At 44.2% G+C, this 70,929-nt stretch overlaps 5 protein-coding genes across 7 annotated transcripts; 3 read left to right on the forward strand and 2 right to left on the reverse strand.

Moving 5' to 3' along the window:
* Nucleotides 1–9,887: 9,887 nt before the first annotated feature.
* On the forward strand, nucleotides 9,888–13,637 carry LOC136543635 (uncharacterized). The gene is made up of 3 exons (XM_066536022.1): nucleotides 9,888–9,978; nucleotides 10,957–11,152; nucleotides 12,533–13,637. The coding sequence occupies exons 1-3, from the start codon at nucleotides 9,888–9,890 to the stop codon at nucleotides 13,635–13,637; spliced, it is 1,392 nt and encodes a 463-aa protein (XP_066392119.1).
* A 609-nt stretch (nucleotides 13,638–14,246) lies between these two features.
* Nucleotides 14,247–22,411, reverse strand: LOC136545586 (protein transport protein SEC13 homolog B-like). 2 transcript variants are annotated; one of them, XM_066537597.1, is made up of 3 exons: nucleotides 22,116–22,411; nucleotides 21,655–21,852; nucleotides 14,247–15,409 (listed from the first exon to the last, which is right to left on the reverse strand). In XM_066537597.1, the coding sequence occupies exon 3, from the start codon at nucleotides 15,368–15,370 to the stop codon at nucleotides 14,471–14,473; it is 900 nt and encodes a 299-aa protein (XP_066393694.1). In that variant the 5' UTR covers nucleotides 15,371–15,409; nucleotides 21,655–21,852; nucleotides 22,116–22,411; the 3' UTR covers nucleotides 14,247–14,470. The 2 variants fall into 2 exon arrangements, with proteins under 2 accessions (XP_066393694.1, XP_066393693.1); XM_066537596.1 differs by lacking the exon at nucleotides 21,655–21,852.
* An 8,327-nt stretch (nucleotides 22,412–30,738) lies between these two features.
* On the reverse strand, nucleotides 30,739–41,100 carry LOC136541611 (uncharacterized). Of its 2 annotated transcripts, none has more exons than XM_066533587.1 (6): nucleotides 40,368–41,100; nucleotides 39,384–39,598; nucleotides 37,446–37,623; nucleotides 37,280–37,365; nucleotides 31,404–31,495; nucleotides 30,739–31,281 (listed from the first exon to the last, which is right to left on the reverse strand). In XM_066533587.1, exons 1-6 carry the CDS (start codon nucleotides 40,794–40,796, stop codon nucleotides 31,022–31,024), a joined length of 1,260 nt encoding a protein of 419 aa, XP_066389684.1. In that variant the 5' UTR covers nucleotides 40,797–41,100; the 3' UTR covers nucleotides 30,739–31,021. The 2 variants fall into 2 exon arrangements, with proteins under 2 accessions (XP_066389684.1, XP_066389683.1); XM_066533586.1 differs by having other exon boundaries at nucleotides 37,446–37,668; nucleotides 40,368–41,097.
* Nucleotides 41,101–53,660: 12,560 nt separating this feature from the next.
* Nucleotides 53,661–55,503, forward strand: LOC136543636 (protein ALP1-like). Its single transcript, XM_066536023.1, has 6 exons — nucleotides 53,661–53,846; nucleotides 53,953–53,966; nucleotides 54,220–54,472; nucleotides 54,564–54,789; nucleotides 54,866–55,348; nucleotides 55,490–55,503. The coding sequence occupies exons 1-6, from the start codon at nucleotides 53,661–53,663 to the stop codon at nucleotides 55,501–55,503; spliced, it is 1,176 nt and encodes a 391-aa protein (XP_066392120.1).
* Nucleotides 55,504–55,640: 137 nt separating this feature from the next.
* Nucleotides 55,641–56,873, forward strand: LOC136543637 (uncharacterized). The gene is made up of 3 exons (XM_066536024.1): nucleotides 55,641–55,982; nucleotides 56,067–56,619; nucleotides 56,845–56,873. The coding sequence occupies exons 1-3, from the start codon at nucleotides 55,641–55,643 to the stop codon at nucleotides 56,871–56,873; spliced, it is 924 nt and encodes a 307-aa protein (XP_066392121.1).
* Nucleotides 56,874–70,929: the final 14,056 nt, after the last annotated feature.

The raw sequence follows: 70,929 nt of genomic DNA on the forward strand, positions 1-70,929 counted from the left end.
CGGTGCCCTCATAGAAATACCTCTAAAGGGGTAATAGCTCTATTTGCTTGTGTGGCTATAAATAGAGGGTGTGGCCAGTCTTGGCCACTCTCTTGGCACCTCATACATTAGTGCACACCCTTTGGAAGCTGAGCAACACACTCCACTCACTTGTTCACTTGATTTCATCATCCTGAGTGAGATTGGAGAGCCTCTAGTGCATTGCATTGAGTTGCATCATCGTGTGGCACTAGTTGGGTGATTTGGGCTGGTTGTGAGCTTGTTACTCTTGGTGTTTGCCAACACCTAGATGGCCCGGTGATTGGAGGATCATTGAGCAGAGTTGGTGATTGTCTTCGGCCTCGATCGGTTGTTTGCGAGGGGTCTTGTGCCTTCCCCGATGGAGCGCCAAAGGCAACTCTAGTAAAATGCTCATGTCATTGAGCTACCTCACTTGTGAGTAGGTTCTTGCGGTGTCCAATTGTGTGGACGAAGTTTGTGCAACACCTCTTAGCCGCCGAACCACCAAGTGTTGGTTGACACAATGGGGACTAGCGTACCAGCAAGCACGTGAACATCGGGAGAAAAATCACTTGTCTCTTGCCATTGGTATTCTCCCGGTGATTGTATTGGTGATCTTATTGTGATTGGTTCATCCCTCTACACGGTGGTATAAATGTCCCACTCACTCCTTTACTTACTTGCAAAGTAGTTGTAACAAGCTCTTTAGTGTAATTAGTTTTGAGATCTTGTTTTACTTGCTAGCTTAGTATCACCTAGTGGAGCTCTTTAGTGTAGCGTGTTTGAGAGCTCTTAGTGAGTAGTGACATAGCCATTGTTTGTGACTAGTGATCATATCAACTAGAATTATTGAATAGGTGGCTTGCAACCCCTGTAGAGCTAGAGCAAAATTACATTTTGTCTTTTAGGTCACTAACCACTTGCTCTAGTTTGTTTGTAGAAAATTTTATAGGCGATTCATCCTCCTTCTAGCCATTTAGGACCTTTCAAGTGGTATTGAAGCTATGGTCACCGTTTGATTGAAGGCTTAACAACCTCGGTGTCAAAACATGGCTCAAATTGTGTTCAACCATGTGGGGGAAAACCACCATTCTTTGATGGCACATGATATGATTATTGGAAGAGAAATATGAAGATGTATCTTGGTTCAATCAATGACCAAGTGTGGGATGTGGTCGAGAGTGACTATGTGATTCTTGATCCAGACAACCTCACCAACATCGATAAGGCCAATAAGCAATGCAATACAATGGCTCTCAACACCATCCACAATGCCATTGATTCCAAGGTATTTGAGCAAATCAAGGATTGTGAGAAAGCTAGTGAAGTGTGGAAGAGATTAGAGGAGACCTATGAGGGCACACTAGCGGTGAAGAGTGCCAAGCTATACATCCTCAAGGACAAGTTGACAAGTTTTAAGATGAAGGATGATGAGAGCATTCTAGAGATGTTACATAGATTACAAGTGATTGTCAATGACTTGAAAGCTTTGGGAGAGAAGATAAATGATGATGATGTTTCTCATCGATTCTTGATGTGCTTACCTCCTAGATTTGAGACATTGAGATTGATCATCATTAGAGGAGGATTGAAGCAACTCACCCCTAACCAAGTACTAGGTGATGTCATGACACAAAAGACATACCATGTGGAAAGGGAGGGGTTGACAAGGATGACAAGAAGGAAGATGAAGACAAGAAGAAGAAGAAGAAGAAGAAGAAGAAGAAGAAGAAGAAGAAGAAGAAGAAGAAGAAGAAGAAGAAGAAGAAGAAGAGTGTAGCATTCAAGGCTATCTCATCATCCAAGAACAAGGGCAAGTCAAAGAAAGAATCAAGTGATGATGAAGGTCTTAGTGACATTAATGATGAAGCTATGGCTCTCTTTGTGCGCAAGATGGGAAAATTCATGAAGAAGAAGGGATATGGTGCAAGAAAGAGAAGAGATCACACCAAGAGCAAAGAATATGTGAGATGATGCTACAATTGCAAGAGCCCCGATCATGTTGTAGCGGACTGTCCCTACAATAGTGACAATGATAAGGATGAGAAGAAGAAGCACAAGAAGGACAAGAAAGAAAAGAAGGAGAAGAAAGAGAAGAAGATGACCTTCCAAAAGAAGAAGAGGGGTGGAGGCTATGTGGTCACTTGGGATAGTGATGGCTCTAGTGATGATGACAAGAAATCCATCAAGAAAGCACTAGCAAGCATCGCCATCAACAACTAGCCCTCTATCTTCGACACTCCATCGACATGCCTCATGGCAAAGCCCACTAAGGTAAAATATAATGTGAGTGATGATGATTGTGATAGTGATGATTGTAGCAATGATGATGATGAGTACACCAAGGAGGAGCTCTTGGACATGTGTGCGCAAGTACACACTTGCTTTGAGAAGAAGAGAAAGGAGTTCAAAGAATTGCTTAAGAAGATAAAATCTCTTGAGCAATCCTTTGATGAGCTCAATGCTTCTCATGAGAGTCTAAAGGAAGACCATGAGGAGCTTGGCAAGGCTCACACTAAGCTTGAAAAAGCTCACTCCTCTCTCCTCGAGCAAGTCAAGAAGGAGAAAGCCAAGAAGGAGCAAGTGATAGTTACATGTGATGTGGGACTAACATGTGATATTATTGATGAATCTTTTTATAAGTTCATTATTGTTGCTCCCACTAAACCTTCTTGTAGCAATTCTACTTTCACTTCACCTTTGAGTGATGGTTTCACTTGTGATGCCTCACTAATGGTGGAAAATGAGACCATCAAGAAGGAGGTGAATGAGCTCACTCGTTCCTTAGGCAATGCCTATGGTGGAGATGCCTGCTTGGTAAAGTGCTTAGGTAGCCAAAGGGTTTCTCTTAACAAAGAGGGATTAGGCTATACCCCCAAGAAAGGCAAGACAGCCTTTATCACTCTCAAAGCTAGCTTTGTGAAGGGCAATGGTCAGTTTTGCAATAGATGCAAGCAAGTTAGGCATATAGAGCAATATTGCAAGACTAACAAGAACAAGCAACCTAATGTATCCTCAATTAGATTTGATTCTTGTTATATGCTTGTTAAGGGTGCCAATGGTGTGAAGGCTAAGTTCATTGGTACACCAATTGTGGGCCCAAAGAAGAAGGCCATTTGGGTACTAAAGACCATGGTAACTAACCTTCAAGGATCCAAGCAAATTTGGGTACCTAAAAAGAATTGATCTTCTTTTGTAGGTCAATTATAAAGCCAGAGGAAGGCATTGGGTGCTTGATAGTGGGTGCACACAACACATGATCGGTGATTCAAGAATGTTCAATTCAATCAATGAAAATGAGAGCAATGGGATTAATAGTATCACATTTGGTGACAATGGCAAAGGCAAGGTCAAAGGTCTTGGTAAGATTGCAATATCCAATGACTTGAGCATTTCTAATGTGCTACTAGTAGAGAGCTTAAACTTCAACCTATTGTCGGTAGCTCAATTGTGTGATCTTGGTTTCAAGTGAATATTTGGTGTGGATGATGTAGAGATCATAAGTGTAGATGGCTCTAACTTGATATTCATAGGATTTAGATATGAAAATCTATACTTGGTTGATTTCAATGCTAGAGAAGCTCAATTGTCAACATGTTTGCTCACTAAGTCTAGCATGGGTTGGTTATGACATAGAAGGCTTGGTCATGTTGGAATGAAACAATTGAACAAGTTGATTAAGCATGATCTTGTTAGAGGCTTGAAAGATGTCACATTTTAGAATGATAAGCTTTATAGTGCATGTCAAGCCAGAAAGCAAGTTGGTAACACACATCCTAAGAAGAGCATGATGAGCACATCTAAGGCATTTGAGTTGTTGCACATGGACTTTTTTGGACCAATCACATACACTACCATTGGTGGAAATAAATATGGATTTGTGATTGTGGATGATTTCACTAGATACACATGAGTGTTCTTTCTTGTTGACAAGAGTGATGTGTTTGCAACCTTCAAGACATTTATCAAGAGAATTCACAATGAGTTTGAAACAACCATCAAGAAAGTGAGAAGTGACAATGGAAGTGAATTCAAGAACACAAGAGTTGATGATTTGTGTGATGAGTTTGGGATTAGACATCAATTCTCGGCCAAGTACACTCCACAATCAAATGGCCTTGTTGAGAGGAAAAATAGAACTTTGATTGGCATGACAAGATCAATGCTAAGTGAGTACAATGTTAGTCATTCATTTTGGGCTGAAGCAATCAACATGGCTTGCTACTATAGCAATCGCCTCTATTGTCACCCTATGATGGAGAAGACACCTTATGAGCTCTTGAATGGAAGAAAGCCCAATATTGCATACTTTTGGGTTTTTGGTTACAAATGCTACATATTGAAGAAAGGCACAAGATTGAGCAAGTTTGAGAAGAAATGTGATGAAGGATTCTTGCTTGGTTACTCCACTACTAGCAAGGCATATAGAGTTTGGAATTTGGCTAGTGGTACTCTTGAGGAGGTTCATGATGTGGAATTTGATGAAACCAATGGTTTCCAAGAGGAAGATGAGAATCTAGAAGATGTGAGAGGCACTCAATTGGTCAATGTAATGAAGAATATAGACATTGGTGATATAAGGCCTAGAGAGGTGATTCATGTTGAAGATGACAAGAATCAAGTGCTCTCTAACTCAAATGTGCAAGCTAGTGGTTCTCAAGATCAAAGTCAAGTAAGTGCTAGTGATGACAAAGTGCAAGATCAACAACAAGTGGCTAGTTCATCATCTCAACCAAGTGATCAATCAAATGCAAGCAATCAAGCTCAAGTGCTCCAACCTACCAATGTTGCAAGAGATCATCCATTGGATTCTATAATTGGTGATATCTTAAGAGGTGTACAAACAAGATCAAGATTGTCATAATTTTGTGAACATTTCTCATTTGTGTCATCCATTGAACCTAAAAAGATAGATGAAGTTTTGAAGGATGTTGATTGGGTCAATGCCATGTATGAAGAGCTAAACAACTTCAAAAAAAATCAAGTATGAGAATTAGTTGAGAGGCCTAAGGGACACAATGTCGTTGGAACTAAATGGATCTTTTGCAACAAGCAAGATCAAGATGGGATAGTTAAGGAACAAAGCAAGATTAGTGGCTCAAGGTTACACCAAGTCAAAGGTCTTGACTTTGGAGAAACATATGCCCTAGTTGCAAGATTGGAAGCAATTAGGATCTTGTTAGCCTATGCTTGTGCCCACAACATCAAGTTATACCAAATGAATATGAAGAGTGCATTTCTAAATGGGTACATCAATGAGCTTATGTATGTTTAGCAACCTCTTAGTTTTGAAGATGAGAAGAAGCCCAACCATGTTTACAAGTTAAGAAAGGCTTTGTATGGATTGAAACAAGCACCAAGAGCATGGTATAAGAGATTAAGGGATTTCCTACTCTCTAAGGGATTTAAGATGGGAAAGGTTGACACCACTCTCTTCACAAGAAGCTAGGCAATGACTTGTTTGTGTTGTAAATTTATGTTGATGATATCATATTTGGATCAACCAATCAAGATTTTTGTGAGGAGTTTGGAAAGATGATGGCAAGTGAGTTTGAGATGTCCATGATTGGAGAGCTTAGTTACTTCCTTGGTCTTTAAATCAAGCAAATAAAGAATAGCACATTTGTGAGTCAAGGCAAGCACATCAAAGACATGCTCAAGAAGTTTGGAATGGATGATGCTAAAGCAATTAGTACACCAATGGGGACAAATGTAAGCTTGGATTGTGATGCTAGTGGAAATATGGTGGATCAAAAGATATATCGGTCTATGATTGGAAGCCTACTCTATGTGACCGCATCAAGGCCAGATGTGATGTTTAGTGTATACATGTGTGCAAGATTTTAAGCCTCACCAAGAGAAAGTCATTTGAAAGCAACAAAGAGAATATTAAGGTACTTGAAGCATACACAAAATATTGGATTGTGGTATCCCAAAGGTGCAAGGTTTGAGCTTATTGGATATTCCGACTTGGATTATGCGGGATGCAAAGTTGAGAGAAAGAGCACATCGGGCACATGTCAACTATTGGGAAGATCACTTGTGTCTTGGTCATCAAAGAAGCAAAATAGTGTAGCAGTTTCAACCGCCGAAGCGGAGTACATTTTGGCCGGTAGTTATTATGCTCAATTACTTTGGATGAAGGCAACTTTGAATAACTTTGGAATCAAGTTCAAGAAAGTACCATTGCTATGTGACAATGAGAGTGCAATTAAGCCCACCAACAATCTGGTTCAACATGCAAGAACAAAGCACATTGATGTCCGCCATTATTTCATAAGAGATCACCAACAAAAGGGGACATTTATATTGAGAGTATGGGCACAGATGATTAACTTGCCGATATCTTCACCAAGCTACTTGATGAGAAGAAGTTTTGCAAGCTAAGGAATAAATTGAACATACTTGACTTCTCAAATATGTGTTGATGCACCCCCATTATATGACATGCCTCTCCTTCAAGCAAAGCAAGGTAAAGTTGATTGACATGTCATTCATTCATTGCTAAGGACTTATTTAGTGCATCTAGTCATTCCTATCATGTCTTAGGATTATTCATGAAAATCAAATGAATTTGATGCTTGTATGGTACAACTATTACTTCTATGCTTGAAATGATCTAGTGGTAGCATATGACATGTTTTATGGGCTTGTTAATCTAGTGTTTGATCTAGAAAATGAGCTATAAGTGTTTAACTCAACATGGTGCATGATAACCCTTATTTGGAGGTGTGAAGAAGCTTGCTCTTAGATCAAACTGAGTTAAATATCTTTTTCAAGTGATCTAGATTGAACCAAATTGGGCAAATGATCCTCACTTCACATGGTTTCACCCCAACCTATCTAAAATTTGAGCTCACCTTTTGTGCTATTTGTTGACAAAGGGGGAGAGAATTCACAAAGATAGTAAGATAGGGGGAGCAAATAAATGAAATGACATTGTAAGGGGATCAATTAAAAATTTGAAGCACACAAGGAGGGGGAGCAAGCTCATAAACTTGTATGTTGCATTTGTATGTGCATTTACATATGTTTGCTTGCATGGCACAAGTTTTAAATTACATATCCATGCTTGTGTGGTGTATGCTAGTAGTAACTTCATTGATGAAATGAAAACTAGCATGCATAGGATGATAGTTAGATGTGCCTTGCATGGTTTACAAGTGATGCTAGTGCCTTGTTTATAATGTTGATCTCATGAGGTATCTAGTGATTGTGTTTTGCAAGTGCTATCTAACTAACCATGGTGTTCAAATGGCAACTCCGATTGGTATCACGCTTCAAAGGTACATTCTTTACACCTTAGCATCATTTGGTAGCTATTACTCTCCAAAACTTCAAATCCATGCATATGTGCAAGCTTTTTAATCCAAGCTCTTAGCACATATGTAGGGGGAGCTAATACTACCAATTTGGGTTGATGAAACTTGTCCATAATCTTTACACATGGTATATGCTTGGGCAAGCAACATGAATCCAAAAAGATTTAATTGAATATCTTTGTAAATAGGTTGTCATCAATTACCAAAAAGGGGGAGATTGAAAGTCCTAGTTTGGTTTTGGATAATTAATGAAACCTATGCACTAACCTTTGTCATGAGATGTAATATGAGCTAGGTTGGTGCAATCCAAGTGAGGAGCATGGTGGCACTCAAATGTTGATGTTGATCACATGAAATGATGAAAATGGCCACATGTGATGATGATCAAGTGCTCAAGTTGGAAAAGAAGAAAGAGAAAAACAAAACCCTACGAAGCTCAAGGCAAAGGTATAAATAGGGGTTTTGTTTTGGTGATCAAGACACTATAGAGAGTATGATCACGTTTAGGATAGATGGTCGTACTATTAAGAGGGGTTCTTAAGTAGACAATTCAGTATTCTAGTGCCACTAGGTGTTGGACTTCATGCATTGCATTTAAGCCTAGTGCACTTCAGAGAGCAAGCGAAAATATTTATGGAAAATGTTTTGAGAAATGCTAACTAGGCTCAAACATGTTTTGAGAAAACACTTTGAGGGCTAGCATCGCTTGTAGAAAGTTGCTCTAAGTTGCCATGGATCGAAACGCGAAAGAGTTTGCAACTTGGGGAAGGGGTTGGTGCTTGGGTGGCACCGCCACCCCTTGTCCGGGGCACCATCACCCATGCAGCGGTGCCCAGCTGGCCTGGTTCTAAGCGCGAGCATCGGTGTGGTCACCGTACATGACGGTGTGCACCGCCATGCGCGTGACATTGCACCATCGGTGGTTGTCTAGTGCCACCGCTGCTTTTTAACAGAGGCTGGGACTTGCTGGAGTTAGGGCCGAGGGGGTACCGTCGTGGGGTGGTGGTGCACCGCCCTATTATCTAGAGAAGGGTGATTTTGGGGGCTCAGCCAAGATGGCACCGCCACCCCCTGTCCGGTGCCACCGTCACCATGTCCGGTGACCAACTAGCCGTTGGTTGACCATTGGAATTCCACCGTTGGGGGCACCGTCACCCCCTGTCCGGTGACCACACTGCCCTATCTGGTGCCCTCACAGAAACAACTCCAAAGAGGGTAACGGCTCTATTTGCTTGTGTGGCTATAAATAGAGGGTGTGGCCAGCCTTGGCCACTCTCTTGGCACCTCATACACTAGTGCACACCCTTTGGAAGCTGAGCAACACACTCCACTCACTTGTTCACTTGATTTCATCATCTTGAGTGAGATTGGAGAGCCTCTATTGCATTACATTGAGTTGCATCATCATGTTGCACTAGTTGGGTGATTTGGGCTGGTTGTGAGCTTGTTACTCTTAGTGTTTGCCGACACCTAGATGGCCCAATGATTGAAGGATCGTTGAGCGGAGTTGGTGATTGTCTCCGGCCTCGATCAGTTGCTTGTGAGGGGTCTTGTGTCTTCCCTGGCAGAGCGCCAAAGGCAACTCTAGTAAATTGCTCATGTCATTGAGCTACCTCACTTGTGAGTAGGTTCTTGCGGTGTCCAATTGTGTGGATGAGGTTCGTTCAACACCTCTTAGCCACCGAACCACCAAGTGTTGGTCGACACAACAGGGACTAGCGTGCTGGTAAGCACGTGAACCTCGAGAGAAAAATCACTTGTCTTTTGCCATTGGTATTCTCCCGGTGATTGTATTGGTGATCTTATTGTGATTGGTCCATCCCTCTACACGGCGGTATAAACGTCCCACTCGCTTCTTTACTTACTTGCAAAGTAGTTGTAACAAGCTTTTTAGTGTAATTAGTTTTGAGAGCTTGTTTTACTTGCTAGCTTAGTATCACCTAGTGGAGCTCTTTAGTGTAGCATGTTTGAGAGCTCTTAGTGAGTAGTGACATAGCCATTGTTTGTGACTAGTAATCATAGCAACTAGAATTATTGAATAGGTGGCTTGCAACCCTTGTAGAGCTAGAGTAAAATTGCATTTTGCCTTTTAGGTTACTAACCACTTGCTCTAGTGTGTTTGTAGAAAATTTTATAGGCTATTCACCCCCTTTAGCCATTTAGGACCTTTCAGCCATCCTCCGGTGGATGCTGTCAGAGTATGTCTAGATCCTCTAGAGCAAGAATACTGTGAAGCTGGCTTGGGATAGCCTTAGGACCATGCGAGTCGACTCCAACCCTATGTGCAAGGCGAAGGTGCAACAACTTCAGCGGGAGTACGAGTCCATCAAATTCCACGATGTTGAGGCGGTTGAGGACTTCGTGTTGCATATGAGTTGCTAATATCTCAACTCACCGCTCTTGGTGACACAATCAAGAAAGAGGCCATATGGCCAAGAATTACGTGTAGTGCTATCCAAGTACGCACATATAGTCCTCTCCATCGGGACCGGTCAATATGGATGAGCTCACGATCGAGGACTTAACCTGGCAGCTCAAGGCGGGGGAAGACCAGTGCACATTGTCATGACAGATGGCAAGCTCCTACTGAAGGAGGAGGAGTGGGTGGCTACCGGGTTCTGCAGGAAGCATTGGGGCAAGCTGGGCAAGAAGAGTCGTAAAGGTGGCACACCGGGTGGCATTGGCGAGGCACCTTGCGTCTCTAATTATGAAATTCAATTTTTTATTTTTTTTCAAATGACCTTGAATGGAGACACACTCTGTACCAAATATATAGTGTATGAGAACATCTATAGCTTTCTAGTTGATTTTTTATTTGAAATTATTTGGGACAATAAATATTGAATAAGAGATGGCAAGATTAAAAAAACTGAAGATTTATTAGGTCCACATGTCATATCTGCCGAAACCACCATCAACCTCTCTGTCATAAACATTTTAGAGGGGTAAGTTATCTAGGACCATAAATATTGAATAATAGAGTCTCTGGACTATTTTAGAGGGTAAATTATCTAGTTTTAAAAGTTTAGGGGGTAAGTTGTCTAATATTTGAGTTCAAAGATGTGTTTTAAACTCAATGACAACTTGAGACTTTACACTTAAAAATATAACTCCATATTGGCTGGTTAAGTTATTCAACCTTAAAAGCAATGCTCGGTGAGATGGATACAAATTCATAGAGAGACTGATTTTATCTTCAGTTAGGTGGCTACAAAAGATGTGCCACATAGGGACCCACCAAAAGATGCCCATAGAGCATATCATGGAAATGCCTTCAAAGACCACCATTGTTCAGTCAACAGATCAGATGTTGCAACAGGCAGTCATCTTCAACAAAGATGTTCTTGTGGAGGACACATCTAATGAGAAGGAAGCTATCTCATGCACAAGCAAGAATTGAGGATCCCATATTTCTCATCACCATCAAAGATCACCCTCTCCATTCTATGTCGGAGGTCAGGGCAAGCGAGCCCCCTCTGGCAGAGGATCCAACAGTACATGCAACATCTTCTTTGCATGTCACAGCTAGGAAGGGTGAGGGCCTTGTTCATCGTATGCTTCCCCTTCTCCACCTACTGTGACAGTTAAACGTCTGTGTAAGTCCTATATATGACACATTGTTACTTCGTCAAAGGTGCTCGTCTTGCTCAGTGTAGTGTTCGAATAGATTTGGGTGTTGGAGGGAAGGACGAGAAGCACAATGAGAAAGCAATTCAAGGCTACGCAGACCATCTGCAAGAATTGTTACTACTAGACCATCTCAAACCTTCGATGGGTTTAAAAGGTCGTGCTGTTTTTCTTTGCCTCTTCGTCTGCGTTGCCTTCACTTTGTTAGTGTTGGTGCTATTGCAACTTTGTTGTTGTGTGCTGTTGTTGCAGAGTGTCATTGTTGACATAGTTGTTTTAATCGTCGTAATAGTAGTTGTTGTTTGCATCTGTAACCTTTTTTGGATCATCATTTGCTATTCTTTATTAATACTAGCAAATACGCACGTGCGGCACACACGTGTTTATCAAAAACATTTTTACACAATAAATATTACGCTAGACAGACTAAATCATTAGCTTCAAACTCCATGAATATCTATTGCTTACTTCTTAATGCATATATCAGTAAAGACGACAATGAGATCAGTAGTGTTCAGGAGCTTAATTAGGATAAAAATATGTGTCTATACATGTGAGCAAAGAACCCTAACCAATTAGCAATATTATTACGAAGATTGGATAAGAATAGAAAAGAAAATAGCTAACCTTCACCAAGTCACGCTTTATTAATTTGATGAAACGATCGATCGAGAGCATGCATATGCACACATAGAAGCGAGCGGCCAGTTGGCTGTGGCCTTGTCATAGACCCTGAGTTCTTCGTCGTCGTACATAGTATGTTCCATCATCAGTGGTGGATCTAGGATTTCACATAAGGATATATTTGCACTCTGATTCAAGTTTAAACACTGAATAATATGAGTCTTAAATTAAAATTAAGTTTGAAATTTCGATATAACAACTTGAACAATTTCACAAATAAATTACATGTGTACCAAGATTCAAGAAGCCAGAACACTCTTCATAAACAATTGTGACTTGAGATAATATAAATTAGAACGTAGATGATATGTGATTGACTGACTACGTGTCTAAATGTGATGTGAAGGACGGAGGGAATTAAGGTTGGCAACACCTGAGAGCTGAGGCTTCTGCTTTGTACATGTGCTTGCTTAGTTTTTGGCCTCGTCTAGATTGAACGGTTATTATAGAGGAAAAGCACCTCTAAAAAAACTCGTTTTTTTATAGTGTGAGATGAGATGAGATGAGATGATGTGACGACGATATAATCAGGTTCGTTAAAAAAACAATGCTCGGGGGAAGGTCCATAGCCGTCTGGTGAGTTTAGCTTGCCGTGGAAGCTGCATGATGAAATGCATGCCTTGATTAGCTTTGTCTGGAAGTGGAAGGTTTGTCTGGAAGTGGAAGGTTCATATAAACTTTTCAGCAAACAGGAGGCGCGAGTAGGCGAGCTTATATTTATATGGGCTCACGCGGGCGGCCCATATCCCAAATCCCAGTCCCACTCGATGAAACGCCTCCAGCCCACCTCGGCGTCGTTCGTAAATGATCGTATATTTTCAGTCGAAAATAGTGTTTTTCTCTCGCACCAAATCAGCCAGCAGTAAATAATGCATGATATGATACGGCCTTGCCAACAGACTGCTTGTCGCGGAGATCCTCCTCCGTCTCCCGCCGCAGCCCTCGACGCTCCCACGCGTCGGCCTCCTGTGCAAGCGCTGGCGCCGCCTGGTCACCGACCCCCGGTTCGTCCGCCGCTTCCGCGCGTTCCACCGCCGGACGACTCCCCTCCACGGCTTCATCGTCGACCTCAGCAGCAGGTTTGTCCCCACCCAGGAGCCCCCGGACCGCCTCCTGGCTTCGCGCTTCTCGTGGCACGGTTGGGCAGTACACTGCTGCCGGCACGGGCTCGTCCTGTGCTACAGAGGCGAAAGCTTCGCCAGCGAGTTCATGGTGGTCGACCTCATGACCGGGCACCGGAGCCACGTAGGTATCTTACAGCATGAGGGAGCTGTCATTTTGGCCTCCACGGTGCTCTCAGTTGCGGTTGCGGGCGGCGGCAGAGGCACCGCCGACGACCGCCGCTCGTTCGTCCTCGTCGCGCTGTTCGCCCAGTTCGCCACGACGGCAGAGGCACTGCGACTGACCGCCTCCGTTTACTCGTCGGATTCAGGTACCTGGGCCAGTGCCGTCGCCACCGTGTTTCCTCCGTCGCCTTTCAATACTATTGCCATACACCACCCAAACAGCCTTGTCGGCAACGCCATCTACTGGTTTCTTCTCGACGGCGAGATCGTCCGTTTTGATCTGGGGACACGGAGCCTTTCCATCATCGAGCAACGACCGCACCCTCCGGACCTGCAGATGCGTCTGTGGATCGATTTCGGCTGCTTGTCCTGGATCCTGCCGGCAGCTGGCGATGGCGATGGCCGCTTTTGCCTGGCCGTCTTGTCTAGGCGTAGCATCGAGTTCTGGGAGAGGGAGGCAGAGCTTAGCGATGCTGCTGCAAACTGGGTGTTGTGCAAGACTGTTCAGCTGGACAAGGTTCTTCCAGCGCAATTCGAGGAGGAGCAGCATGTGCATGTGCAGGAATTAGGGATAAGCGGGTTCGACGAGGAGAGCAATGCCATCTTTGTATGGACAAATGATGGCGTCTTCATGAGCCACATCGAGTCCATGCAGTTCAGCAAAGTGTTTGGAGGAGCAGTCGACGGATGTTACATTCATCCCTACTCAAGCGTTTGAGTTGCAGGTTTCGGACTTCAGAGTGTGGAATCTTGTTTATAATGGAGCGTCTTTTAGTTTTTCTGTGAATTATTTATCCTTGATGTTTTGAAAATTTTCTTTTGTACTACGAAACATATCCATTTCTTATATATGATAAGGAGATGCTTAAATCGATCGTTTGTTCTGTTCCTACTTTTATCCCACCGGAATGACAAGAGCATTCAATTATTGTAGAAGCTTGTCATGTTAAGCACTGAGACTAATTGCACAGCACATCACTGATCCTACACTTAAGTTCCATCTGAATTGCAGACAATGAGCAAAGCATGGCAGAGTTCAAGAACAAATAGGCAGGCATGCTTTCAATCTGTTGGCTAGAATCTGAGAAATGCACTTGTCAAGAGTGCTCTAACAATTGACGTCTCCCATCTTCTCAGGATTAAGCACTTTAGGCACTCCAATGCTAAAAACCACGTATAGTTTCTATGTCTATTTAATTTGTATAGACACTACATAATAGATAACATTACTTCTAGCAGCTCTGATGTTCCACCAAAAACAAAGTTTAGGATATACAGAACTGAACAGGCCCACCGATCAGAAGTTATCATTCTAAAGCGCACCGGATCCATCCAAGAGTATAATTGCTCATCAGAAAGTACTAGAATAAGTGAGTTCAGTATTTATCAAAACACAATGGCAAACTTTGTCTATGTCGAAACATGGATCTGCAAGAAACACTAGTAAAACACAATGGCAAGTCTTTATCGAAACACTAGTAAAACACAATGACAAATTTTATCTTTATCGAAACATGGATCTACAAGAAACTCAGAAACCTTACGGGCATCCTATGGTTCAACCTTCATCACCTCCTCCCATTGCCCATCTGACCCTTCCTTCCAGAGGGTTATGTTGTTCTCACCAGCGGCTATGGACAATATGTTCCCAGTCAAGGACCAGGACACCCTCCAGACAGGGGAACCAAAGTCACGCATGAGCTTTCCCTCCCACTTGTCTCCATCCTTTCCCTTGGTCCAGATGACAACCTTCCCGTCTTGTGAACCGCTGGCAATGGTCGACTTGGCCAATCCCAAAACTGGTGCCCATGCGACATCCCTCACACAATCTGTGTGCATGTCAGAGACAAGAGCACTCTCCAGCTTCCAGCTACCATTGTTGAATCCCCACACCTTAACGACAGAGTCAAACCCTCCTGAGACGAGCTTGTACACAAGCTCCCCTGCACCAGCTAGTGATGCTGTTGCAGGAGCCCAGGATATGGCAGTCGCACCAACAGGATGTGCTCGCTCAATGGTTGAAGTATCCCAACCCCCATCAGATCGCATCGTCAAGATGGATATTCTTCCACCAGAAGATGCACAGGCAAGGCACAGACCAACCTCATACGGAGCCCAAGCAATGGAGTTGACAGATGACTTTTGGTCACTGAACACATGGACTTGAGACCAATTGCCTCGTGCATCCTCCTTCCAAATAATGACATGGCCATCATAACTGCAGGATGCAAGGATAGCACCATACTTTGGATGGGCCCACGCAACACGCCACACAGGACCATAGTGGCCACTAAGCGTTGCAAGGACCTGGGATGGGGCATTTGCCGCACCAATGTTGACGATCTTCACGGTAGAGTCTGAGGAAGCAGTGGCAAGGCGCTTGCCATAGTAGTCAATGGCAGAATCATGGACAATGTCCTTGTGATCCAACTCTATCTTCTTTGATGACATGTTTCCAAACTGAACTATGCTGTTGCCTTGTTCACAAGTCTGCATGCAATTAAATTAAATCAAATCATCAGCATAAATTCAAAAGCATAGCCCGTTAAACTGACAATTGGACAAATTAAATCTCAATTACATGAATGATAGGCAAGTTGGTGCTAACATTGGTAACATATTTCTAGTTTAATTAAATAAGCAAGCTTAGCATCAACTCCGAAAACCAGCAAATACTGCATATCAGAAGAAAAAAAAAGCTTGTGAACCATGACCTAATAACACAAACCTTGAGTGAGATAAATAACATTTAGTAGATAGTACCTAGGAAGATCCTGTGAAAATGCAATTAACATGAAAAAAAGGGGGTTCTCAAGCTGCTTTTGGCAATACAAATGAACAGCTTTTTTGGAGTAAGAAATCTACCATAAGCTAGCCTCGTACACAATATGTAGAGATAGCAAGGGGTCAAGAACTGGCACCATGATGAGCTAAAATAGGACTAAGAGACCTTGCATAGTTGGACATCAAAATATCAAATGTTATGCATGTTCAGAGAAGCACAACAAACGCAAAACAATTGGATAGGTTGGGGTGACAGAAGTATATCAAATGTTATGCTTTTTTGTCTAACGTGATGAGAACATAACACCCATGCATATGACCATGTTTGGCGCATGGTATGGAGGGTTATGAGGCCAGCAAGGGTGTCCAAGTCAAGAAGGAGGCCCGAGGCTAATTCGGTTCGAGTCTCCAAGGTGAAGGCCCAAAGCAACTAAAGTTCGAGCCCGTCTCGGAGTCCAGGAGCAGCACCTACTAAAAACGATGCCCAGGTCGCATACGGTGTCCGTTTTGGGCGTTCTTTATATGGATGGAAAGATAAATTCATGGAGCTTTCAATGGAACCAGTCCCACCTTAAAATTCTATCGGAGTCAATGGGAATCATAGAAACAAGTGGACATCCAGAATCTGTCAGGGTGCTGCTCCACCGTCGGCGACAACTTAATTTAGAGGTGAGCTCGTTCTTAAGTGATCATTTTTATACTTTTGAGAATAGATTGCTACCTAATGATGTTATATTAGTTAGGAACATTGGAGAGTGTCATGAAGGACTTAGAGGAAGAGGTGGAGGCGATGATGACCAGCAAGGACGTCCAACAGAAACCGAAGGCCCGGTCCAACATGATTTCGAGTCTGTCTCGGCCTCCAGGACTAGTCTGCATTAAACTGGTCACCCAGGACGCATCCGGACTCCGTTTTCGACGATCCACATATGGTTGGAAAGCTAATTTGATAAGAAAGGCAATCCAAGTCGTCTCACGTCAAAAGCCCTTCAGAATCAACGGGAATCGTCGAAAAACGTCAGCGTCCAGAATCTGTCAGGGTGCTGCGACACCGTCTTTTGGTCCGTTGGATCGTGTATCGTGTTTGGGCCCATTAGAGGGCGCGTCTAGGGTAGGCGACGACCCTAATACCTTTATAATCATACGCCGCTGTCGTCATTAGGTTTTGGGTTTTGCTTAGATTAATAGCAGGTCCCAAGCCCTGGTAAAGGAGCAGGGTTGTGTTAGGCGTGGCGAGCCAACGTTAAATCTAGCCATTCTAATGGAGATGAAACCCGAAAGAAAATCGTTGGGGCGTAACCCTCTTAGCGACGCACCATATCGGAACCCGGGCATGATGTTAAATGAGCAAGGGCCGGGTCGTCACCCCCGTGACGCGCCGTGTCGCGATCTGGGCATGGTGGCAAGTGATCAAGGATCGGGTCGTCGAATCCTTAGTGACGCGCTACATCGGCGCCCGGGTGTAGTGAAAAATGAGCAAGGGTCTTCACATCTGATTCGACGGGTGCGAAGGGTAAGGAAGCTAGCCGAACCAACTATGATCCATTTAGGCAGTTGGAATGTAGGGTCGCTTACAGGTAAGTTAAGAGAATTAGTTGATACCGCGACTAGGAGACGTGTAAATATATTATGCGTTCAAGAGACTAAATGGAAGGGTCAGAAGGCGAAGGAGGTGGACAATACAGGTTTCAAGCTTTGGTACACAGGAACAGTTGCGAATAGAAATGGAGTAGGAGTTTTGATTGATAAGAGCCTCAAGAATAGTGTGGTGGAAGTGAGAAGGCAAGGAGATTGGATTATCTTAGTCAAGCTTGTCAATGGTGATATGGTCTTGAACGTAATTAGTGCGTATGCCCCCCAAGTAGGCCTCGACGAGAGTGCTAAGAGACAGTTCTGGGAAGACTTAGATGGCCTGATTAGAGCTGTACCCAGTAGTGAGAAGCTTTTTATAGGAGGAGATCTTAATGGACATGTAGATACTACAAACACAAGTTTCGAGGCAGTTCATGGAGGTTTTGGGTATGGTAGTAGGAATCAGGAGGGGGAGGAAGTTATAGACTTCGCGGTAGCTTTTGACCTGATGATAGCCAATACTTTCTTTAGAAAGAGAGAATCTCATCTAGTGACCTTCAGTAGCGAACAACACTCTAACCAGATTGACTTTGTCCTCACAAGAAGAAAGGACAAACGAGCATGCTTGGGTTGCAAAGTGATACCAGAGGAGTGTGTTGTTTCTCAACATAAGCTTTTGGTGGCAGACTTTCATTTTTAGGTGGGTGCCCATAGGGATAAACAAGCTAAGATTGAAGAAACAAAGTGGTGGAAACTGAAAGGACAGACGTCAGAAATATTCAGGGAAAGGGTTATCAAAGAGGGCTCTTGGAAGGAAGAAGATGACATAAACATGTGGGAGAAGATGGCAACCAACATTCGGAAGGTGGCCTCAGAGGTGTGCGCAGTAACCAAAGGAAGTGAAGGCAAGGCTAAAGATACTTAGTGGTGGAACGAGGAAGTCCAAAGGGCTATTAAGGAGAAGAAAGAGTGCTATAGACGCTTGTACCATGACAGGAGTGTGGACAACACAGAGAAGTACAAGGTGGCAAAGACTGCAAAGCGAGCTGTAAGTGTGGCAAGGGGTAGAGCGTACGAGGATCTTTACCAACGTTTGAGTACGAAAGAAGAAGAGAAGGACATTTATAAGATGGCTAGGGTTCGTGAGAGAAAGACAAAGGACTTCACCCAAGTTAAGTGCATTAAAGATGAAAGGGAACATCTCTTGGTGAAGGAGGATGAGATCAGACATCGATGGCAAGAGTATTTTGATAAATTGTTCAATGGTGAGAATATGGACACAACCTTTCAGTAGGATGACTATTTTGATGACACCAATAGACGCTTTGTGCGGAGAATCCAAAAATCTGAGGTCAGAGAGGCGTTGAAAAGGATGAAAGGAGGTAAGGCGATGGGACCGGATGGCATCCCAATCGAGGTGTGGAGATGCCTCGGAGATATAGCTATAGTATGGCTAATCAAGCTGTTCAACCATATTTTTCGATCGAACAAGATGCCTGATGAGTGAAGGAGAAGTATATTGGTACCGATCTACAAGAATAAAGGGGATATTCAAAGTTGTACTAATTACCGGAGAATTAAGTTGATGAGCCATACTATGAAGCTATGGGAGAGAGTTATCGAGCATCGCTTGAGAGCAATAACGCGGGTCTCTACGAACCAATTTGGTTTCATGCCCGAATGGTCAACCATGGAAGCCATTTTCTTAATAAGACAAGTTATGAAGCGGTATAGCGAGAAGAAGAAAGACCTACACATGGTTTTTATTGACTTGGAGAAGACTTATGATAAAATACCAATGAATATTATGTGGTGGGCTTTGAACAAACATAAAGTCCCAATGAAGTACGTCGGGCTCATTAAGGACATGTACAACAATATTGTGACTAGAGTTCAAACAAGTGATGGAGATACGGATGACTTCCCGATTTGCCTTGAGTTTCTAAACACACATATCATGTTATTAGCAAATATAACAAGGGACAATATTTGATACATCGCGTATACATTCATAGTAATATGAATTTTTCTTTTGTTGTACAAGACTATGAACGTTTAGAGGACAGCCATAATAATACAAATATTTTCTCATGTTCCTTAAAGAAACAATTTCACTTCCAAGAAGGGGAGCATTGTTGATTGCTATCTATGTCTGCTAGACCATCTATTCCTGCATTGTTTTTGGTTAGTTCTAATCTTTTGCAGGATAGTGTTGACATACATCATGTGCATTCGGATCATGGAGTCTACATGCTTGCTGAAATTTTTATGCGAGATGACATGCTAGAAACTTGAAAACATGATCACGTTCCTTCTCACAATTATTTCAGTTCCCTTCGTCTTCGCAATACCGTTTTCCTTTATGTTGTGCAGGATCAGTTTCACGCACAATCGACGCCGAGGACGGCTTTTCATCAAGAAGAGAATGATGAGGACATGACACCCATGCATATGACCATGTTTGGCGCATGGTATGGAGGATTAGAAGGCCAGCAAGAGCGTCCAAGTCAAAAAGGAGGACCGAGGCTAATTCGGTTCGGGTCTCCGAGGTGGAGGCCCAAAGCATCTAAAGTTCGAGCCCGTCTCGAAGTCCAGGAGCAGCACGTACTAAAAACGATGCCCAGGTCGCATACAGTGTCCGTTTTGGGCGTTCTTTATATGAATGGAAAGATAATTTCATGGAGCTTCCAATGGAACCAGTCCCACCTTAAAATTCGATCGGAGTCAACGAGAATCATAGAAACAAGTGGAAGTCCAGAATCTATCAGGGTGCTGCTCCACCGTCGGCGACAACTTAATTTAGAGATGAGCTCGTTCTTAAGTGATCCTTTTCATACTTTTGAGAATAGATTGCTACCTAATGATGTTATATTAATTAGGAACATTAGAGAGTGTCATGAGGGACTTAGAGGAAGAGGTGGAGGCGATGATGACCAGCAAGGACGTCCAATAGAAACCGGAGGCCCGGTCCAACATGATTTTGAGTCTGCCTTAAACTGGTCACCTAGGACGCATCCGTACTCCATTTTCGACGATCCACATATGGTTGGAAAACTAATTTGATAAGGAAGCCAATCCAAGTCGTCTCACGTCAAAAGCCCTTCAGAATTAACGGGAATCGTCGAAACAAGTCAGCGTCCAGAATCTATCAGGGTGCTACGGCACCGTCTTTTGATCCGTTGGACCGTGTATCGTGTTTAAGCCCATTAGAGGACGTGTCTAGGGTAGGCGACGACCCTAAGACCTTTATAATCATACGCCGCCGCTGTCATTAGGTTTTGGGTTTTGCTTAGATTATTCTATCAAGAACAGTTTTGTCGTCCATCGGTTTGTGAGACCCCAACTTCATGAGATTAATCATTCATCTGCAATTTGATTGTGTTCTTTCTTGTTCTTGCTTGTGTTCTTCGTTGCGTAGGCATGGATTAGCCTTCTTGGCGAGGTCAACCTGGTCCGTGACTCGGTTGATAACTAGAGGAGCTATGGTGCTAAGATTGCAGGGTTCGATCTTTCGATCTGAAGCCGGATCGGTGTGTCATTCTCCGCCACAACGATAGTTATCAAAACCTGACGGAAGATCGAGATCCCCGTCCCCATTATAACGTTTTTAAAATGTACGAACCTCCAACTAAACAATGTACTATGAACTAGCAAGTAGCCAAGTACCTACAAGAGGAGAGAGATATAATTTTCAAGATTTGCTATTTTACAACCACTAAACCATCAATCCTGTCATATAGTTCAGAAATATTTATCTGGCAACCCCCGATCCTTACATTCAGACTTACATTCAGAAAGCTACAGAGCAAGCCATCAACCCATCTTAACTCTTCACTGATTTCAATATGAAGTGTTCAGCAGCCATCCAATGGCCCCATTTTAACTCATGTCTTTACCAGTGCCTAAGCGGCTAAGTGCGCTTTCGTGTAATTTTCCTGCTTCTAATTCTTGCTTAAGGCTTGTATTAAATTAATGATCTGGCCTGTATATCAGGACCTGATCAGTACTCTCAAGAACTCATGTAGAAGTAGATGAGATGAACTCTTGACAAAACTAAATATAGTAGTAGTACCTAAGGAGTAGTCATGGATGGACTTGTAAGTGGGTGAATCTTCAGTTATCAGTAAAGTTGGCGGCTACTCCTCACACATCGGAAGTTTTTTCCTCTGTGCTTCACAATTCCTCTTTTGCCCCAAATTGCTTTATGCCTCACAATTTGGAACTGTAGTTGCTTTGATGTGCAAGTTACTATAACTGAGAGCGGATGGACATTGGTATATTTTCCTCTTCAGAAACTCATGTTTCTTCAGGAACCAATAACTCATGTTTATAATCTCGTGCAACACGAAACAGGTTTCCAGGTGCTAGGGCCTCCTTACCTTGTCAAGGGAGCCGAGATCCCGCCAGCACCGAGGATGACGGAGAGCGTTGCCGTTGTTGGAGATGGACAGAGCGAGGGTCACGGCCGCCAGGGAGGGCGCCGCCGCCGAGATCCAGATGCGGTCGCCTCTTATGTCGCCGTCCCTCCGTGACTCCGATCCAAATACCGTGCCGTCAACCGAACGCACGCTAAGCCACTGAAGCGCAACCCAGATGGCGGACTCAACTCAACGTGACGAAAAAGGTTTCAACCCCCCACAAATCCTGATGAAAACTAAAACCACACCAGCGCAAACAGAACTAATCCACACCAGCGCAAACAGAGTGCTGAAGATCAGATCAGATCCTCCCCACCACAGAGAACGATTCGGATATCTGGGGTTCCGCGGCCGCAACCGCAAGGAGAAGATCCCACAGAACGAAACGAACAAGCCGTCACGGAAGGATAGCGATTGCGTACCAGCAGTGGGAGACGAGGTCAGAACGGTGGATCTCCGCCGCTCGCCGATACGGCGGGAGGACGCCAGAGGGTGCCTGAGACGAGGTGGAAAGCTCCCTCCTCCCCGCCGCTCGCCGGCACGGAGGAACGAGGACGCCGGTGGGCGTTGGCGTGAGATGGGAGAGAGGTGGAGCGGTGGCCGGATCGGGAGATCAACGCGGAGGGTGCGTGCGGCGTGCGGGCCGAGAGCCTACAAAGGATGAGGGCGGCTCGATCGGTCGACCACTCGAACTCGGTTGGGCTGACTGACGGCTGAGCGCTTGAGCCGGATGTAACCAGCGGTGGATTGGAAACATCCTTCACCGTACGAATACGAGCAATTTTTTTCTAAAGTCCAAGTAAAATAAAATAAAAACTACAAGCCTCACAAAGAAACTTATACTTGACCAATTTTAGAAGCCAACCATGTGCCATCGTAAAATGAAAATGTAAGAATCACGAAGATACAAATGAATAACTATAATACTGGAGAGTAGATGGAACACTAAATATATGCTGCATATGTCCTAAAAAGTATATAATATATATGATGATAGGGCACTATAACGGTGAGGCACAATGTTTCTAACTTCATACTAATAATGATAGTACAGGATGTTAATTTTAGGGTTCTTAGATATGTTCATCGGATCGGGATTCTTAGCACAGTAATAGATCAATCGGATTTCACAGAGAGAGATTGAGAGATAGGTGATAAGTAGCAAACCGTCAAACGCCGTAGTTGTTGAAGCTCCGGCCGGGGTTTCATTGACGGACGTCATCTGCGCGCCGGCAGCGACGGTCGGTGGAGAGGGAGTCGGCGCTGTGGCGTCCTCGACGGCGGCGTGAGCGTCGGGTGGCGTTGCCGGCGTCGGTGGTACTTCCCGTCGCTGGCAGCGCCCCTACTTTCGATCGGGTCTAGGGTTTAGGATGTCGGTGGGGTGACTGGCGGCGCGGTAAACCTCGTGTCGCGAGCCCCGGCCCCCACCTTCCTTTATAGCGCTGTGCGACGGGGGCCCACCAACCATGTAGGGTTGGGCGCCCCCGATCAGGGCGCGAGGACAAGGCCCAGTTAGGCCGTTGGGCCTAACTGGTGGGAGATCAATACTAACATTCTCCCCCTTGATCTCTCATCTATTCTTCGTTCTTTAATTTCATACTCAAAACTTTCAATTCATATTTTTCTTGCTTACATCCTATTTCATCACAGATTAGTGCATAGAACTGTCCCATCGTCACAGCAATTAGTGCTGTTAGACTAACAACCACAATACAATTCTCCGTTTTGAAATGTAAACTTTCTTTGGGCCCTTCGTATGTTCGGGAATCATAGGCTTTCTCTTAAACCCATGCCGGCTACGTGTTCTCTGAACACGTTGGGTGGTAAGCCCTTTGTGAGCGGATCCGCGAGCATTTCCTCTGTACTTATGTGCTCAAGATTTATTATATGATCCCGAACTTTATCTTTCACAACATAGTACTTTATGTCAATGTGTTTGGCAGCACCACTTGACCTATTGTTGTGAGCGTACTGTACCGCTGGATTGTTATCATAATACAATCGCAGTGGTTCATTTATATCATCAATCACTTTCAATCCGGGTATAAATTTCTTCAGCCAGTTCACCTGCCCCGTTGCCTCATAGCATGCTACAAACTCGGCATACATTGTCGAGGATGTAGTTACGGTTTGTTTGGAGCTTTTTCACGATATAGCCCCTCCTGCGAGAGTAAATACATATCCTGACGTGGATTTTCTTTCGTCTCCCGCATAATCAGAATCTGAATACCCCTCTATCTGCAGGGAATCAGATCTTCTATACGTAAGCATGAGGCCTTTCGTACCCTGCAAATAACGCAGGACTTTCTTCACTAATTTTCAATGTTCAATTCCTGGATTCTTTTGATATCTGCCAAGTAACCCAGTAACAAAAGCTAAGTCAGGGCGTGTACACACTTGAGCATATTGTAAACTTCCAACAGCTGAAGCATACGGTACCGCTTTCATTCGGTCAATTTCATATTGGTTCTTGGGACACTGATGTTCCCCAAATCTATCGCCCTTGACTATAGGAGCAGGTGAAGGACTGCACGCATGCATACTAAATTTCTTCAGGACCTTTTCTATGTATGCCTTTTGCGATAATCCTAGAACCCCTTTTCTCCTGTCTCGGTGAATCTCTATTCCTAAAACGAACGAGGCCTCACCGAGATCTTTCATATCAAAATTTGAGGACAAGAATTTCTTCGTTTCCATTAGTAGATTGATATCACTGCTAGCAAGCAAGATATCATCCACATACAAAATTAGGAATATGTACTTTCCATTCCTGAACTTTGCATAAACGCAATTGTCATCAACATTTTCTTCAAACCCAAAAACTTTTATCGTTCTATCAAACTTCAAATACCACTGTCTTGAAGCTTGCTTCAATCCGTAAATTGATTTCTTTAGGCGGCATCCCATATTTTCCTTTCCTTTTACGACAAAACCTTTCGGTTGTGCCATATAAATATTTTCTTCCAAATCCCCATTTAGGAAAGCCATCTTTACATCCATTTGATGTAACTCCAAGTCATAGTGGGCTACAAGTGTCATTATAATTCTGAAGGAATCTTTACATGAGACTGGAGAAAACGTCTCATTGTAATCAATCCCTTCTCTTTGCGTGAAGCCTTTCGCCACGAGTCGCGCTTTAAATCTTTCTATATTCCCTTGGGAGTCATATTTCGTTTTGTAGACCCATTTACAGCCTACTGTTTTGGCTCCTTTAGGAATATTTTCTAAGTCCTAAACTTTATTGGTACTCATTGATTTCAATTCATCTTCCATGGCCTTAAGCCACTTTGATGAGTGGTCGCTTCTCATGGCTTCTTCAAATGAGGTGGGATCGTCCCCCATCTGACATTCTTCAGTTTCATAAACTTCATAGTCATCAGTAATAGCTGATCTTCTTATTCTTTGAGACCTTCTAGGTGTCTCCGGCACTTGTTCCACATTGGGCTGTTGTAGTTCTTCCTCATGTGCAACATTTGGTTCTATAGTTTCCTCAAGGATAGGTTCCTCAAGAACAGGTTCTTCATGTTCATTCATTGTCGCCACGGGAGAACTTGCAACAGGTGTTGGCACTATAGTGTCCTGCACTGTCGGTGCAACAGTAGCAGGTAGCGTGAAGAATGGTTCTTCAACCATCGGAGTGGGTACATGTACCCGCTTCTCCTGTAGGCTGATTTCTCGTGCTACCATGCTCCCCCTGATCATGTTATCCTCCAAGAACACAGCGTGTCTTGTTTCTACAATCTTCGTATGTCTGTCAGGACAATAAAAGCGATATCCTTTCGATCTTTCTGGATAGCCAATAAAATGGCAGCTGACTGTCTTGGAGTCTAACTTTCCTATGTTTGGGTTAAACACTTTTGCCTCAGCTGGACAGCCCCACACACGCAAATGGTTAAGTGAGGGTTCCCTTCCTGTCCATAATTCATACGGTGTTTTCGGCACCGATTTACTTGGTACTCGATTAAGTATGTGAATGGCGGTTTTCAGTGCCTTCATCCATAAACTAATCGGTAATGTGGAGTAACTCATCATGCTTCTTACCATATCCATTAAGGTACGATTACGTCTTTCAGCCACTCTATTCTGCTGAGGCTCCCCCGGTGTGGAGTACTGAGCAACTATGCCATTTTCCTGTAGGAACCTTGCAAATGGTCCAGGAATTTGGCCATATGGGGTATGTCGCCCATAGTACTCTCCACCTCGGTCTGATCGTACTATCTTTATTTTCTTATTGTGCTGGTTTTCAACTTCAGCTTTAAATATTTTGAATTTATCCAATGCTTCCGATCTTTCTTTAATTGGATAAATATTGCCATAACGAGAGTAGTCGTCTGTGAATGTTATAAACGAGTCATAACCATCCACATTTTTCACAGGAAAAGGACCACATATATCTGTGTGGATTATTTCTAAAATTCCTGTGCTTCGTTTGGCATCTTTCTTAATTTTCTTGACATACTTTCCTTTGATGCAATCAATACATTGCTCTAAATCTGAAAATTCTAAGTGCGGGAGAATTGATTCCTTAACCAATCGTTCCATTCTCCCCCTCGAAATATGGCCCAAGCGACAATGCCATAATTTCGAAGAGACAATATCAATTCTCTTCCGCTTCTTAGTTACATCCGTAGATGGGGAATCATTCACATTCTCATCACATACATTGTTCGCATTCTCAGCAAGAGATAATAAATAAAGCTTGTCTTGTCGGAAGGCAAGACCAACACATTTATTATTAACCAGTATCTTACACTTGCCATGACCAAAATGGCAATCAATTCCATCATCATCAAGTTTCGAAACACTTATCAAATTTTTACGCAAAGAGGGAACATAAAGTACTTCTTTAAGTCTAAGTACAAAACCATTATTCAATTCTAAAGAAAAAACTCCAATGGCTTCAACATTGGCTTGCAGTCCATTTGCAACTTTAATCGTTCTTTCTCCTCATTGCAAGGTTCTCGTCCCACTTAACCCCTGTAAAGAATTTGCAACATGAGTAGTTGCTCCTGAATCAACCCACCAAGTGGATTTATCATAACATAAATACAGAGATTCATCTACAATTGTAATAAATTCATCATCTTTCTTTAGCAGAGATTTCAGGAAGTCTGGACAATCCCTCTTGTAGTGTCCCTTCTTGAAGCAGTGCTTGCACTGATCTTTTTCAGCTCCACCATACTGCTGATTCTCAGAATCCTGGGGTTTCTTTCCCTATGAACTGGAGGAAGAGGACTTATCCCACTTAGGTTTCCCTTGTGGTTTAGAATTCTTGCCATTAAAGTTCTTTCTTTTGTTGTCCTTCACAAAATGAGCAGATTCACCTTGTGAGGACTTTATCCTCTCCTCTTCTTGAGCACACATTGAGATGAGTCTTTCTATGCCCCATCTTTCAGGTTGCATATTATAGTTCACAATGAAGGTGTCATATTCTTTCGGCAAAGAAGCAAAAATTAAATGAATTAGGAAATCCTCCTCCTTCAAATTCATTTCTTTTAGCTTAGATGCCGTAGTGTTCATCTTCAAAATATGCTCTCTTATGCTACCACCAGTGAATTTCTCATTCACAAGCTTCTTAATCAGTGAACTTGCTGTGGCCTTGGTAGACCCAGTAAACTGACTCTTGATTTTCTCAAGATATTCTTTAGCAGTAGCACATTCAGGGATTGAGCCCCTTATCTGTTCTTCTATGGTGGCTTTGGCTACCAACAGGCACTTGCGGTTGGAGAGAGTCCATTGCCTATGTTCAAGGTCATATTTCATTCTTATTTCAGCATGATCACGCTTTCGAGAAGCGAAATCAGCGTCAGATTCATTGTCACCTCTCACCGGGTCCTCTGGCTCAGTGGGACACGGTGAGGTGATGGCAAAATCGACCTCTCCCAACGCAAGTTCCAATTCATACTTCTCCCGCTACACACGGTGATTGGTTCCGTTGAGTGTCGGGATGTTGGCAATGTTCACAATGCATTTACCTCCTGAAATCATACCAGAGTAAGTGAGAAACATTTATACATAAAATTCCATGCTTTAACTCAATGTTGGTCAAATTAAGACTTATAATTCATCCATGCAAAACATTTTACATCACCGTTGGGCAGAAGTAAAATTAATGCACGATTTCTCATGGATCAAAAGTTATAATATTGTTATTAACAACGTTGGTCAGAAAATAACAACATCATAATTGCATCAAAATTATCAGAAATTCATTTCTCTTAAAATTAAATTATCCCGTTGGTTCAAATTTAATCAAAGAGAATAATAATTATCATGCACAGCGGAAACATTAATAATCTTTTCATGTTATTATTTTCCAGAAGCACTAAAAAATTCATTGTTTTCTGGGCAAAATATCATTGGATAAAATTTGCACAGAAAATTGTATCAAAATCATTCAAATTCATCAAAATATGCATTCAAAATTGTTTCTGGAAAATAATAAGAAAAAAAAATTCTTGTTCTTCTTTCATTTTTCAGCCCAGCGCGGCCCAAAACGCGCTGAACCGGCTCGGCCCAGCATCCGCGCGCTCGCCCAGGCCGCACCCAGGCCGCAACCTGGGCCTGGGCCGGCAAACCGCGCCGCGCGCTCGCGCCCGCCTGGGCCTCGACTTGGCCCAGCGCATCTCGGGCGTTCGATCTGATCCGACGGACGAGCGGCCGTTTCGCGTGGATCAAAACCCAGGCCGCGGCCGGCGCCCTGGAACCCTAGCCATTTCGGCTCTTGCTCTCTCTCTCTCCTTTCTCAGTCGCAGCAGCGAGGACAGCCGCTACCGAGCAGCCGCGAGCGAGGAAAACAGAGCGGGAGGTCCTTTGCGCCGTCGCCGGCCCCCTCGCCGGCGCGCGTGCTCCCCAATGGGTGAGCACGCCGCCGTCGAGCGGCCTGGCCGCGGCGCTACCTTGGCCGAGCCCGGCGAGTTCGCGCCCCGGCTCGGCTTCTTCTTCGGCGCCGGCGGAAGAGCCGGTGCGCTTCTTCTTCTTCTTCTGCGCCGGTGGAGGTTTATCCCCGATGAACGGCGTGTTCTTTCTTTTCTCGTTCTTCCCCGTCCCCTTTCTTCCCCATTCCGACGCACGGGAATTAGGGTTAGGGTTTGGGAATGGGGTTTTTTACTGTGTTTCTTTTGGCTTGTTCATCCGAATGGGATTAGGGTTAGGGTTTCAGTGTGCCGCCTTTTGTTCTTTTCCCCTTTCCCCTTTCGGATTTGATTTCTTTCTTCTTTCTTTTCTTCTCACTCGTTCACCCGAAAAGGGGATCTAGGGTTAGGGTTCGGTTGAACCCGATTTCCCCGATCCGTGTTTACCTTTTGTGTGATTCGAGATCTAGATGGTAGGGTTCCTTTTCTTTCTTCTCGGATTGAACCGATTGGTGATGAGATTCTTTCTAGGGTTAGGTCTTAGTTCGGTTTTTCTGTTTTCTTTCCCGATCCGCATCGTATTGGTTTGATTTCTTGTCGAACCCTGGCTCCGATGCCATTGTTAATTTTAGGGTTCTTAGATATGTTCATCGGATCGGGATTCTTAGCACAGTAATAGATCAATCGGATTTCACAGAGAGAGATTGAGAGATAGGTGATAAGTAGCAAACCGTCAAACGTCGTAGTTGTTGAAGCTCCGGCCGGGGTTTCGTTGACGGACGCCATCTGCGCGCCGGCAGCGATGGTCGGTGGAGAGGGAGTCGGCGCTGTGGCGTCCTCGGCGGCGGCGTGAGCGTCGGGTGGCGTTGCCGGCGTCGGTGGTACTTCCCGTCGCTGGCAGCGCCCCTACTTTCGATCGGGTCTAGGGTTTAGGATGTCGGTGGGGTGACTGGCGGCGCGGTAAACCTCGTGTCGCGAGCCCCGGCCCCCACCTTCCTTTATAGCGCTGTGCGACGGGGGCCCACCAACCATGTAGGGTTGGGCGCCCCCGATCAGGGCGCGAGGACAAGGCCCAGTTAGGCCGTTGGGCCTAACTGGTGGGAGATCAATACTAACACAGGACCCTTCAAGACGTGTGAAAAAAACTATGTCCCTATATTGTTTACGGACTCTAAAAGTACACACAAAAGTGGCTTATCCTACAATATTTCAATTTATAGAGCTAGGGACAAAAATGCCCTCGACCTTAGCCTCGTGCAGAGATTCAGAGCGACGCTAAATTTTTACGACCGGAAAGAATATATCTCTAGAATAGAAAATTTTCATGGAATAATGAAAGACGTCAAATGACTCTCGTCTGCAATGAAAATTGGGATTCACCTTTGATAACCATAATACACTACACGTATTATCCTCCTCGCATCCGGATCATTGCCTACTCCTCGTGGCCAATCAATTTGAACCTCGTCATCCCACGCCTTTCAAATTCGAAAATTTCTGGACGTGCGGGTCTTGCTTCCAAGAGATAGTCAAGCAGGCATGGAACACGCTAACTCATCGCAGTGAATCCTTTCATAGGCTAGGCTACAAACTTTGCACAATGACGTTTGACCTTTGATCATGGAGTAGGTCCATCATCTTAGACGCTTGACTGAATTTTCACATGGGCCAGGAAATCATCCTTCGGCTGAATATGGTCCAAGAAAACAAGAGCACTCTCGGATGTGGAGTTTTTAAACCGCCTTATAAGCTCAAAGGCGCCTCATGGGCTAGGCAATCATAGAGAAGGCAAGGAAAAAAAAAAACAATCCTCCAAAATTTCATACCTAGGAGATGCAAACACTCAAATTCATACCCAGCTTGGTTTCACCTTAGATGGCATCAGAACCAAATGGATTTGATAGTCGGCACCAATTTTAGACAGTATCTAAATGTTGGCTAAATTACACAAGAGTTGGTGGGACAGAAACATACTTATTCCTTGTTTCCACTTTCCAAGATACTTGCTCGGGAAAAGGAGTTTTAGCCCACACCATTCAAAGTAAAATGACATCTACAACCACCGCACAATCCATCATTTTTGTCGCTAGATTTTGTAAGAGCTTCAGAGGTCACCTTTTGGAAAGACAGAAACTGATTGTTGCTCTAAAAGCCCCAAATATTATGAATCTTTGATGAAAACATATAATACGAGGTGAAACTGAATGATAAGCAATGTGTTCTCAAGTATAACCATCAGTTTCTGTTTTACAGATCTCCATAATGTTTACTCTCAAAAGTCTACCTACATCAAAAGCATTATTGGAGAAGTTACAAATTAGCTGTCTGGCTTGAACTACTGAACCATACCAAAAAAGTTCAGAGAAGCGCTACCTTACGCGATCAACAACATAGTGTTACAGGTAGCCCGGCTCAGCCAACAACATATAACATACTAATAAAGACAATTTACAGCGAGATGCGGCCATCTCGTGTCATCTCAATGCTGTGTTGCAGTGGGTGAGAAAGAATCGGAAGTCTGGATGGTACACTTGGCGATGGCGAAGCCAGTCATCTGCTGTCTGCATCAACGAAGCTGCAAGCTGCTGCTCCTCAGGCCTATTTGAGGACCAAATAGAGCTCTTCAATTTGTATGATGCCAGCCCAAAGACAGGCAATGTTAGTTTACCAGTGGCGTTCATACAGCAATTAAGGCCCCCAAAACTGGGGCATGCTGGTGTACTGGGATCAGTATCTGTGAAAAAGGATTCTAGCTATCAAATGAACTGAAGAATGGAAGCTCATACAGCAACAAAGAATGAGGGGAGTTTATCTGGTGCAAGAAAAGACTAGATACCAGCAAAAGATGGAACATACCCTTGGAAGGTGTTGATAAGTAATGAAATGTCAAGAAACATGCATCCAAATCCTTGAGGGTTGGTCCAGTTGGGATTCTATAGATAGGGTACCTGCAATTGTAAGCCCCAGGATGAAACTGATGTAGAGTCATAGCAACACTTCAGTTACAGTATTACTCTAAAATTTTACAAAAGTTATTTAACTGAAATTTAGCAAGTGCCCCTTTGTAATCTATCAGTCAATATGAAGTGTACCCTCTATTTGAACCACAACACATGGATGATAATTCTTGCTATATAGAAACTTATAAGCACCAGTAACTGATAGAAGAGCACAACAACTGTGAAATGAGGTCTCACAAAAATATTGGTAGTGGCAATGAACACAAAAATTAATTTGGTATCGGTATAAAGTTGGGAATTAACTCCGCCTATGTTGTCTCAACGTAGCAGGTCCCAAGCCCTGGCAAAGGAGGAGGGTTGTGATAGGCGTGGCGAGCCAACGTTAAATCTAGCCATTCTAATGGAGATGAAACCCGAAAGAAAACCTCTTTTATAATTTTTAAATATTGGGGCGTAACCCTCTTAGCGACGCGCCATATTAGAACCCAGGTATGGTGTTAAATGGGCAAGGACCGGGTCGGCACCCCCTTGGTGACGCGCCGTGTCGCGATCTGGGCATGGTGTCAAGTGAGCAAGGATCGGGTCGTCGCTTCCTTAGTGGCATGCTACATCGGCGCCCGGGTGTAGTGAAAAATGAGCAAGGGTCTTCACATCTGAGTCGACGGGTAAGGAAGCTAGCCGAACCAACTAGGATCCATTTAGGTAGTTAGAATGTAGGGTCGCTTACAGGTAAGTTAAGAGGATTAGTTGATACCGCGACTAGGAGGCGTGTAAATATATTATGCGTTCAAGAGTCTAAATGGAAGGGTCAGAATGCGAAGGAGGTGGACAATACAGGTTTCAAGCTTTGGTACACAGGGACAGTCGCGAATAGAAATGGAGTAGGAGTTTTGATTGATAAGAGCCTCAAGAATGGTGTGGTGGGAGTGAGAAGGCAAGGAGATAGGATTATCTTAGTCAAGCTTGTCGTTGGTGATGGGGACAATTGTTTGGCGGACATCCAAAGTGATGGTCCTTTGCTGGCGGACACCCACTTTAGAGCATTTTGCTAGAAGACACTCTGGTTCGATGAAATTAGGCCACAGGACACCGCGGACCGGTTGCAGCCGGTTGAGAGAGAACAACGGTGAAATGACATTCTTGCCCCTGTCGCTTTCTTCTTCCTCTCTCCCTTTCTCTTTTTTCTGTTTCCTGTCCCCGCCACCCTCTCCGCCTCCCGCACCTGCCATCGCGCATCACGCCGTTGCGGGCGGCTGCGCCTCCGATGCCCACGCCTCCGGCGGCGCTGCTCCAAATCCGGCTGGCACTACTGCTGCTACGCGTGCGCCGCTGTAGCCCGCTGCCACATGCCGCCGCTGCCCTGGCATGGTTGCTCGCGCCACCGCCACTGCTGCTTGCTTGGCTCCTTCCTCTCTCTCTCCCTTTCTTTTTTTCCTCACCTCGCCTGTCTGCGTCGTGGACACGACGGCCACCGCAGACTCCAAGAGCAGAGCACAGGGCACAGCCGGTGGCCAAATCTGGCCGGCGCGGACTCCGCCTGTGGCGTGGCGGGGCTTCGCGAGCCTGTCCGCACGGCGACGGGCGAGGCCGGCATGGGCGACGCGCATGTGCAGCAGCAGCCGGTGCGACGGCGACAGCACATGGACGAGGTGGATGCACGCGTCCAGCCAGAGGTATGGTGACACGCGGCTGTCCACGAGGAGCACACGCGCGCCCCGGGCCTCCATGCGCGCCGCAAACGCGCGGTCGCCCACCTGCGGCTCGCCTTGGCGTTGGAGCGCCACGTCTGTGCCAAGCCCCACCACTCCACGACCCCCTCTAACCCTCCAATCACATTCGTTGGGTTCAAATCAAGGCTTTCCCCATGGCTAGTAGTACAGTCATGCGCCATTGCCTGCATGACGACGCCCGGCGCTGTTCTTGCGAGGGAGAAAGGAAGGGCGCCATCCCTGCACGCTTGTCCGTCCCTGCATGGAAGCTATTGCCGGCCATGGGCGCGAGGCCACGACGGCCGGAAGCCATCATCGGTCGCGTTCACAGAGCCGCGCGGGGCCGCCAGTTCGGGCAGGCCACGAGCAGAGGCTGCGCGAGCCATGGTGCATGGCTTGGCCGGCGTTTGCTGCGTCGTGCAGCACGCGCATGCACACAAGCACAAGCGCGATTGCGGGGCCAAGGCCCGCGCAGCTTGACGGGGCCGCTAGCCCGTCCACGAAGACGGCTGCGTCCACCATGGCCGGCTCTGGCGAGGCCGCAGGGCCACCCTCGCTTGCCCCAGGCCACGACCTCCGTCTGCCCGCCTAGGCCGCGATGCCGGCCGTGACCTCCATTCGCCCCGGCCGTGCTCTGTCCGCCCACGCCCACAGCACATGCACCGTCGGCACACGCCTGCCCAGGCTACGAGCCCGGCATCGACGCCGACCGCACCCACCATGGCCGGCTCCGGCCGCGCTGGAGAAGCTCGGGAACGCCGCCGCGCTCGCCACCCGCGTGCACGACGGCGTGGAGCACGCCCGCGGCCACCTGCGCGCTGTCGAGCTCCTGGGGTTCCTGGACGAGGCCAGCGACGGTGGCGGCGACGGCTACGACAACACCGTGCCGTTGGGGTACAGCGGCGCCATCCCCTCCGTTGGGTCCAACCAGACTAGGTTGGGGCGGACCTAAGTGTGGCTTAGGTGCACCAGATGTCCAAAACAAAATTTTCTCTCTCCTTAACCGACTGAAACCGGGCCACGATGTCCTGTGGCATAATTTCAACGAACCAGAGTGTCTTCTGGCAAACTGCTCAAAACGGGGTGTCCGCCACCAAACGACCATCATTTTGGATGTCCATCAGACAATTGTCCCGTGGTGATATGGTCTTGAACGTAATTAGTGCGTATGCCCCCCAAGTAGGCCTCGACGAGAGTGCTAAGAGACAGTTCTGAGAAGACTTAGATGGGCTGATTAGAGCTGCATCTAGTAGTGAGAAGTTTTTTATAGGAGGAGATCTTAATGGGCATGTAGGTACTACAAGCGCAGGTTTCAAGGCAGTTCATGGAGGTTTTGGGTATGGTAGTAGGAATCAGGAGGGGGAGGAAGTTCTGGACTTCGCGGTAGCTTTTGACCTGATGATAGCCAACACTTTCTTTAGAAAGAGAGAATCTCATCCAGTGACCTTTAGTAGCGGACAACATTCTAGCCAGATTGACTTTGTCCTCGCAAGAATAAAGGACAAACGAGCATGCTTGGGTTGCAAGGTGATACCAGGGGAGTGTGTTGTTTCCCAACATAAGCTTTTGGTGGCAGACTTTCGTTTTCAGGTGCGTGCCCGTAGGGATAAACAAGCTAAGATTGAAAGAACAAAGTGGTGGAAACTGAAAGGGAAGACGTCAGAGGTATTCAGGGAAAGGGTTATCAAAGAGGGCTCTTGGAAAGAAGAGGACATAACCAACATGTGGGAGAAGATGGCAACCAACATTCGAAAGGTGGCCTCAGAAGTGTGTGGAGTAACCAAAGGAAGTGGAGGCAAGGCTAAAGATACTTGGTGGTGGAACGAGAAAGTCCAAAGAGCTATCAAGGAGAAGAAAGAATGCTATAGACGCTTGTACCATAACAGGATTGTGGACAACATAGAGAAGTACAAGGTGGCAAAGAAGACTGCAAAGCGAGCTGTAAGTGTGGCAAAGTGTAGAGCTTACGTGGACCTTTGCCAACATTTGAGTACAAATAAAGGAGAGAATGACATTTATAGGATGGCTAGGGTTCGTGAGAGAAAGACAAGGGACTTCAACTAAGTTAAGTGCATTAAAGATGAAAAGGAGCATCTCTTGGTGAAGGATGATGAGATCTGACATCGATGGCAAGAGTATTTTGATAAATTGTTCAATGGTGAGAATACGGACACAACCTTTCAGTTGGATGACTTTTTTGATGACACCAATAGGCGCTTTGTGCGGAGAATCCAAGAATCTGAGGTCAGAGAGACGTTGAAAAGGATGAAAGGAGATAAGGCGATGGGACCGGATGGTATCCCAATCGAGGTGTGGAGATGCCTCGGGGACATAGCTATAGTATGCCATGTTTTAAAGGCGGCTAGGCGTCCAGGCAAGTGCTTGGTACGCCTGGACGCCTAGGCGGCGCCTAGGCGACAAGGCGCCACTGTTTCCCAAGGCAAGCTGGGTACGCCTGGACGCCTAGGCGACACCTTTAAAACCATGATAGTATGGCTAACCAAGCTGTTCAACCATATTTTTCGATCGAACAACATGCCTCACGAGTGGAGAAGTATATTGGTACCGATCTACAAGAATAAAGGGGATATTTAAAGTAGTCCTAATTACCGGGGAATTAAGTTGATGAGCCATACTATGAAGCTTTGGGAGAGTTATCGAGCATCCTTTGAGAGCAATAACGCGGGTCTCTATGAACCAATTTGGTTTCATGCCCGGAAGGTCAACCATGGAAGCCATTTTCTTAATAAAACAAGTTATGGAGCGGTATAGGGAGAAGAAGAAAGACCTACACATGATTTTTATTGACTTGGAGAAGGCTTATGATAAAATACCAAGGAATGTTATGTGGTAGGCTTTGGACAAACATAAAGTCCCAACGAAGTACGTCAGGCTCATTAAGAACATGTATAAAATGTTGTGACTAGTGTTGGAACAAGTGATAGAGACACGAATGACTTCCCGATTAGAATAGGACTACATCAAGGGTCAGCTTTAAGCCCTTATCTGTTTGCCTTAGTGATGGATGAGGTCACAAGGGACATACAAGGGGACATCCCTTGGTGTATGCTTTTCGCGGACGATGTAGTACTAGTTGATGAAAGCCGGACATGAGTGAATCAGAAACTGGAGTTATGGCGGGAGACTTTGGAGTCCAAAGGTTTTAGACTCAGTAGAACTAAAACTGAGTATATGAGATGTGACTTCCGAACTACTACTCGAGAGGAGGAAGATATTAGTTTGGAAGATCAAGTAGTGCCTAGGAAGAATACATTTCGATATTGATGAAGATGTTAGCCATAGAATCAAAGCAGGGTGGATGAAGTAACGCCAAGCATCTGGTGTCCTATATGACAAAAGGGTACCACAGAAGCTAAAAGGCAATGTTTATAGGACGGCGATTAGACCTGCTATGTTGTATGGTGTTGGCCTATGAAAAGACGACATGTTCAACAGATAAGTGTCGCGGAAATGCGTATGTTGCGTTGGATTTACGGTTATACAAGAAGGGATCGAGTTCGGAACAATGATATACGTGATAGATTAGTGGTAGCACCAATTGAAGAAAAGCTTGTCCAACACCGGTTGAGATGGTTTGGACATGTCCAACGAAGACCTCCAGAGGCACCGGTGCGTAGTAGAATCCTAAGCCAGGATAGTAACGTAAAGAGAGGCAGAGGAAGACCGAAGTTGACTTGGGTAGAGGCAATAAAAGAAGACTTAAAATGATGGAATATACCCAAAGACTTAGCCTTAGATAGGAGTGCTTGGAAAACAACTATTCACGTGCCTAAACCTTGATTGCTTCTGCTGGGTTTCAACTCTAGCCTACCCCAACTTGTTTGGGACTTAAAGGCTTTGTTGTTGTTGTCGTGTATAAAGTTGGGAATTAGTTATTTAAACACTTAAAATGGTAAAGTTGGAAGTTTGTCCTATAAGAAATGGAATAGTTAAAAGCTTATAGACATCAAATAAAAAAGAGCAGCACAGTTCAGAGATGCTACCACTCAAAAAGATTGCATTGTAAATGATGTCAGAGAATCCAAGAGCATTATAGACATACCATGCAACAGACATCCAACTGGTTGGCAGCAGGTCACAACTTCTGAATGTCTTCAAATCTGGAAATTTACTTGCAAGAACTGACACCTGAATTGAAATTTAGAGTAAAGTGTCAACAAATAACATATCTAGTCACATTTCATTTGACATACGAAATAAAGACTTGCCTTGTCTGTTAAAGGCTCTCTACCAAATGGTGGATCCGTCTCAAGATATTCAAAAATTGGCCGAGTCGATGGTGAGTGCATTTCATCACCATCCCTTTGAAAGCCACCGTCCAATCGACATGTAGCTTCCACGGTTGAGCTTCTTAATCGGTCAGCATCAGTTTCGCTGCTACCTTCGCTGCTAGTATCCATTGATTCCCCGTCACTTTCCTCCCAAGGATGCCTTAATTAAGCGAGAAAATTAACTAAGACAGTGTTACGAGCTATGAAACCGCAGAACCAAGAAAAGAACCATACTGGGAAAAAAAAGCCTTCAGACAATTCATGTTGATTTCTTTTAGTTTTGATGCTTATTTTGATGTCCTTATGTGGAACTAGGTTCCACGCAATAAACAATACACAGCTAAAAGACTTGCAAATCCTAGTGACCTGTAGGTTGTAAGGCTGCAAAACACACAGCAACAAATCATATAGGTAAAATAAACTAGATTTCTCAAAATTCTAGTAAAGGTGTTGTTTGCATTATTAGGAAATATCAAGCCTCAGCAAAAGGACTAACTTACATCCTCTCTTTCTGCTCTAGGCTCCAAAAATGTGATAATTCAATCAACTCATGTACAATGGATGAGTGAGTGTCAAATCCAATGGCAATTGACCTCTTTATAAAAAGAGTCATCTATCCTGATGGCAGTTTCGATAAGTCCAATTTCAGTAATAAGACATATCCTGAAGAACACATTTATTCATGGGCAATTTAAAGCTAACCCAATAAGCGCAACAACAAAATGCTTAAGTGGTTTTGGGTAGAAGAGGAGGTTCCTTGCTCCCATTGCATTGTTCTTACAATTATTTCAGTCCTAGAATCTTGTTGGGCGACCAAGTTAAACATGATATGATCAATCGAGTTCAAGAAAAGTAAGATCAGCTGAGCAATAGATCAATCAACCACAACTGAATTAATCAAAGGAACTCCCCAATACAAGAAGGTCTCACAGGTCAAGGAAGAATAATATTAAAAGCAGATTCACGACCACATACAAAAAGTGAATACATGAGTTGCATATCAGTACTCCAATTTCCATTGGCAATTTAACCAGATCAAAGGCTCTTATACTGAGCAGTCAAATTTTATGGAGTGTCACATACGTGAATAACAAGCAAAAAGACATATTGGCAACTATGACATAACCTGACTACAAAACCACTTGGGAGACGAACCAGGGAAAAGCTGTACACATTCTTTTTAGATCAAAGAATGATCAAGTGCTCAATAGACAATATACAGCTTTATATTACATTACATGGATTCAAAAAAACAAATCTTAGCTAATGCCATTCATCAACAGGATTTGCTAGACTCCATCAGAAAGGAAAGGATTTTCTAAACTGAAACCATTTTTATTGTTCAATAAGTATAAATCATATCCCTATTTACGATCCATTAAAAATCCGATGGGCCAATCGATCTGCTGCCTACCAGATGGCCCTATCCTGTCACATCAGAATACCTTTTTAATAACTGAAAATGCGAATAGATAAGAAAATAAAATTTTACTAAGCCTCTGATATTAAACTCTAGCCACAAAAAAAAGCTGAAGCATTCAAATTTCCTGGACTTTCTTAAGAAAGTTAATCCTTTGTATGATACGGATTTTTGAGATGTAAATGACTAAACAGAGTAAGAATATTTTGGTTGTCAAGATGGTCCGAAAGGTAACAGCACAATGCATACAAGCCATAAGAAAAATCCACTCTCCTCATTACAGAAAAAAAAATGCACAGAGGTTCAAAGTTCATAACTAATTTCAAGGATTCAGAAGCCATGAGATTATTTCCTTCTGTTTCACATTTATAAAGCAAGGCTATTGAAGAACAGAAAATTGTATCTGACAAAAATAAAGAACATAAAACAAATGTTGATCTTATACACTATCTTACCTGGTCCTTGATGAAAGCTTTGAAGGGTCTGCATACAGCTGTATACCAGAAAGGTATGGCACATAATACTGAATCACAGATTCACTTCCACTTAAGACAAGGGGGACACCAGCCCCGTAAAAGCTCCACTCCTTGAAAGCCTCCCAGAGATCTCCGAGGCAGAAATATGGTCGAGAATTCGTAACATCAGCAATCCTCCATCCCCTCATGCTGGTCTGGATAAATGCATCATCATTTATCATAAAATAAACCAAACCGAGGAAACAAAAAAAACTTCAAAAGCAATATATTCAATAATTATCACAAAAAACTCCTTTTTCTATTATTATGAATATAAATTGTACCCCTCCTGGAAGCAGGACTGCTGGCCTGACCATAAAATAATGCTACTGACCAGATTCTTTTTGGCACTAAGTGCTTCCTAACCAGCTTGCCCAGGGAAAGAACCTAGGCTGGCTGATTCACTTGACTGCAACATCAACATAGGGAACTCATCCCAACCCTTTGAACTAACAGTTCTTTGTTTGAAGAAAAGGGTTTCTACATCAGTGCAGTTGATATTGATCGCTCTAGCAACACTTTCCAATTGTGTACTAGGTAAAAAACTTTAAAAAATCACCAACAGTAACACACTCATGCAGCACAGATATAAAACAAGTAGGCATAAATATAGGAAAAATGGAATATTCTCTAATTTAATTCTCCAATCGTTGAGGTGTAACTTGGCACTAGAGAAAAGCAAAGTATCGTCACAGCTACGGGTCCCAAACTTTCCCCAATCACAAAGATTGACAACAGCAATACGAATTCAGCACCATCAGGCAAAAAATCTGACAATCAGCATGATTCTAGCAGCCATAAACGTTTCGTCGCAGTCAAACCAAGCACCGGACGCACGCACGCACGCGCAATGCAACCTTGCAAGCAAAGGCAAGCACGCAACTTAAAATTCCACCGAAAGAGGAACAAGAATCTGAGGCAGACCTTGGGCAAGTAGTGCACGGGCACAGATGGCGTGGTGGAGCTGAGGAACCTGTCGAGATTCCCCGCCTCATCCAGCGCAGCCGCCGGGGTAGCGGCGGTGGCCGCATCCGCCGCCTTGGCGGTGGAGGCCGGCGGCGCGGACACGGGCGGCGGCTTGGAGGGCGCGGCGTAGGCCCGCCTCTCGGGCTCCTTGACCGGGGCGGGCGTCTCGGCCGGTGGCGTCTTCTGCTGCCTGGCGGCGGCCCTGGGCGTGAGCGTCCCCGCCGCCGGGGACGACGGGCGCTGCTGCCCCTGGCCCTGGGCCAGGCCCTTGAGCCGCTGCAGCTGCTGCTCCTGCTGCTGGCGGCGCACGTGGGGCGGGCTGTAGAACCGGTCGACGACGCCGCCGACGCCGCGCGAGGAGGAGGAGGCGCCAGACGGGCCGGCCATGGCGGCGGCGGCGGAGGTGGGGCTAGGGTTTATTACTCCGGTGGCGGGGGCCGGGGGCGGAGGCCGCGAGGAGAGGGGAGGGGAGGGGCGGGCAAGAGCAGGCAGGGTAGGGTTTTGGTGGGCGCTATTTTTGGGGGCGGCGGGAAGATCTGGAAATGGAGGAGGCGCCGTGGCGGGCGACAGCAGCGAACCAAGGGGGGAGGCCGGGAGGGAGGAGCCGAGGAGAGGTTCCGTTCCGTTTGCCGGTTTGGTTCCACTTGGCGTCGCGTCTCCTCTGGCCTCTGCTACTCCCGTTCCGTTGCTGGTTCTGGTTGGTTGATTCCCTCCGTGCACGAGAAGATGGCGATTCTGCCATTAGGAAACGTGGGCTTGGCTCTTCTCGTAAATGAGATATGTATTCGTTCATTTGGGATTTTTTTTTTCTGTAAATGGGATTTGTCCGTTTGTTACTATTAAATAAGCCACGTCCACCGAAATGTTCGACGACGGATTAATTACCAAATTTAATATATTTTTTTTTGCCATGGTATCTTTTTCGTCCCGTTTTGCCCTTGAGCTAGCTCTTCGTTTCTTTGTGATCATGGTCTTTTTGACGGGAGTTCACGGAGAGCCCCTGAGTCGGTCGTGGAGATCATGCACCACATCGGGAGGCGTCGTTCCTGGTGCACCTGTTCAGCAGCGACGACGGCGAGGGCGAGCGCGTGGCGGTGCGGCGGGAGCCCACGGCGCCGAAGAGCGGGCCGAACGTGCGGCGCCGGTGGGGGCCGGGCGGGCAGCGGAGGCCCGACAGGATCATCCTTGTCGAGCAGGTGGCCGTCGCCGCCACCGCGGACGGCGGCGCCTCCGCCTCGGAGGCGGAGCGGCAAGTGTGGGGGCTGGTGGTGCAGGCACGCGGCATGGAGTACGCGTCATGCTACGTGCTCAACACCTGCCGTGTCCGCTCGTCGGCCGGGTTCTGCACGCACTTTTGCCTCGCGCAGGTGCAGTGCTTCGCGCGACCCTGTCGAGCTCCAGGCCTCCAGCTTCACAATGCCTAGCTCAACCGCATCGCCGGCAGCCGATAGCCGCCTGTTGGCCACTGCTACTACTAATGCCAAGGACCAAATGCAACGACGCCTCCTCTTCGCTGGCAAGACTGAGGAAGAGAAGCATGTAGATTGGAAGCAAGGGAGACGAACAGAATCCACCAAATCTTCTCGTTCAGTTAATGTATCTGGAGCTATGTTATTGTGTAAACCTTTATGTAACTTAACGGTACCTATGTATTGTGTGAATCTTTATGTGAACTAGTTTCTGGAATATTATTATGATCATAAAATTGTGTCAAAATTCTATCCAGATTATACTAAAATTCTGTCCAAATTCTACCAAAATCCTGTCCAAATTAAAGCAAAATTCTATCCAAATTCTACCACATGGTTTGCATAACAAGTGAAAAACACATGCCCATTTCAGGAAACAACTTCTTAGCTAATAACTACTTCTTCGTTCCATAGGACTTAGATGTCATTACAACACATTACTGCATATCAGTTACTAAACAGACCACCACCAGGAGTCATACAACACAATCTTTCTTCACTTGCTAATAAGCACTACCACACCTAAAAGACCTATGACAATCATGACTAAACAGAGCACGACGAGCAGATGGACCAGATCGATAAGCATGTCTATCTTGAGATACATCCTCTCTTCATCAAAAAATCATGCTTTTAAGCTTCATTTCGTCCTTAGTTTTAGTTTCACCTCGACCTTCGTATGGCACTGCAGCTTGCAAATCTTCTTTAAGCTTCTTTGTGACTACTTCCTTGTAGTCTTCCAACCACCTAAAGAATGGACATTCTAACAATACAGAGAAAGGGCAGCTGTTGGGAATTGGGATGAACGACGAACTAGACGAAGCCTCACCCATAGCAGCCTAGCGTGTGCGGTAGTGGCCTAGGGAAGAGACCCAAACTACGGCAGGTAGGAGTAAAGGCCGTAGATCTAGCGACGGGGAGAGCGTCGACCTACTTGTGCCGGCCGCGGCGGTGGCTATGGCAGAACCATCTAATCTAATTGTAGGATCTACAGGAAGATAAAGGAGGCCTAGAGGGGGTGAATAGGCCTGTAAAAATTCAACTCAAAACTCTGTTAGAACAGAGGGCGGCACTGCCGGCCTTTCAGGGTGGCACTGCCACTCTACGAATATAAATCTAACACAGCTGAGATTTTACAGAGATGAACCTGACTCCACTAGCTGCTTAATCTTGCAATAGAAAGACAAGATCCAGTTCAAAGACTGAATACCACAGAAACTCCACACAAATATGGATCGAGCAACCAAACCCTAATAACAGCTAGCAAAGAGCTAAACCAGCAAGTAAACAAGATGAAGCACGCGAGACACAAGATTTATCCCGTGGTTCAGCTCACCACAAAGATTTGCCTAAGTCCACGTTATTGAGGAAGCCACAAAAGGCTTGGGCTTGCCACAAAGGCTTGCCTTACCCTCGTTCTCAAATCAAGAGAGCGAACTCTTAAGGTAAGAGATGATTTCTTAGCTTTTGAATGAGGTTACAAACCTCCCAAGGCTGCCACATGAGTTAGCAAGCGCAAGGGCGACGCCTAGCCAGCTAGGAGCAAGCTCCAAGAGTAACAAACCCTAGAACTGCCGGCCAAATATGAACCAAATGCTCTTAGACTTTGGGAATCAGTGGATCTGCTCTCCAATCGAGTTTTGCTGCATTTTCTCTCAAGTTTTGATGGTTGGAATCAAGGATTTGCTTAAGGGATGGTGGAGCAGCAATGGAGGAGAGAAGTGAGCTTTGGTTCTGTCTTGTTTTGAGTAGAATGACTCAGTGAAGAAGATGACCGTTGTGGGCCAGGCCTGAAGGGTATAAATACCCCTTGGGTCCAATAGTCAGTTAAGGGCGGCACTGCCGTCCTAGCCAAAACAGGTAAGATGATATGAAATTTGGCTGACTGTTTTGACTAGGTGAGAGGATGTAAATCTATGAATTTAAGCATCTGGTTCAACAGTTGACCAACTGTTCTAAAATCCCTCTTAATAGTGCGGCTTTCCCTAAACTCAATTTCAAAACATAAAAGAATTTAAACTTCCTTTGAGCTAGGCCTGGCCACCTTTTGTAATTAGGACACCTGCAACCTGTACATCATCCTCATTTTTTGATTCCCTGCTTGTCATCTCAATGAATCTTGTTAGTCCTCTAATTTGGTGGTCATCAATGCCAAAACCCACAATAGGGTTTGATTGCACTTACAATCTTCCTCTTTTTAGTAATTGATGACAACCCAATTAGAGCTTACAAATGATATGAAATCTAAACTAATATTTTCGAACTATGGGTGTAGGAGCCTCCCCCTAAATATATGAATAGAGATTTGAATTCTCAATTTAGCATAAAAGGCCATGATTCTAATTTTATGTGTGATGGGAACCTCCCCCTACATCCATGCCTGATGTGGGGTGCTGAACAAAGTGTCACAGGAATAAGAGTGATGCATATGATAGGTCATATTAGTTCAAGCATACAAGACTCTGGCTGATACAGCATAGGGCGGCACTGCCGGCCACAGAGGGCGGCACTGCCGTCCTGACTATATCAGTCAGGTAGCAATCAAATTCCTATAACAGATCATATAAATATAAAACAATCTAAACTCAGAATATGACAAGCTAAAACAGTAACCATGAATACATGTCCATATTCGAAGCAAATTAAGTCACAAAGTAGCATATTTCATAAAATAGAGTTTTGAGCGACTCTCAAACTCACAACTTATCAACTACTCTCAACAGATCTGGACATAAGGCGCAGCTACAGATAACTCATGGCGTCAAAAATCTATTGACCCCTCTAATTTTCTCCCCCTTTGGCATCAAGTACCAAAAAGAGAAGAAAAAGAAGAAAAGTCACTCGTCACTATCGGAGTCGACGCAGGCACGTCCGGCGACGTGGGTGCGAGAAGTGAAGCGTGCTGAACGTCGCAAAGGAGATGCCCTAGCTGAAGTAGAAGGACCTGGCTGATCCGTCAAAGGACGCGATCTCCTAGAATATGTGCGAAGCAAGACTGCCTGAACCTGTGGATCAGTCTCTGTGGAGTGAATCTCTGCACCAAGGTCCTGCTGCTGTGGGGGCTGCTCAAAATGTTACCCCTATGGGTACCCATAGTACTGACTGAACGCCTCATATGAGTGCCCATACTGCTGATCATCTGGCTATTCATAATGATGCTCATGTGATTGATCCTGCTCTTCGTCAGAGGAAGAAAGGCGAGGCAAGTTAGGAAACTAAGGTGGTGACTGCACTGGTGGAAGTGGTGGTAGCCCTGCCATCTCCCTAGCATGCCTCACTGCTTCCCTGTTTTCCATTCTATCCTCATAAGCAGTCTATGAAGCATATGCACAATGAGCAAAGATTGCCTTCATCCATGCACTCATCTTTCCCTACTTTGACTTCTTCTTTTGTTCCCTAGCCCTGGATGGCTCAGGAATATCTCTATGTGTAGCTCCAGAAGAGTGAAAGCCTGCTGCCCCACTATCTCCAAGTCCACCAGAACCAGTGTGCTGAGTAGCTGAGCCAAGTCCCCTTAAGCCACCATGGGTCTTTTGGATCTTGTAAACAGTGTGCTCACAATCTTTAGGGAACCACATGACAGTCACTCTCTCAATCATAAACATGAGGTAAGGAGCATAGGGCAAAGATCTCCTCCCATCATCCATGGCATATGCTAGCTCAACCCAAATAAATCTTGGAACATTAAACTTTTCATAGTTGGGAAACCTAGACAACACATTAGTGATATAGCCATTCAAATCTGTTGCATTATCTTTGGGGTTAAGAGTGATCCTGAAAAGAATTGTTCATGATGTAATAGAAGCTCTTGAGCTTGGTCCTTGACCAATCAGGAACTGCAAGATTTTGATCCTCCCACATAAAGCTTACTTCCATTGGCTCAAGACGACGCTCATTATGAATCCTCTCATATCCCCTATGGATGTGTCCAAAACCAAGAATACGACAGAAGGTGACAAAATCAATGCGATAATGTCACCCATCAGTCATCCAATGAAGCTCATCCACTTCCCTGTTCTAATAGTAAGTGGCATGGAACTGTGCAAGAATCTCCCTGTTCCAATCATACCTGAAACTCATGATATCTATCATCTCAAAGTGGTCATAGGTCTTGATGGCTACAGCAAACCCATGATCATCCCTGCTCTCCAAGTCACCAAAATTAATGTACTACATCTTGCTAATCTTTCCCTTTGGCTTAGATAGGTGGCATAAAAATCAGATTGGAAAGCATTCTAAAATCTATAATCAATGCCATTGGATCTATCAGAGGAGTAAGGATCAATCTCTCTAGCTTCACCAGTCTTCTTCCAACTCATAGAATAATCAATGACCTTGTGATTGTCACTATTTTGGGGAGGATTGAGGTTGAACACATCAGAGTTTTCTCTCATGTAGCTGCTATCAAACTCTGAAATGTGCAGAGGAGAATCAGGCCACACACGAATAGTCATTCCCATCCTCTGAATCCTTTCCTCTTCAGCAAGGTCTTCATCAAGATTTTAGTCACTAGGAATATAGGTTGCCTGTCCCCTGCCTCTCTTGACCTTTTGCTTAGTTGTCATCACCATCCTTTTTCCTCGGTCCATTTATGCAATTAAATGAGACTTGATAAGAAACTGTAAAAGATGATGAGTTAGAGACAGCTACAAGCAGGTTTTAACAAGAAAAAGAATTTTGAAAATGACACAAGAAGCTTTGCTGGATTTGGAATCAGCATGGGAGGGTGGCACTGCCGCCCCCTGAGGGCAGCACTGTCGCCCTCAGTTGCTTCACTAGTTCATTTTCACCTTTCTCGTTTTGGTTAAATCCTACTTCCAATAGTGTCTATCCATCATCACAATTTCATAATCACAATCTAAACGAAAAATACATGAAACCCTAGCCATGGACTTGAAAGATTGAGTATGAAAAATATTTAGAAACAATTTTTGTTAAATGAATCCAATCCATTTTGAACTTTTAGATTAATGAGATTGAGTATAGCAGTTAGAATCTGCTAGAGGTACCATTAATGGTCCTATGGGTGGCATTGCCGCTCTCCCCAAAATCATCCAACCAGTGAAATTCAAAATCAATCCGATTCAACCATCAAAAACCTTTCTAAACCCTTCATACTCCCCCTAGAAACAGGAATCCATGACTAAAAGCTTCACATTGCATAGATCGAATGGGGTTAGGGTTTAACCTTGCTTACAAATTGTTGGAATAGTGGGAGAAGAGGAGAAAGGGCTCGGCCAGGAGCTTCCTGCAGGGACCAGCGATGAGAAGACTTGGCTAGCTACAGGGGCGACACTGCCGGGGTGGCAGGCCATAAGGAACGGCAGTGGCATGTGCTTGAGAGAGAAGAGGAGAGGAGCACGGGCATTGCGTCGGCTGGGAGAGAAGGGAAGAGTTGAGTCGAGGGCCAGAGAAAGAAATAGATAGAAGAAAACGGGCCTCGCAACCCAGCCAAAATTGGCAGAAAACGACCCAGTTTTTAGAGGGCGGCACAGCCGACCATTAAGAGTGGCACTGCCGCCCTGCCAATTTTGTAGGGATTACGCTTAAAACTCTATGACCTTCTTTACCTCAGATATGGATATATATATTATCTAAATATCATGACCGGTAAGCAATCAACAATACAGACAATGGTCATGACACTTAGTTAGCCTTTTGAAATGGTTTTGAAACACAATATAGTATCCTTTTAAATCATTTTCCTATGTCGCTAGGTTGTCAAACAGAGGTGTGCCATATTTCAAACCACATTACGAGAATCAAGTATATTTAGCTCACTACGCAAAGCATAAAACCTTGACTCATCGAGAGGCTTAGTGAAGATATCGGCTAGTTGTTTTTCGGTACTCACATGACAAATTTCGATATCTCCTTTGATTTCGTGGTCTCTCAAGAAGTGATGTTGGATGTCTATATGTTTGGTTCTTGAGTGGCTTATGGGATTATTTGCAAGCTTTATGGCACTTTCATTGTCACACAAGAGTGGGATTTTGGTGAATTGACATCCGAAATCACGAAGGGTTTGCCGCATCCAAAGTAGTTGAGCACAACATGCACTGGCTGCAACATACTCAGCCTCGGTGGTGGAAAGGGCTACACAATTTTGCTTCTTTGAACTCCAAGACACTAGGGACCGTTTAAGGAATTGACATGTCCCCGAAGTACTTTTTCTATCTACCTTGCAACCGGCATAATCAAAATCCGAATAGCCAAGTAGATTGAACTTGGAGCCCTTAGGATACCACAAGCCAAGGTTAGGAGTGTGTACTAAATATCTTAAGATTCTTTTAACAGCCATTAAATGACACTCTTTCGGGTTGGCTTGAAATCTAGCACACATGCACACACTAAGCATTATGTCTGGCCTAGATGCACATAAGTAAAGTAGAGAGCCGATCATGGATCGATATACCTTGATGTCCACGGCTTTCCCTTCTTCATTTAGATCAAGATGTCCATTGGTTGGCATGGGAGTTTTGATAGGCTTGGCATTCACCATGTCGAACTTTTTAAGCATATCATGGGTGTACTTGGTTTGGCTAATGAATGTCCCTTCCTTTATTTGCTTGATTTGAAATCCAAGGAAGAACTTCAGCTCACCCATCATGGACATCTCAAATCTCTTAGTCATGATCCTACTAAACTCATCACAATACATATGGTTAGTACTACCAAATATTATGTCATCGACATATATTTGGCACACAAATATATCATTTCCAACTTTGTGAGTAAAGAGTGTAGGGTCAGCTTTGCCTATTTCAAAGCCTTGTTTGAGCAAGAATTTCTTAAGGCATTCATACCATGCTCTTGGTGCTTGCTTAAGCCCATAGAGCGCCTTTTAGAGTTTATAGACATGATTGGGGAACTTGGGATCTTCAAATCCTAGTGACTGCTCCACATATACCAACTCTTGTATTGGGCCATTGAGGAATGCACTCTTGATATCCATTTGGTACAGCTTGAAGTCATGATGGGCAGTAAAGGCTAGAAGCATTCGAATCGCTTTAAGTCTTGCTACCGGTGCATATGTTTCTTCAAAGTCCAAGCCCTCTACTTGAGTGAAGCCTTGGGCCACCAATCTTGCCTTGTTCCTTGTCACCATGCCATTTTCATCTTACTTGTTGTGGAAGACCCATTTGGTACCAATGACATTGGTATTGGGCCTTTCCACCAAGTTCCACACTTGATTTCTCTCGAAGTTGTTGAGCTCTTCTTGCATGGCCATGACCCAATCTGGATCTCCAAGTGCTTGTTCTACCTTGAGAGGTTCCAAAGAGGAAACAAATGAGTAATATTGATAGAAATTTGCTAAATGTAAACAAGTTGTTACCCCCTTTCGAATGCTCCCAAGAATATTGTCAATGAGGTGATCCCATTGTATAGTGTGACATAGCCTTGGATGCTCAACACCTCCTTGTTCTTCCTCTAGACTTTTAGTTTCTTCTTGTTCAAAGATAGGCTCCAGGTTGAGCCCTTGAAGTGGTGGAGTAGGAGTTGAAGGAGCTACTGCTGAGGTGGATGGGGCGCACTACCGCCCTCAGGAGCGGCACTATCGCCCTGCTGATTTTCAGCAGGCGAGTGCTACCCTTGTCGATGGAGTACGTCAGCGGAAATTTATGCAGCAACATCCTATGGATCCTCATCATCAGTGGCTCGATCTTCTTGTGGCCTAATGTCACCTATAGCCATTTGCTTGATTGCTTCATATGGTGGATCCTCCTTTCCTACAGCACTTGAATCAACTTGCTCCACTTGAGAGCCATTAGATTCATCAAATGTCACATCTACCGTGACTTCAACTCTACCCATGGTTTTGTTGAAGACACGATAGGCATGCTCATTTGATCCATAACCAAGAAGAATGCTTTCATCAACTTTAGGTGTGAATTTAGAGGTTTTGGGTCTTTTGTTAAGTATAAAGCACTTGTACCCAAACACTCTAAAGTATGACACCTTTGGTTTGTTATCGGTTAGAAGCTCATATGAAGTCTTCTTGAGTTTTTTGTGTAAGTAGAGGCGATTGATGGCATGGCAAGCGGTGTTGATGGCGTCACTCCAAAAGAGGTCCGATGTCTTGTACTCATCTAGTATTGTCCTTGCCATATCAAGAAGTGTACGGTTCTTCCTCTCTGCTACACCATTTTATTGAGGGGTGTAAGGAGTTGAAAACTCATGCTTGATGCCCTCATCATCAAGAAACTCTTCAACTAGAGTGTTCTTGAATTTAGTCCCATTGTCACTTCTTATCTTCTTGATAGGAAGACCGAACTCCCTTTGTGCCCTTCTCACAAATATCTTGACTTTCTCTTGCACTTGGGACTTATCATAAACAAAGAACACCCAAGTGAAACGGAAATAATCATTAACAATAACTAGACCATATTTGTTACCCCCGATGCTTAGGTAGGTGACCGGTCCAAAGAGATCCATGTGAATCAACTCCAACGGTTGTGTGGTGGTCATGATGCTCTTTGGTGGGTGAGGTACACCTACTTGCTTTCCGGCTTGGCAAGCACTACAAATCCTGTCTTTCTCAAATTGAATATTGGTTAGTCCAAGGATGTGGTTGTCTTTTAGGAGTTTGGCCAAGTTCCTCATCCCAACATGAGCTAGTCGGCGATGCCATAGCCAACCCATGCTAGATTTTGCTACTAAACAGGTCTCAAGCTTAACTTTACTTTTGCTAAAATCAACTAGGTAAAGCTTGTTCTTGAGGAGACCCGTAAACACAATAGAGGAATCCTCCCTCTTAGAGACTTCCACACCCTTATCCGTGAAGAGACAATTATAGCCCATCTCACATAATTGAGAGACGAACAACATATTGTACTTCAAGGAATCAATATGTAAGACATTTGTAATTGAATGATCAAGTGTAATAGCTACTTTACCAAGTCCAATCACACCCCCTTTTGAATTGTCACCAAATATAATATTCTCATCTGAATTTGTAGTTGGGGAGTATGATGAGAACATACTCCTTTCTCTAGTCATATGATTTGTACAACCGTTGTCAAACACCCAACTTGACCCACCGGAGGAGTATGCCTGCAACACAAGTTTAGTTCCTAGTTTTAGGTCCCCAAATATTCTAGAGGCCTTGCACATTAGTCATTAGAACTTTAGGAACCCAAATGGAAGTATTAAGATAAACATTTTGACCATTGCTAACAAACTTGGCAAACACTTCCCCCTTGCTATTGTGCTGCAAAACAAAGTTAGAATTCAAACATTGTTGATGTGCTTTTGCCTTTGGTTGATAAGCATATCTATTTGGAGTGACCCAGATATATTTCTTTGGTTTCTAGACAACCTATTCAGGATGAGACACCTTCTTCTTGGGCTTGACATGAGCAGAGGAGAAGGAGGTGGTCTTCCCTTTTCTGTGGGGGCGGCACTGCCACCCTTCACAGCGGTACTACCGCCCATAGGCTACGGTGCTACTCTAGGCTGGCCTTGTGCCACCATCTGTGCAGACCTATCTATACCTTCCTGCCCTTTGCTCATGAACTGAACACACTCATATCCATTGATTATCTTTCTCCCATTGGTTTTACCTCCATGATGTGCCCAAGCCCATCTTTGATGCGTGGATTTCTTCCACCTTTGTATTATAGCCTCTTTGGTTTTTCAACTTTGCCACCAGTAGGTTTCTTGCCTTCCATGCACCTTTTTCCTAACATAGCATTGAGCCTAGCAATCTCCTTTTTCATAACCTCTAAGTTTGTAAGGTTAGTGGAATAAACATTTAAGTCAAGATTATAGCATTTTTCACATCCTTGGCTAGTGGAGAAGTGTCATTTGTGTTAGAGGGGAGTGGGGTGCTCTCGCATAGAAGATTATATTGCTTCTCAAGTTTGTTGTGCTTTTCAACTAAGACACAATACTTATCATTGATTGCAATATTTGCCTTCTTTGTGAGAGCATGTTCTCTTTGTTCTTCGACCAAGGCCTTGTTCAAAGAGTTCACCTCACTTCTCTCTAACTCAAAAGCTTCCTTGCAGCCAATATACATCTTTTTGGTTTCCTCAAGATATTCATCTCTATCAGCTAGCTCGGCTTTGACACTTTCTAATTCCTCCATTAGATTTATGATGAAGAGCTTGGTCTTAGGATCCAACTTTTTAGTCAATTTAGCATATTTCTCAACATCACTAGTATCATCATCACTAGAATCACTAAGTTCACTACTAAAGATGTCACTAGGAGGTGGAGGAGATTTGGTTCTTCGTTTTACCTTCTCACCCTTTGCCATAAGACAAACATGAGTGGAGCGGTGGTCATCATCATCGGACATGATGTTGAAGAGCCTTGGTGTAGAGAATGACTTTTGAATGGCCACGGTTGTAACCTTCACATCCTCATCACTTGACTCCTTAGTTGAGTCCCATTCATGCCCAATATGTGCCTCTCCCATTTGCTTGTATCTCTTTTTATGTTCATGCTTGCCTTCATTGTTGTCCCTCTTGTATTTGTTTTCTTTCTTGTCATAGGGACACTTAGCAATGAAGTGCTCCGTGCTGCCACAATTGTAGCAAGTTCTCTTCTTCTTGTTTGGGAACCTTCTTTGTACTATTTTATACCCATTCTTTTTTAGCCCCTTGTGATAGCTCTTCATGAACAAAGCCATGTCATCAATCTTCATGTAATCAGCCCCATCATCTTCATCTTCACTTGAGGATGAACTTGGATCGTCATTTTGTGGAGTTGGCTTGATTTCCTTGGGTTGACTTGTTGATGCTTGCTTGCTGCCCTTTGCCTTGTTAGAGGTGCCTTGATTGCTTGATTTATTGGCCTTGAGAGCTACTTTCTTGATTTTCATGCCTTCTAGCTTGGCTTGCAACTCACCAAGTCTTCTCCTCTCATTGACTTCTTCTCTTTGCATGTCAAATGTCAACAATCTTCCAAGCACATCATTAGGTGTGAAGTGCTCAAACTTCTTTTTATCTCTAATCAAGGTAACTATGGTCTCATTTCTTGGTGAGTAGGCTTCCAACATAACCTTCACCACTTTGTGATCATCAAGCTTATCACATCCATAGCCTCTAATCTTGCCCACCAAGGTCATCAATCTATCAAACATCTCTTGTGGCCCCTCTCCATCAACAATCACGAACCTATTGAGCTTAGCCATCAACAAATCAATCTTTACTTTCCTCACTTTATCAACACCTTCATGTGCTAGATGCAAAGTGTCCCAAATCTGTTTTGCAGCATTGACATTCATCACTCGGTTGTACTCATTTTCATCCAAGGCACTAAGAAGAATACTTGTGGCTTGGCCATTGAGATGGACAGCAGCTAGCTCCTCATTTGTTGGCGCTTCAAGATCTTCCGGTGGTTGTAATCCATTCACTACAATCTCCCAAAGACCAGGGTGAAGACCTACAAGATAGGCGCTCATCAAGTGCTTCCACTTGGTGAAGTTTGTCCCATCAAAATGAGGCAATTTGCCCGTGGGTACATTGATAAAGGACCTTTTATTATGGTTAGACAAATAAGAATAAGGGTCCGTTTGGTTCGTGTCCATAATCTGCCGCGCCGCATTTTAGGCATGCCAAACCGAGTTAGGTAGGTGTTTGGTTTACTACCCTAGGTGAGGCTGCCAAAGAATCTCCGGCGCTGCCGCAGTGCTTTGCCACAGGATTTTTTGCCGAAAGTGCGGCGAACGATTCCTTCGCCGCAACTCTGGTGTGCCGACGCGAGCTGCCTTCAGCCCGGGAAAAAATGGCGCGTAACTTTGCCGCGTGTGTGCATATATGGCGCGAAACTAAGCATGGACCCTTTCCTGGATATTTCTTCACCGCTTATCCTTATCCTTCCTTATCTGTTCGCTGTTGGGGGGAAAAGAACACCGTGCCCGCCGCCGCGGCGGCTCTCCACGGAGGGCGCGTCGCTCTCCCATTGCAACACCGTGGGGCCCGGCATCCGACGCTGCGCGGCTCGTTGGCCTGGCGTGGAGGTTCTGCCTCCGGCGTCGCGTTCCTCCGCATCGCTACCATAGGGCGACGGTGTCGAGGTCACACCATCTTGTATGCAGGTACGTGCATCTGCACATCTCCCAACAGGGAAGTTTTTCTTGGTAGCTGATTGCAGAGGCTTGTGTACTAATCATTATTTGTGGCTTCTTTTGCTAAAAGACAAATGCATTTCTATTGAGTCCATACGAAAAACATATGACATTCAAAATGCTTTTTTTGACGAGTTGTTGGTAGAGATCATCTAGCAGAAGTGAGTAATATTTGTCTAAATTATTTTTCCCCAATCCGATGTGTGTTGAAATTTTTATTTTTTTGGGAATATTTGCTAACCAGATGGATCGAAGGATGAGTCAGTTCATATATTATTACTTCATTGAATGTGACTGTGGAAGAACAAGTGGCAATGTTTATGCATGCTGTGGGTCATAAATGGTCTAATAGAGCTATTGGTTTTGAGTTCATTCGATCAGGTGAGACTGTTAGTAGGTACTTTAATGAGGTTTTAGATGCGTGTGCAATACTTGCTAGAGAACTCATATACATCAGGACCACTGAAACACATCCAAAGATCACAAGTAACCTAGGAAGGTTCCACCCTTACTTTGAGGTACAGTCATGAAACACCTTCAGCTAGGATATTGAAACATAAAGGAGAGGCATGCTAATTAGTCTAACAAAACATCATTTGTCTTCCTTAGGGATGCATAGGAGCTTTGGATGGTACTCATATACCAGCATTTGTCCCTGCACACATGCAAGGCAGGTTTAGGGGTAGAAAGTCTATCCCGACTCAAAATGTTCTTGCGGCCGTTGATTTTGACCTGCGGTTCATATACGTCTTAGCTGGATGGGAGGGATCAGCTCATGACTCTTATGTACTTGAAGATGCTCTAAGACGCCCCACTGGCCTAAAAATACCTGAAGGTAGGGAGTCATGTTTTTGACAAATTAAACAATACATAGTTCATCTCTAACCTTAAGCAACATGTTCATATTTTAGGAAAATTCTTTCTGGCAGATGCTGGATATGCAGCAAGACCTGGTATACTCCCTCCATATCGTGGCGTCCGTTATCACCTAAAAGAATATAAAGGTGGTAGAGAACCTGAAAATTATAAGGAGTTATACAATCACCGCCACTCCTCTCTTAGGACAACAGTTGAGCGTGCTTTTGGTACCTTGAAGAATCGATTTCAAATCCTTAAAAGTCAACCAAATTTTCCTTTGAAAATACAAGTTAAGATTGTTCTCGCATGCTGTGGGCTTCACAACTGGATACTAGAGCATGCTGCTGATGATGAGTACGTCTACGATGAAGAATCATGGTACAGGGCTTTGCCAAGGAGCAATAGGACATATCGTGACATACGTGCTGAGAGTCAAGCCTGGGTACTTAAAAGAGATCAGATAGCACGTAGTATGTGGAGAGATAAAGTAGGTGAATCAAGCTCTGAGTTGAATCACCCCACTGAGAATATGATTGGTATGTAGTGACGCACAAATAATTGGCATGTAATGAAGAATGCAATATTCCTAAATATGTGTGGCATGTAATGAGACTTCTTTTTTTGCGAGCAATGTAATGAGACTTCTGCAGTGTGCTGGTTGATTCTAATGTTATCAGGTTATAGCATATGAAAATTTCTGTTTATTATAGAGTATAGATAAAAGAATAATTTTTGTTGCCCTTTTCCGTTTTAGTTTTTTCCTGATGAATGATTATCTGTAGCCTGTGCATACCTGTAGTTGTTGCATCTTTCTTGCAACTGGGCAAGATGGTGAAGAAAAAAGGAAAGTTGGATGTTGATGGGCCTATCCGTGCAAGAACCATAACTTGGGAGGAGGACCAGACTAAGTTCATGCTGAATTGGTATATTGAGTATAGGAAACACCAGCATGCAGGTTTTGTGTGGAAGAAGCCACACCATGCAAAGTGTGCTGATGCCTTAAACAAAGAGTTTGGCATGGGTGTAACCATTGAACAGGTTAATCGTCACTATAGGGAGTACAAGGACAAGTGGAGGATAGTTGAGAGAGCTTTAAGTAACAGTGGAAATGGATTTGATGCAATCAGGTGCAAGGTAACTATTTCTGAATCTGAAAAGAAAAAGCTAAAGGTATGTCTCATAATTTTGCTTGGCATTACAAATACAGAATTTACATGGTCATAGTCTTAAATATTGTCTTGTATTCACATGCAGGACGTAGAGAGGCGCTTGCTTTCTAAGCCCATCAAATTCTATAATGAGATGGAAGAGCTCTTCAAAGGTAGCCATGCAGATGGTTCTCTTGCCATGGATCAAGAAACATGCTTGGATGATGATAAGGGCTCTGATAGTGATGATAGTGGAGGCCTTAATGACATATCTGGTTATGCACATCGAATTGACCTTGAAGGTGATGACTCTGACACATTACCCTCACCTGAAGGTCCTAAAACTAGTCCTAACTATGAAGGTAGTGGAGAAAATAGCTCAAAGAGCCCACGTCGATCTGGAAAGAAGCGACCAAGAGGGGTCAAGTCGCCTAGTAAGAAGCCAACAAAGTCTAAGAGTCGTTTTGCAGATGCCACTGAAGACATCAGCACAACTATGAAGGTCATTGCAAACACTCTTACTCAGCCACCTCCTCCACCACCAGTCCCAATTTCTGTGGATCCACATGCTGAATTGTGGAAGAGGTTAGAAGCTTTGCCTATCCATGCAGATGATAAAATCACCGTTGGTGTTTACTTGGCACGAGCTGAAAATGAAGGTATGCGTGGTTGGCTTAGTGCTTCCAGTAACACAACTTTGGAGACTTGGGTGTACCGGTTCTTGTGTAACCAAGATGGTAAGCCATGATAGTCGGACTTTTGCTGAAGGGTCTTTTGGTGAACTTCTTTTGCTTCTTTTGCACATGGAACTATGGAAGTGCTCATCATCTAAGCCTACTGATCATTGAGGCTTCAGTAAATTATGTGCTTATGCTTTTGGATAGGGTTGGTAGTAGTTGATGGTTCTGTATGACTATATATAACCCAAATCTGAAGACCAGTAGGTGCTGCTGCTTTTGTATAGGACAGACTGAAGTGGTCCTTTGCAACTCATCATGCTTTTGTGTATACTAATATAGCTAGGAACTAGAATGGATATGTCAAGTTGTCATCCTGCTGTTAATTATTGCTCAGTATGTTCACTGGTGCTAATTACTTGCATTCTTTTCCACCATGTTGGAGTGAAAAGTGTCGAAATTCTGGTGTGGTGACTTCAAGTGGTAAGCTCACCTCTTCCTAGAATAAGGTAATTGTAATAAACTTTAGCCGTGAACCAAACACCTACCACATACATTTGCCGAACTTGTGGCAGCTCATATGGCCATGAACCAAACAGTTGCCGGAGTTAAATCTGCCACATCTAAAGTTTGGCATGGTAGTGAACCAAACACCTTGTTTTTGCCGCAAAGTTGGCATGCCACTACTCTGGCATATGCCTAACCTTAGTTGTGGCAAACTCTGGCTATGAACCAAACGGACCCTAATTAAAGGATACGGTGGCATATTTCTTCTTGTTGTTGTTGCTGCCCTTGTCATCGCTATCCTTCTTCTTGTCCTTGCTCTTCACCTTCTTGCTATCTTTCAAAGCATGGTATGACACATCATCATCTCCATCATCCGAGCTACTAGAGAGCTCACTAGATGATGCATCATACTCATTCTTCTCTTGCTCTTGAGCTCTTGCTGCCCTTCTCTTGGCTCTTGCCTCTCTTGTGATTCTTCTAGCTTCTTTTCATTTCTTCTTGTCTTTGAGATGCTACTCTTCCTTCTTCTTTTCTCTTGTTGCGATCTTGGTGGCTTTTCTTTCTTTTCTTGCCTTTCTTCTTTCAGCATCGGTGGTCTTAGGTTCTTTGATGGTGGCGTCACTTGCTGTCGACATGGACAGCTCGCTGCTACTGCCGACATCCTCGACATGCACACCACTTGCGTCCGCATCGCAAATGGTCCTCGAACCTTCTCCTTCTTCCATACTTCACGCGGTGAAGCGTATACGAAGCAACCTCGCTCCGATACCACTTGTAGGATCTACAGGAAGATAAAGGAGGCCTAGAGGGGGGTGAATAGGCCTGTAAAAATTCAACTCAAAACTCTGTTAGAACAGAGGGCAGCACTGTCGGCCTTTCAGGGCGGCACTGTCGCTTTACGAATATAAATCTAACACAGCTAAGATTTTACAGAGATAAACCTGACCCCACTACCTGCTTAATCATGTAACAGAAAGACAAGATCCAATTCGAAGACTGAATACCACAGAAACTCCACACAAGCATGGATCGAGCAACCAAACCCTAATAATAGCTAGCAAAGAGCTAAACCAGCAAGTGAACAAGATGAAGCACGCGAGACACAAGATTTATCCCGTGGTTCAGCTCACCACAAAGGTTTGCCTAAGTCTATGTTGTTGAGGAAGCCACAAAAGGCTTGGGCTTGCCACAAAGGCTTGCCTTACCCTCATTCTCAAATCAAGAGAGCGAACTCTTGAGGTGAGAGGTGATTTCTTAGCTTTTGAATGAGGTTACAAACCTCCCAAGGCTGCCACATGAGTTAGCAAGCGCAAGGGCGACGCCTAGCCGGCTAGGAGCAAGCTCCAAGAGTAACAAACCCTAGAACCGCTGGCCAAACATGAACCAAATGATCTTAGACTTTGGGAATCAGTGGATCTGCTCTCCAATCGAGTTTTGCTGCCTTTTCTCTCAAGTTTTGATGGTTAGAATCAAGGATTTACTTAAGGGATGGTGGAGCAACAATGGAGGAGAGAAGTGAGCTTTGGTTGTGTCTTGTTTCGAGCAGAACGACTCAGTGAAGAAGATGACCATTGTGGGCTGGGCCTAAAGGGTATAAATACCCCTTGGGTCCAACGGTCAGTTAAGGGCGTTACTGGGTGGCACTGCCGTGCTAGTCAAAACAGGTAAGATGATATGAAATTTGACTGGCTGTTTTGACTAGGTGAGAGGATGTAAATCTGTGAATTTGAGCATCTGGTTCAACAGTTGACCAACTGTCATAAAATCCCTCTTAATAGTACAGCTTTCCCTAAACTCAATTTCAAAACATAAAAGAATTTAAACTTCCTTTGAGCTAGGTCTGGCCATCTTTTGTAATTAGGACACCTGCAACCTGTACATCATCCTCATTTTTCGATTCCCTGCTTGTCATCTTAGTGAATCTCGTTAGTCCTCTAATTTGGTGGCCATCAATGCTAAAACCCACAATAGGGCTTGATTGCACTTACACTAATGCCTCCCAGGAGTGCTTGTCTTCCATTAGACACTAAACACCCAAAGGAGAACACTAAATTACTCGGTTTCATCGGGCACACCCTGTGGGAGAACCCAAAAATCCACATTTTTGTCATCAGGATCACAAATGAGAGAATAAAGCTTATATCATTCTTAACCATTTCTTATATCACTTTTAATACAACATCAGAGTATAACATTTATTATTATAACATCGGAATGTAATTATATTATCAGAGTTATAAACAGTTTAATTGAACAACGGAATATAAACATGTGATCAGAATTACAACGAAAATAAATACCTATTCATGCAATGATGAAGCATTGATATATAAATTATGACAACAGATTATAAAACTTTCATTTATAAAAACATTTGGTGAGAGTTATAAATAACAACTATGACCGCAACGTAAAGGAATCCTCGCTGATCCCACCAGGAGGTATCCACACACAAGGGTCAGCTCTAGCATCCACTTGTCACCTACAACAGGGGGAATAAAAACCCTGAGTACTCAATTGTACTCAGCAAGACTTACCCGACAGGAAGAAAGAAAAGACTCCAAGGATATACAAGGCTATCTGGCTTGTGGGTTTATTGCATTTGCAGGAAGCATTATTAAGCATGTGTCCTTATATTCGATTTTTATTAATAGCCGCATTGGTTCATTAACTAACCATTCTATGTAAGCACCTGTACTACTTTCAAGCAGGTGGTAAGCAATCAGAATTTCTTTTCTTTCCATCTTTCATCTTCCAGTTCTTACTACGGTGCTACGCCGTAGACAAGCCGTACCGGATTTCCCGGTGATTCCTGAATCAATGCCCCCAGCTGGGTACCCTGAAAACACACGCCTCGCTTGTACCCAAGGCACAAGCAAGACCAACCCATTACCCTCCTATCCTGGAGTCCTAGGTCCCGATCCAAACTGGGACTCCAAGCCCCCGCCCCTGAGTCCCGGACTCAGTACAGTGCAAGGACCTCCTCCATCAAAAGAAACCCTGACAGTCGGTCTGGAAAGAGCCGGAACCCACGACAAGAGAGCAACAAGTCTTCCAAATGCCCATACCCAAGTATGTGCTCGGGATAATAAGTCTATGACTTGCCTAGAGTCTTATGCAATGGTCGGTCCTTCATCGATACAGACAGAGAAAGCAGTGTAACCAAGCCATGTCCCGTGTTCACGGCGACACAACCTCTTACACCCACCAATACCCAAACCATATCACTGCCCGATCACCATTTTCCTTTCCACCATTTATATTTTTCCAAGTGATGATAATACAGTAATATATTTCCTATCTCTCGTGAGTGACAGGCAATGACTTGACTTCTACCAGAGTCCTATAGCATAGCACTCTACATGATCCTGTAGTACTAGTAAGACTCATAGGACAAAGATATATATGTAAGTGGGTTTCATTCAACTCCTTAAAACTTAATGCATTAATATAATTTAAACTGCAAAAAAGTAGGAGTTATGCACCGGGGCTTGTCTGTGTAAGATATATTAAAAAGTTAGTATTTGCATTTTCAGATCATCCACCATCAACTGAATAAAAAACCCATTGCATCATCTCCTAGAGAGAATACCATTACACCATCTTCAGATTCTCAATCATCCTTCAATTGATCCGTTGATCCATCATCGTACCTATATGATATGCAATGCAAGAAGTAATTAATCAACCGCAACCGTGATTCGTACAATACGATTTCCGCCTCTCAGGTTAACGAGCTAGTTCTAACGATAACCGTACTTATCTACGTACCCATGTTGTCGAATAAGACGTTATTTCCCAATAAATATTTTAGTTATACAAACCCAAGTTGTTTCTTTGTTTCATTCTATCGATTTAATCATTATTCAAAATAGAGCATCATTATCTATTTAGCAAACTAATTATTCTGGAGCTACAAAAATTACAGTGAGTACCTAATATTGCTAGAAGCCTACTGTACAAATTTCAGTTTCAACAATATTACCGATTTATCATGGAAATTCCTACAAGTTTACCTTTTCATAATATTAAGTACCTTAAATTAATTATATAGCTTCCAAGAATATTATCAAACTATGTGAACAAAATATACTAATAGGTAGATTATAATTTTAGAGACTCAACAAAACTAGTTTCACCATTTTTGGACACATACATAATTTTATATTGATTTTACAAGTTTATTTCCGAAACTTAATTAGAAAGTGTTAATAGAACGAAAAGGCCAGCGACATCTAAGTGGCCTAGAAGGGCGGAGCGCGCGCGGTGGAGCGGCCCAGGCGCAACAGTGACCAGCCGACCCAGCGGGGCGCATGGTCAATGGTAAACCGGCCAGCGCGGCGCAGGCAGTGGCCCAGTCAAGCCAGCCCACGCGGGGGTGGGGGTCCTGCCCAAACCGGCCCAGTGGCCAGCTCGGCCAGGTCCAGCGGCTAGGCAGCCTAGGCGCGGCGGCCGTAGGCCGGCCCAGCGCGCAGGCGCGAGCGGCCCAACAAGGCACGCTGCACCAAGCCTAGGACAGGCGTGCGTAGATGGCCCAACGGTGCGCCCAGTAGGTGGCCCACCAGGTAGCCCAGTGGTGGCGGCATCATTTTGCTAAGAAGCTCTTGTACTTTCCTTAAATCAGCCCGCAGGACATGAAAACGGTTTACGTGAGTCACTGAAGTTGCATCGAGGACCCTGGAAAGATTATATCCTTACCTATCTCACCTTTTCCTCTTCACAAAAACAAAGCATGGAGCAATCCGCCGGTCCGCAGTAGTCCGTGGAGGCCCAGCTGGCAACGCTTTGGCACGGCGAGGCGCCGCGTTTCGGCGCATGGAGCTGGAGGCGAAGGAGCAGCGCTGAAAGGGGAAACACCGTGGAGCAGTGGGTGTCGTGCGGGACCGTGGGGCTCGCGCGCATGAGGGAGGACCGGACCAGTGCGAAACCACGGACATGTGCGCGCATGCAGGAAGCTGGCAATGGCGCAGCAGGCATGAAGGGAGGCAGTCATGGTGCTCGGCGCGACAACGAGCGCACGTGCGTGACTGGTCGGTGCGCGGCCACAGCGGGTTGCTGGCGGTAGGATACGGCACGGTAGCCTAGCTAGGACGTGCGGGAGGGCAGCGCCATGGGCTAGCACGCGCGCGGTGCGCCTGGAGTGGCGGCGGGGACACCGACGCGAGGCAAACAGAGGGAGGGCGAGCTGGGGACGAGCAGGGGCGGCGCGTGCGCTCACAAAGGATAGCAGGGGGCGAAATGGCTCAACGGCGGTGCTTCGGAGCGCGGCACAAAGGTGGAGATGGGCGCAGGTGCCGTGGAGCTGCGACGTGCGGAGGAGGCGCTGCGGCTCGGCGAGGGCAGACCCTCTGGCAGCGGTGGACCCGGCGCGGATGATGGTCGGATGCTGCGGCTCTGGCGTGGAACCAAGGGAGCGGCGCGTGCTCGGGTGGCGAAAAATGGCAGCGGCATAGCAGCTCGGCCACAACGGTCGAGGAAAAAGGGGAGGGAGGGAGAAGGACCGGGGAAAGGGAGGAGCGGCGGCCATCGGTGGTGGTGGAAAGAAAGGAGATCGGGATAATGAGAAAAGCTATAGAACTCGCTTCTGGTTAAAGCGAGCTGGGTTCGTGAACACGAGGAGCAGAGGCAAGACAGACAAGACAGAGACAAGATAGAGGCAGGCAGGGGCAGACACCGAGAGAGTGAGATGGAGAAAAATAGGGCGACGACATTTACATGGGTCGGCCATCGTTGCCTGCGAAGTACCGTGAGACGACTCGACTAGCTAGAAGCGAAGACAGACCACGACGCTGCGACCAGGACAATAGCGCGACGGGACAACGAAGGCAGACCACGGTTGATCGATAGTGATGGCACACGCTGGAAGCCTGGTGAGTGGTAAGCGCTGCATGTAGAGTCACTGCGCTTTGTACGGCAGACGACACATCAATCGCCAACAGTCGCTGCTTGTCATGCTGTGATGCTGAAATAATAATAGTGAAGGCAGGGACAACGCTCCACGATGCAAATAAATCAGGTGACTAAGGCCTTGTTTAGATGCTATCCAAATTCCAAGTTTTTTCACTCTCTCTCCATCACATCAATTTTTAGCCGCTTGCATGGAGTATTAAATGTAGGTAAAAAAATAACTAATTACACAGTTTAGTTGGAAATCACGAGATGAATCTTTTGAGCCTAGTTGGTCCACGATTGGACAATATTTGCCAAATAAGACGAAAGTGGTACTATTCATCGGATTCAAAAAATTTGCAAAGTGAACAAGGCCTAAATCAGAGCAGGGGAAAAACACCACCGTCGTACCAGCGAGGCAAGTGGGATGAATGGCCAGCGGCCCTCTCGTTTTTATTTCTATTTTGTTTTAAGTTTTAACCCGATTAGCTTCCACCAATAATTATTTCACGCAAAAGTTCATACTTCGCACTAACCCATAGACACAAAATATTTAAGCGCTATTTAATTACTTTACTCAATATAGTTTGCTAAAATGGCATTTTAAACATAAGCTCAACATTTAAAATTTTAAAATCCGAGAAACTCGTTTCAAAAATTTGTCTTAGGCCTAAACCGTGGTGCTAAACGAGCTCGTAACACCAGGGGTGTTACAGTGGTGTGGACGCGTCGGGGCGGCGCTGGCGCCCGCCTGGAGTTGCGGCGGCGGTGGCTGTGGGTGGAAGAGAGGCTGCAGCCAGCGGGGAAGAGAGGCGGCGACGGAGCTTGGAGTTGCGCCGGCGGAGGTTGTCTCCGTCACATCTCTCTCCCGTTCGTTCTGGCTCTCCGTGAACTCCCGTCAAAAAGACCGTGATCATGAAGAAATGAAGGGATAAGGATCAGGGGCAAAACGGGAAGGAAAAGATGTCACGGCAAAAAAAATATTAAATTTGGTAATTGTCCCGTCGTAGGGCATTCTAGCAGGTACACGATTGGTATTATTAGATAGATCTTTGAATATGTTTTCATAATAAACTTATTTAAAAATATAAATGTTACTAATATTTTCTACAAATCTAGTCCAATGTAAGAAAGTTTGACCAGCACGAATCCTATAGTGACTCTTTTTATGAGATGTAGGGAGTATTTGGTTTGAGAAATCAAATCATTTTAGATCAGATGACGCATCATGAATTCATTACTCAGATTTGATAGAATAACTTTATTCTTCATACTACTACTAATTATTAGTACCTCCTACAAAAGATGTAACTATATGTTACGTGCCAGTTAAATTGCTTCACATTTGATCAAATTTCTAGTAAATAACATTCACATTTATGGCTCTAAATCAATTTATTATGAAAATATATTTCGTAATTAATCTAATAATATTTATTTGATATTATAAATATTTATAATTTTATCTATAATTGATCAAACTTGATATACTAAAATATGACACCGTTCTAGAATTGTATTCTTTTAGACGAATAGAGTATCTTCTAAGGAATAAGATGATGATGTATGAACTTATTTTGTTCTACAAATTAAACAAAAGTGACGAGTGAGGTAGAACAGCTCGATCATTCTTCAAACCAACACCCTATAAGTTTCCCGTCCCAAAATAAAGTAACTTTTTTCTTTCTCAAGCAACTGAGCAACTTCAAGAGCAGTGTAAAAATTCACTGCTATCCAATGACTTTTACCAAGCTAACAAATTAAAGCAGTGAGCTCAATATATACTTCCGATGCTTTTCTATGATAGATTATAATAAACATAAAAAAACGAGGGCTATTTTTTGTAACGACCCAGTGTGCATTTCTTGATAAGAATCCTCATGACTTCATCGTAATTATCACGTCATAAAACCCTATTTGCAAAACTGTGTTGAGAGTTGCAAGGTCCGGCATTGGATTTAAGCATTCCATAATTCCGAAACGGTACCATTGTGCTACATGCTGGTAGTAATATAAATAAATAGCACATTGCGATTTCATGAGTAGCTTAATTTAGCCAAGATTTTACCTCCCTATAAGCACCTCTAAAGGATTTGAGATTTTCGAAGTCATCGCTGACGCCTTGCTGTCAACGAAGAAATTGTCTACCACTATAAACATAATGCCATTAAATTATATAATAAATTCAGAAAAACACGAGCATACATACCAAATCGAGAACTTCAACCTAAGTGGGTAGGTTCCATTGTAAGAAACACAACCAGATAATGTATGATCAGTTTGCCCGAGCACGTGGAACTTGTCAACTTGAGTTTCAGTCACTCCGATTTCCGTCTTAAACATTTTGTTGGTTTCACTATTGGTTATGGGATAATTATATCGACCTGTATCGGTCAAAGAAAAATTGAGCAGGTGTTGACACATAAATTTCAGATCCGGACCAAGTACTGCCACAACACTTGGAATAAAAAACGATGAAATCGCTATGAGTAGATAGAGGATAATAAACACGATAAGGTTTCCAGCCGGGCGATACCCCATCATATCATATAGTCGGCCATAGTGGCTGGAGAGCTTTTTTTTTTCGATCTCCACCGAAGCGAGTAAAGATATCTCATATCGGGCACGACCCATATCCACGCGACCTAGCCCTGGCCGTCCACACTGCCTGCTCCCTGATCGGACGGCGCTGGGCCGCCGGCCCTCGCGTGCGGAATTTTCTAGCGGGACGTGGCGAATATTCACCGGGCAGCAGCAGCAACTGCTTCTGCACTTGTGCCACCCTCCCGCGTCCCGACCAGGTTGGTCTCACTCTCACTGAGAAGTGGATGCCATGCTTGGGTGCACCCTGCACGCCATGGAGTCTTCACGGCGTGGCGTGGACGCGTGGACCTGCCACGGGCCACGTGACACACGCACGTGTCGCCGGCGACAGTCGACAGGACCCGTACGGGCCCAACGCTGGCCGGTCGCGGTGAAATGATGATGGATGGGTTTCATTCAGGGGCTAGTTTAGTTCCAATTTTTTTTTGCAAAATGGGTACTGTAGTATTTTCGTTGTTATTTGGTAAATAGTGTCCAATCATAATCTAATTAGGCTTAAAAGATTCGTCTCGTAGATTTCGTCTAAACTGTGTAATTAGTTTTATTTTTTATTTATATTTAATACTTCATGCATGCGTCTAAAGATTCGATGTGACGGGGAATGTGAAAAATTTTGCAAAATTTTTGGGAACTAAACTGGGCCCAGGTCCGCGGGCAACTGGTAAGTGGGCCCCACCGGACAGGAACAGATCAGATCTGGGTCAACTGAGCTGACCGGACGGTTCCGTGTCGACTGTCAACGATGAAGAGTTGGGCCGTTTAGGGCCTTCGTTGATGCTGATGCTATGTGGCCTGACCTGGAGCCCCAGCTTCCGATTTACTGGGCTCAGATGAAACATACGGCCCACAAAGCTAAAAGTGCCCTTTAGTAACAGGCTAAGCACGTATATCATTTCTCTATAAAATCTCCCTAAAAAAGTCCCTATAGTAGTTCTATAAAGTACTAGCGCAATATACTATGCTGTAGTACGTATCATATATACTATAAAAGAGCGAGGAGATTGAAAATAACCTCTCACCCTGATATTCCTATCCACCTTAATTCTTATCCCTTAGATCTACATTAAAATCAGATCCAACGCTAAATGATCCATCGTGATCTGACGAGCGGACCCGGCCGGAAAACTTGTACACGTTTACGCATGTTTCTCTCTTGCGGATGACTTGCGTTGGATTTTTTTCTCACCCTCCTCCACCCCTACCCACCCGTCGTACCCACGCCACGCGCAAGGCCGTCGTTTCGCAAAGGGTTCTCATAACGGGCGCCCACCTCCGATCCGTCACCGCTACTCTTTATAAAGGCGACCACGCGTACGTCCGCGCCACCATCATCTGATCACCTCAACAATTCATCTCCCATGGCCGCGAACCGCTAGGTCGGCCGGAGAGCAGAGCGATCGAGGGAAGCAAGCGTGCGGCGTCAGTGAAGATGCAGATCTTCGTGAAGACGATGACGGGGAAGACCATCACGCTGGAGGTTGAGAGCAGCGACACCGTCGACAACGTCAAGGCCAAGATCCAGGACAAGGAAGGTGATCCATCCATTGTCTCCTTGATCTCTCTTCCAACCTTTTTCTTGTTTATTTGATCGATTAACTACCCTTCCAATTTGCCCAAAGTAGACATTGTTGACTGCCGGGAAGCTAGCACCTAGATGACGGCCTCACCCTTGCCTTGCCGACTACAACATCCAGAAGGAGCCCACTCTGCACCTGGTCCTCCGCCTCCGCGGCGGCGGCGGCCGTGGCGGCTACCCCACCATGCGTGTGCCGTGGGACCTCATCAACCTGCCAGCAAGCACAATGAGAGCAAGATGATCTGCCGCAAGTATGTGTAACCGCTGCCTAGTCCTTATCGTCTACTCATCTGTTTAACCTGCTATGTAATTAGCTCTGTCGCCCAATATAATTTGCCGCTCAATGCATGAGACGGACTGCTAAATTGGATTCAATGTAGTGGACTGGACACCATGCATGTGCTAGATTATTTTGTTTCATACATATTATATGAGTAATTCCAATCAACACAGATTGAAAATGTGTAGTTTTATATCTTGATATACATTTTCATAATGTTAGATTTATTTTTTCAATTTTGTATATCTAATAATCATTATTTTAGGTATTGTTAAATGGTTCAGCCTATAACGGATCATTTAGTTTGTCGAGTTGTCTTCTTTAACAGCATCTAAATATTGCAAATTTTAGCTGTTCTTCTATCTGCAAAGTTTGGCTAATAAGAAGTTGAATTGATGCTAAAATTTTCTTTTTCGTTGTCTTTGATTTTCAGGTGCTATGCCCGCCTGCACCCCAAGGTCTCAAACTGCCGCAAGAAGAAGTGTGGCCACAACAACGCGGTGAGACGACTTGCTTATTTTTTAATTTCTCTGCCCCAGGTGTCCTTGATGCAAATAAAAACTTTCTAGGGTTTTCTCACCGGTCTTTTTCACGATACTCAACTTTTTTGAGTTCGTACTGTGGTTCTTTCGGTTATATATATATATACACTCTCTCTCTCTCTCTCTAAAAATAAATCAATTTCTAGAATCAATTTAAATCAGATTAATATATTATGTTTCACCAAATTTATACAAAAAAAGTAACATATCATTGACGACACCAAATAAGTAAATATTATGAAAATATTTTTTTCTACGTACCCACACGCCAAAATTACGACTATCCACCGAAAACTTTCTCCCCTCCATCCCCATGTGTTTGCCTCCGCTGCTCCTAGGGCGGCGGCGAATTTGACCAAAATAGTAGGTTAGGAATAAGGATCATTTACACTGAATGTTCCATAAAAGAATTACTCTTTGTTTTGCAAGACTGGGTAAGATTTACCCTGCTACCTAATCTATTTACTCTTAATGTTCTAAAAAAATAAATACTCTTTATTTTTGCAGTTGGTGGTCGCTACAAAATAAGATTGGTACAGGGGAATCAAGATTTCTTAATTTCTTTCAAAAAATGAATTGTTAAGATAGGGCCTTCAAGTAATTAATCTAACAATTTTGTTATGGCTATACTCTACCTTATTGTTCTACCTTCTGCTTCTAGATATAACATATCAACGTCTTGGATGCAGGATGTGTAGATCTTTGAACAAGAAAGGCAGCTAGGGATGGCCTTTATCTTCTGGGAATGCCATGGTCGTCGTATCTATTTTTGCTAAGTATAGCTAGATACAATACTAAAACAATTAGGTTACTTACCATCCTGAGCAATAAGAATTATGTTATATAATAACATGTTATTTTTTTTTTCAAAGGACTGTAAAAGCTTTGCCGTGAATTTTATTAGATGAACAAATGAAAATAGTGCCTATGTTTAGCCAAGATGCCTGAGTCGAGTGGTATTCTAAGAAAACGATCATTATCTCTGATTAATAAAATAATTCTAAAGCGTCTAATCATAGGATGTTGACTATCATATATATCTATATTTTTACTATAAAGGAGCGAATGAATTGAAAAATACATGTCAGTTAAAAACATTGTACCCATTTAAGATCCCCTTCCGATCCATAATTATAAACACATCATGTTATTCATAAAAAAAACTCGTTGACTTTACTCACTCTTTTTGCTAATAAACTTTGAATTGATTATTCATGAATCTTTCTTTAATCAGATTTTCCAATTATGTAGCCTTGTGTTCTGATGAAAACCGAGGACCACTCCACACCATAGAGAACGAGAGCGGACAGGGACGTGGAGCGGAAGCATCACAAAGAGATAGGTGGAGATGACAAGAATGAATCCAAAGTCCTCTGTAAAAGTGTTTCAAATTTAAAATTCAGTGATTGTGTTTATATTTTTCTAACCACACAATTCTCCGTATCAAAGACAATTCATGAGATTTTCTTTCTTGTAAACAAATTTTTTTATAGACACGTGCGTGTCGCGCGTGCAAGTCCACTAGTCATCATTAAACAACAACAACAACCAAAAAAAAAAAAAGTAAAAAAACAGTAGGACATCAAAGCCTGACGCCGAAGTATGATATGCTGAAGCAACCATTAGGCAACTGCAGCTCGACATCTTGGCTATCGGACGGTTGTTACGGGAACAAAGACAAATGATCGGTTAAAAAAAAGTGTTCCAAATACTCGATTTCTGGGATTAGAGGCGGTGTTCGGAACAGCAGCTGCAGCTACGGCTGCGGCTACAGGTACAGGTAGCAATTGCGACAATGCTGCTGCAGCCACAGCGAACGGCCCAGAATTGTTCATTAAAAAAACACAAAAATATATTCGTACTCAATCTTATTTTGTTTGCATTAATTGCAAATAATTTGTTGGTGAAATCATTTCGGAAAAGGTAAGTGGTTTGGAAGAAAATTGAATTAATTTATATTGCCACATGGCCCAACTATATGCGACCTGCCCCTGTTCCACCTCTGCGCTAAGACCGGCTCTAGTGTTGGGCATAATCGAACTTGTGGGAAGGAAAAGACGAGCCAAGCACGTTACACCATTCGGACGTTCGATGTCAAAGGCAAAATCGCACTCTGTAGATGGTTCGTACCGGAGGGATAAAATAAACCTTTCCGGATGACACCATCTGCTTGCTCTTGCCAGCACCGCTTGGATAAAGGTGATTTTTTTTTTGGAGTCAATGAAGATGGGGATGGCAGGAACTTCTAATAATGAAGTACTTGAAAACAAGAACATTGGAGAGGTCTATTGGAAGTCAGGAGATTCACACTATTGATTAGGTCTTATAAAGATTAAAGACCAGTTCTTAGATTTCTCCACTTTCAAGATCCATGACGGTTCTCAAACTAGGTTATGGAAGGATAAGCGGTTAGAAAACTTTACCCTCAAAGACCAGTACTCATCTCTATACAATATTGCAAGAAATAAACATATAATAATAGCTTATGATTTTAGCACTCCACCTCTAAATATTTCTTTTCGAAGGGTTTTAGTGGGGGCGAGGATAAATTGTACAGGTTGTTTGAGTTAGTCATGAAAGTTACATTTGTGCAACTAGATGAACAACGTGACTCTATTATATGGAGCCTCACTAAAAATGAATATTATTTATAGTGCAATCGATGTATAAACAAGTAAACCAAATTGTAATGCCTCTAAATATTTTTTTTGTTGAAGTTCAATTTTTTTAAGGGTCAGCAGGGGAGGTGTCGACAAAAGATGCTCTCGATCCCAGGGCATCCCGTGATGTGGCTGGATGCAGGCTTCATTGAGCTACCGGTGGGGTTAGTCTTCTAGGACTCTGTCACGTCGCTGCTAGAGCACGTGGCCACGAGGGCGGCGAACCATGCCATG

This window comes from Miscanthus floridulus, chromosome 3 (genome assembly GCF_019320115.1).
Source record: "Miscanthus floridulus cultivar M001 chromosome 3, ASM1932011v1, whole genome shotgun sequence".
NCBI classification, from domain to species: domain Eukaryota; kingdom Viridiplantae; phylum Streptophyta; class Magnoliopsida; order Poales; family Poaceae; genus Miscanthus; species Miscanthus floridulus.

Coding starts and splice junctions, on each gene's coding strand:
- LOC136543635 (XM_066536022.1), top strand. CDS start 9,888: ATGACAGATGGCAAGCTCCTACTGAAGGAGGAGGAGTGGGTGGCTACC. Junction 9,979..10,956: donor CAAGCTGGGCAAGAAGAGTC/GTAAAGGTGGCA, acceptor ACTTCGTCAAAG/GTGCTCGTCTTGCTCAGTGT. Junction 11,153..12,532: donor GTCTGCGTTGCCTTCACTTT/GTTAGTGTTGGT, acceptor CCTTGCCAACAG/ACTGCTTGTCGCGGAGATCC.
- LOC136545586 (XM_066537596.1), bottom strand. CDS start 15,370: ATGTCATCAAAGAAGATAGAGTTGGATCACAAGGACATTGTCCATGAT.
- LOC136541611 (XM_066533586.1), bottom strand. CDS start 40,796: ATGGCCGGCCCGTCTGGCGCCTCCTCCTCCTCGCGCGGCGTCGGCGGC. Junction 37,366..37,445: donor GAGAGCCTTTAACAGACAAG/GCAAGTCTTTAT, acceptor ATTTCAATTCAG/GTGTCAGTTCTTGCAAGTAA. Junction 31,282..31,403: donor CTTATCAACACCTTCCAAGG/GTATGTTCCATC, acceptor CCTTTTTCACAG/ATACTGATCCCAGTACACCA.
- LOC136543636 (XM_066536023.1), top strand. CDS start 53,661: ATGGACCCTTTCCTGGATATTTCTTCACCGCTTATCCTTATCCTTCCT. Junction 54,473..54,563: donor GGTTCCACCCTTACTTTGAG/GTACAGTCATGA, acceptor TGTCTTCCTTAG/GGATGCATAGGAGCTTTGGA. Junction 54,790..54,865: donor TGGCCTAAAAATACCTGAAG/GTAGGGAGTCAT, acceptor TTCATATTTTAG/GAAAATTCTTTCTGGCAGAT.
- LOC136543637 (XM_066536024.1), top strand. CDS start 55,641: ATGGTGAAGAAAAAAGGAAAGTTGGATGTTGATGGGCCTATCCGTGCA. Junction 55,983..56,066: donor CTGAAAAGAAAAAGCTAAAG/GTATGTCTCATA, acceptor ATTCACATGCAG/GACGTAGAGAGGCGCTTGCT. Junction 56,620..56,844: donor GGCACGAGCTGAAAATGAAG/GTATGCGTGGTT, acceptor GCTTTTGGATAG/GGTTGGTAGTAGTTGATGGT.